The sequence below is a fragment of the Rutidosis leptorrhynchoides genome, chromosome 4 (genome assembly GCF_046630445.1).
Source record: "Rutidosis leptorrhynchoides isolate AG116_Rl617_1_P2 chromosome 4, CSIRO_AGI_Rlap_v1, whole genome shotgun sequence".
Lineage (NCBI taxonomy): Eukaryota > Viridiplantae > Streptophyta > Magnoliopsida > Asterales > Asteraceae > Rutidosis > Rutidosis leptorrhynchoides.
In genome coordinates, this window is record NC_092336.1 from 37,326,328 (window position 1) to 37,398,416 (window position 72,089).

Sequence of the window (72,089 nt, forward strand, 5' to 3'; positions counted from 1 at the left end):
TTAAGTCATCGTTAGTCGTTACATGTAAGTGTTGTTTTGAAACCTTTAAGTTAACGATCTCAATTAATGTTGTTAACCCATTGTTTATTATATCTAATGAGATGTTAAATTATTATATTATCATGATATTATGATATATTAATATATCTTAATATGATATATATACATTTAAATGTCGTTACAACGATAATCGTTACATATATGTCTCGTTTCGAAATCCTTAAGTTAGTAGTCTTGTTTATATGTATATAACTCATTGTTAATATACTTATGGAGATACTTACTTATCATGATCTCATGTTAACCATATGTATATCCATATATATATCGTCATGTCGTTTTTACAAGTTTTAACGTTCGTGAATCGCCGGTCAACTTGGGTGGTCAATTGTCTATATGAAACATATTTCAATTAATCAAGTCTTAACAAGTTTGATTGCTTAACATGTTGGAAACATTTAATCATGTAAATATCAATCTCAATTAATATATATAAACATGGAAAAGTTCGGGTCACTACAGTACCTACCCGTTAAATAAATTTCATCCCGAAATTTTAAGCTGTTGAAGGTGTTGACGAATCTTCTGGAAATAGATGCGGGTATTTCTTCTTCATCTGATCTTCACGCTCCCAGGTGAACTCGGGTCCTCTACGAGCATTCCATCTAACCTTAACAATTGGTATCTTGTTTTGCTTAAGTCTTTTAACCTCACGATCCATTATTTCGACGGGTTCTTCGATGAATTGGAGTTTTTCGTTGATTTGGATTTCATCTAACGGAATAGTGATATCTTCTTTAGCAAAACATTTCTTCAAATTCGAGACGTGAAAAGTGTTATGTACAGCCGCGAGTTGTTGAGGTAACTCAAGTCGGTAAGCTGCTGGTCCGACACGATCAATAATCTTGAATGGTCCAATATACCTTGGATTTAATTTCCCTCGTTTACCAAATCGAACAACGCCTTTCCAAGGTGCAACTTTAAGCATGACCATCTCTCCAATTTCAAATTCTATATCTTTTCTTTTAATGTCAGCGTAGCTCTTTTGTCGACTTTGGGCGGTTTTCAACCGTTGTTGAATTTGGATGATCTTCTCGGTAGTTTCTTGTATAATCTCCGGACCCGTAATCTGTCTATCCCCCACTTCACTCCAACAAATCGGAGACCTGCACTTTCTACCATAAAGTGCTTCAAACGGCACCATCTCAATGCTTGAATGGTAGCTGTTGTTGTAGGAAAATTCTGCTAATGGTAGATGTCGATCCCAACTGTTTCCAAAATCAATAACACATGCTCGTAGCATGTCTTCAAGCGTTTGTATCATCCTTTCGCTCTGCCCATCAGTTTGTGGATGATAGGCAGTACTCATGTCTAGACGAGTTCCTAATGCTTGCTGTAATGTCTGCCAGAATCTTGAAATAAATCTGCCATCCCTATCAGAGATAATAGAGATTGGTATTCCATGTCTGGAGACGACTTCCTTCAAATACAGTCGTGCTAACTTCTCCATCTTGTCATCTTCTCTTATTGGCAGGAAATGTGCTGATTTGGTGAGACGATCAACTATTACCCAAATAGTATCAAAACCACTTGCAGTCCTTGGCAATTTAGTGATGAAATCCATGGTAATGTTTTCCCATTTCCATTCCGGGATTTCGGGTTGTTGAAGTAGACCTGATGGTTTCTGATACTCAGCTTTGACCTTAGAACACGTCAAACATTCTCCTACGTATTTAGCAACATCGGCTTTCATACCCGGCCACCAAAAATATTTCTTGAGATCCTTGTACATCTTCCCCGTTCCAGGATGTATTGAGTATCTGGTTTTATGAGCTTCTCTAAGTACCATTTCTCTCATATCTCCAAATTTTGGTACCCAAATCCTTTCAGCCCTATACCGGGTTCCGTCTTCCCGAATATTAAGATGTTTCTCCGATCCTTTGGGTATTTCATCCTTTAAATTTTCCTCTTTTAAAACTCCTTGTTGCGCCTCCTTTATTTGAGTAGTAAGGTTATTATGAATCATTATATTCATAGATTTTACTCGAATGGGTTCTCTGTCCTTCCTGCTCAAGGCATCGGCTACCACATTTGCCTTCCTCGGGTGGTTACGAATCTCAAAGTCGTAATCATTCAATAATTCAATCCACCTACGCTGCCTCATATTCAGTTGTTTCTGATTAAATATGTGTTGAAGACTTTTGTGGTCGGTATATATAATACTTTTGACCCCATATAAGTAGTGCCTCCAAGTCTTTAATGCAAAAACAACCGTGCCTAATTCCAAATCATGCGTCGTATAATTTTGTTCGTGAATCTTCAATTGTCTAGACGCATAAGCAATCACCTTCGTTCGTTGCATTAATACACAACCGAGACCTTGCTTTGATGCGTCACAATAAATCACAAAATCATCATTCCCTTTAGGCAATGACAATATAGGTGCCGTAGTTAGCTTTTTCTTCAATAACTGAAACGCTTTCTCTTGTTCATCATTCCATTCAAATTTCTTCCCTTTATGCGTTAATGCAGTCAAGGGTTTTGCTATTCTAGAAAAGTCTTGGATGAACCTTCTGTAGTAACCAGCTAGTCCTAAAAACTGGCGTATGTGTTTCGGAGATTTCGGGGTTTCCCACTTTTCAACAGTTTCTATCTTTGCCGGATCTACCTTAATACCTTCTTTGTTCACTATGTGACCGAGGAATTGAACTTCTTCCAACCAAAATGCACACTTTGAAAACTTAGCGTACAATTCTTCCTTCTTCAATACTTCTAACACCTTTCTCAAATGTTCACCGTGTTCTTGGTCATTCTTTGAGTAAATAAGTATGTCATCAATGAAAACAATGACAAACTTGTCAAGGTATGGTCCACACACTCGGTTCATAAGGTCCATGAACACAGATGGTGCATTAGTTAAACCAAACGGCATGACCATAAACTCGTAATGACCGTAACGTGTTCTGAAAGCAGTCTTTGGAATATCATCTTCTTTCACCCGCATTTGATGATACCCGAAACGTAAGTCAATCTTTGAATAAACAGACGAGCCTTGTAGTTGATCAAATAAGTCGTCGATTCTCGGTAGTGGGTAGCGGTTCTTGATGGTAAGTTTGTTCAACTCTCGGTAGTCGATACACAACCTGAATGTACCATCTTTCTTCTTGACAAACAAAACAGGAGCTCCCCACGGTGATGTGCTTGGTCGAATGAAACCACGCTCTAAAAGTTCTTGTAATTGGCTTTGCAGTTCTTTCATCTCGCTGGGTGCGAGTCTGTAAGGAGCACGAGCTATTGGTGCAGCTCCTGGTACACGATCTATTTGAAATTCAACGGATCGATGTGGGGGTAATCCCGGTAATTCTTTCGGAAATACATCGGGAAATTCTTTTGCGACGGGAACATCATTGATGCTCTTTTCTTCAGTTTGTACTTTCTCGACGTGTGCTAGAACAGCATAGCAACCTTTTCTTATTAGTTTTTGTGCCTTCAAATTACTAATAAGATGTAGCTTCGTGTTGCCCTTTTCTCCGTACACCATTAAGGGTTTTCCTTTTTCTAGTATAATGCGAATTGCATTTTTGTAACAAACGATCTCTGCTTTCACTTCTTTCAACCAGTCCATACCGATTATCACATCAAAACTCCCTAACTCTACTGGTATCAAATCAATCTTAAATGTTTCGCTAACCAGTTTAATTTCTCGATTCCGACATATATTATCTGCTGAAATTAATTTACCATTTGCTAATTCGAGTAAAAATTTACTATCCAAAGGCGTCAATGGACAACTTAATTTAGCACAAAAATCTCTACTCATATAGCTTCTATTCGCACCCGAATCAAATAAAACGTAAGCAGATTTATTATCAATAAGAAACGTACCCGTAACAAGCTCCGGGTCTTCCTGTGCCTCTGCCGCATTAATATTGAAAACTCTTCCGCGGCCTTGTCCATTCGTGTTCTCCTGGTTCGGGCAATTTCTAATAATGTGGCCCGGTTTTCCACATTTATAACAAACTACATTGGCATAACTTGCTCCGACACTACTTGCTCCGCCATTACTCGTTCCGACACCATTTGTTCCTTTCGTTCTATTAACCCCTGGTCCGTAGACCTCACACTTCGCCGCGCTATGACCATTTCTTTTACACTTGTTGCAAAATTTGGTGCAGAACCCCGAGTGATACTTTTCACACCTTTGGCATAGCTGCTTCTGATTGTTGTTGTTGTTGCGGTTATTATTGTTGTTGGGATGATTGCTATAGTTGCTGTTGTTGTTGTTGTTGTTGTTGTTGTTGTTGTTGTTGTGGAGCCGTTTGTTGTAGTTGCGATTGATGTTGCGATTGTTGGGATAATTGTTGCGATTATTGTTGTAATTGCTGTTGTTGTTGTATTGGTGATTCTTATCACCGTTTTTCTCCCACTTTCTTTTGACTTGCTTCACATTGGCCTCTTCAGCTGTCTATTCTTTAATTCTTTCTTCAATCTGGTTCACCAGTTTGTGAGCCATTCTACATGCCTGTTGTATGGAGGCGGGTTCGTGTGAACTTATATCTTCTTAGATTCTTTCCGGTAATCCTTTCACAAACGCGTCGATCTTCTCTTCCTCATCTTCGAATGCTCCCGGACACAATAGGCACAATTCTGTGAATCGTCTTTCGTACGTGGTAATATCAAATCCTTGGGTTCGTAACCCTCTAAGTTCTGTCTTGAGCTTATTGACCTCGGTTCTGGGACGGTACTTCTCGTTCATCAAGTGCTTGAATGCTGACCACGGTAGTGCGTATGCATCATCTTGTCCCACTTGCTCTAGATAGGTATTCCACCATGTTAACGCAGAACCTGTGAAGGTATGCGTAGCGTACTTCACTTTGTCCTCTTCAGTACACTTACTTATGGCAAACACCGATTCGACCTTCTCGGTCCACCGTTTCAATCCGATCGGTCCTTCGGTTCCATCAAATTCCAAAGGTTTGCAGGCAGTGAATTCTTTGTAGGTGCATCCTACACGATTTCCTGTACTGCCAGATCCAAGGTTATTTTTGGTATGTAGCGCAGCCTGTACTGCGGCTATGTTTGAAGCTAGAAAAGTACGGAATTCCTCTTCATTCATATTCACGGTGTGTCGAGTAGTCGGTGCCATTTCCTTCAAAATAGTCAAATGGAACAAGTTAATCATACAGAATATTAAGAGTAGTTAATAGTATTTCGTAGCATAATATGAACTCATTTATAAAAGCTTTTTCTTCATATTAGCGTTTTATAAGTTTAAATTCGGGTAGTACCTACCCGTTAAGTTCATACTTAGTAGCTAATATACAATTCAACTACTACAATTCTATATGAAAAACTGATTGTAATAATATTTCGCGTTCAAACTTTTATACAATATTTTACAAACTTACAATACCGCTTATTTTACATAAAGCATGAAATATAGCACACAATAACTTTGATACAAGATAGTTGTGAAGATAATTCTAGCTAGTACACAAGTCGTTCAGCAAAGGCAATAAAGACACGTAATTCATACGTCCAGAAACAAGTCATGCATTCTGGTTTTACTAGGACTACTTCCCATCCTTGGTCTTGTGGAACATAACCGTTATGGCCGTTGATAAGACAGCGTGTTGTAACGTCGTCAAAGGGACGAGGGTTACGTAATGACCAACAGTCTCGTAATAACCTAAAAACCTCATTTCTTACCCCAATTACCGACTCCGTCACTTGTGGGAACGTTTTGTTTAATAGTTGTTGCACGATGTTCTTGTTCTCACTTTGGTGAGAAGCGAACATTACTAACCCGTAAGCATAACATGCTTCTTTATGTTGCATGTTAGCCGCTTTTTCTAAATCACGAAGTCCTATATTCGGATATACTGAGTCAAAATAATTTCTTAACCCGTTGCGTAAAATAGCATTTGGGTTCCCCGCAATATATGCGTCAAAGTAAACACATCGTAACTTATGGATTTCCCAATGTGATATCCCCCATCTTTCGAACGAAAGCCTTTTATAAACCAAGGCATTCTTGGAACGTTCTTCGAATGTCTTACAAACTGATCTCGCCTTAAATAGTTGTGCCGAGGAATTCTGACCGACTCTAGACAAGATTTCATCAATCATGTCTCCGGGTAGGTCTCTTAAAATATTGGGTTGTCTATCCATTTTGTGTTTTTATACTGTAAAATAGACAAGAGTTAGATTCATAAAAAAAATACTTATTAATACAAGCAATTTTTACATATATCATAAAGCATAAGCACACTATATTACATATATTACACCACACAAATACAACTATCTTATTCCGACTCGCTCGTTTCTTCTTGTTCGGTTTTGGTTCGTTTTGCCAAGTTTCTAGGGATATATGATGTTCCCCTAATACGAGCCGTCGTTGTCCACATTGGTTTAGAAAAACCTGGTGGTTTAGAGGTTCCCGGGTCATTGTTACAACTTAAGGACTTCGGGGGTTGACGATACATATAAAGTTCATCGGGGTTGGAATTAGATTTCTCTATTTTTATGCCCTTTCCCTTATTATTTTCTTTTGCCTTTTTAAATTCAGTTGGGGTAATTTCTATAACATCATCGGAATTCTCGTCGGAATCCGATTCATCGGAGAATTGGTAATCCTTCCAATATTTTGCTTCCTTGGCGGAAACACCATTGACCATAATTAACCTTGGTCGGTTGGTTGAGGATTCTCTTTTACTTAACCGTTTTATTATTTCCCCCACCGGTTCTATTTCTTCTTCCGGTTCCGATTCTTCTTCCGGTTCCGATTCTTCTTCCGGTTCCGACTCTTCTTCCGGTTCCTCTTCGGGAACTTGTGAATCAGTCCACGAATCATTCCAATTTACATTTGACTCTTCATTATTATTAGGTGAGTCAATGGGACTTGTTCTAGAGGTAGACATCTATCACATAATATCAAACACGTTAAGAGATTAATATATCACATAATATTCATATGTTAAAAATATATAGTTTCCAACAAAAATGTTAAGCAATCATTTTTAAAGAAAACACGGTCGAAGTCCAGACTCACTAATGCATCCTAACAAACTCGATAAGACACACTAATGCAAATTTTCTGGTTCTCTAAGACCAACGCTCGGATATCAACTGAAATGTCCCGTTCTTATTGATTAAAAACCTTCCATATTAATTGATTTCGTTGCGAGGTTTTGACCTCTATATGAGACGTTTTTCAAAGACTGCATTCATTTTAAAACAAACCATAACCTTTATTTCATCAATAAAGGTTTAAAAATCTTTACATAGATTATCAAATAATGATAATCTAAAATATCTTGTTTACACACGACCATTACATAATGGTTTACAATACAAATATGTTACAACAAAATAAGTTTCTTGAATGCAGTTTTTACACAATATCATACAAGCATGGACTCCAAATCTCGTCCTTATTTAAGTATGCGACAGCGGAAGCTCTTAGTATTCACCTGAGAATAAACATGCTTTAAACGTCAACAAAAAATGTTGGTGAGTTATAGGTTTAACCTATATATATCAAATCATAATAATAGACCACAAGATTTCATATTTCAATACACATCCCATACATAGAGATAAAAATCATTCATATGGTGAACACCTGGTAACCGACATTAACAAGATGCATATATATAAGAATATCCCCATCATTCCGGGACACCCTTCGGATATGATATAAATTTCGAAGTACTAAAGCATCCGGTACTTTGGATGGGGTTTGTTAGGCCCAATAGATCTATTTTTAGGATTCACGTCAATTAGGGTGTCTGTTCCCTAATTCTTAGATTACCAGACTTAATAAAAAGGGGCATATTCGATTTCGATAATTCAACCATAGAATGTAGTTTCACGTACTTGTGTCTATTTTGTAAATCATTTATAAAACCTGCATGTATTCTCATCCCAAAAATATTAGATTTTAAAAGTGGGACTATAACTCACTTTCACAGATTTTTACTTCATCGGGAAGTAAGACTTGGCCACTGGTTGATTCACGAACCTATAACAATATATACATATATATCAAAGTATGTTTAAAATATATTTACAACACTTTTAATATATTTTGATGTTTTAAGTTTATTAAGTCAGCTGTCCTCGTTAGTAACCTACAACTAGTTGTCCACAGTTAGATGTACAGAAATAAATCGATAAATATTATCTTGAATCAATCCACGACCCAGTGTATACGTATCTCAGTATTGATCACAACTCAAACTATATATATTTTGGAATCAACCTCAACCCTGTATAGCTAACTCCAACATTCACATATAGAGTGTCTATGGTTGTTCCGAAATATATATAAATGTGTCGACATGATAGGTCGAAACATTGTATACGTGTCTATGGTATCTCAAGATTACATAATATACAATACAAGTTGATTAAGTTATGGTTGGAATAGATTTGTTACCAATTTTCACGTAGCTAAAATGAGAAAAATTATCCAATCTTGTTTTACCCATAACTTCTTCATTTTAAATCCGTTTTGAGTGAATCAAATTGCTATGGTTTCATATTGAACTCTATTTTATGAATCTAAATAGAAAAAGTATAGGTTTATAGTCGGAAAAATAAGTTACAAGTCGTTTTTGTAAAGGTAGTTATTTCAGTCGAAAGAACGACGTCTAGATGACCATTTTAGAAAACATACTTCCACTTTGAGTTTAACCATAATTTTTGGATATGATTTCATGTTCATAATAAAAATCATTTTCTCAGAATAACAACTTTTAAATCAAAGTTTATCATAGTTTTTAATTAACTAACCCAAAACAGCCCGCGGTGTTACTACGACGGCGTAAATCCGGTTTTACGGTGTTTTTCGTGTTTCCAGGTTTTAAATCATTAAGTTAGCATATCATATAGATATAGAACATGTGTGTAGTTAATTTTAAAAGTCAAGTTAGAAGGATTAACTTTTGTTTGCGAACAAGTTTAGAATTAACTAAACTATGTTCTAGTGATTACGAGTTTAAACCTTCGAATAAGATAGTTTTATATATATGAATTGAATGATGTTATGAACATCATTACTACCTCAAGTTTAGTAGGTAAACCTACTGGAAGTGACAAGAAATGATCTAGCTTCAAAGGATCTTGGATGGCTTGAAAGTTCTTGAAGTAGGATCATGACACAAAAACAAGTTCAAGTAAGATTTTTACTCGAATTAAGATAGTTTATAGTTATAGAAATTGAATCAAAGTTTGAATATGAATATTACCTTGAATAAGAAAGATAACCTACTGTATATAACAAAGGTTTCTTGATCTTATATGATTACTTGGAATGGATTAGAAAGCTTGGAAGTAAATTAGTAAACTTGAAGGGATTTTTAAAGTGTTCTTGAAGTGTTCTTCCTATGATGATTATAGCTTGATTCTTGAAGTGATTTTTGATGAAGATGATGATTAACTACTGGAAAAATACGTTCATAATAGTGTGTGTGTGTGTGTTGAGAGAGAATTAAAAAGAGAATTGGAAGTGAAATGGAGTGAATGATGAGTGGTAATTGGTGAGTGGTGAGTGGGGTTAAAAGGAGTTCTAGTTAGTTGACTAGCTCATGGTAGAAGTTAAAATTGATTAGTCATACATGACATAATCAAGAGTGGAATCCCATGCTAGTTCCTATTGGTATATACTCATAGTAAGTACGTTTTGAAGCTGTGTATAATACGGGTAAGAATACGACTAGAATTCTTGATGAAAGAAAAGAATGGAAAAGTAACTGTAACCATTTTCGTTAAGTATGAGTGTTTTGATATATGTCTTGAAGTCTTCCAAAAGTATTTTAATACATCTAAATACACTACATGTATATACATTTTAACTGAGTCGTTAAGTCATCGTTAGTCGTTACATGTAAGTGTTGTTTTGAAACCTTTAAGTTAACGATCTCAATTAATGTTGTTAACCCATTGTTTATTATATCTAATGAGATGTTAAATTATTATATTATCATGATATTATGATATATTAATATATCTTAATATGATATATATACATTTAAATGTCGTTACAACGATAATCGTTACATATATGTCTCGTTTCGAAATCCTTAAGTTAGTAGTCTTGTTTATATGTATATAACTCATTGTTAATATACTTATGGAGATACTTACTTATCATGATCTCATGTTAACCATATGTATATCCATATATATATCGTCATGTCGTTTTTACAAGTTTTAACGTTCGTGAATCGCCGGTCAACTTGGGTGGTCAATTGTCTATATGAAACATATTTCAATTAATCAAGTCTTAACAAGTTTGATTGCTTAACATGTTGGAAACATTTAATCATGTAAATATCAATTTCAATTAATATATATAAACATGGAAAAGTTCGGGTCACTACATACAAGGCTCGTCTGTTTATTCAAAGATTGACTTACGTTCCGGGTATCATCAAATGCGGGTGAAAGAAGATGATATTCCAAAGACTGCTTTCAGAACACGTTACGGTCATTACGAGTTTATGGTCATGCCGTTTGGTTTAACTAATGCACCAGCTGTGTTCATGGACCTTATGAACCGAGTGTGTGGGCCATACCTTGACAAGTTTGTCATTGTTTTCATTGATGACATACTTATTTACTCAAAGAATGACCAAGAACACGGTGAACATTTGAGAAAGGTGTTAGAAGTATTGAGGAAGGAAGAATTGTACGCTAAATTTTCAAAGTGTGCATTTTGGTTGGAAGAAGTTCAATTCCTCGGTCACATAGTGAACAAAAAAGGTATTAAGGTGGATCCTGCAAAGATAGAAACTGTTGAAAAGTGGGAAACTCCAAAAACTCCGAAACACATACGCCATTTTTTAGGACTAGCTGGTTACTACAGAAGGTTCATCCAAGACTTTTCCAGAATAGCAAAACCCTTGACTGCATTAACGCATAAAGGGAAGAAATTTGAATGGAATGATGAACAAGAGAAAGCGTTTCAGTTATTGAAGAAAAAGCTAACTACGGCACCTATATTGTCATTGCCTGAAGGGAATGATGATTTTGTGATTTATTGTGACGCATCAAAGCAAGGTCTCGGTTGTGTATTAATGCAACGAACGAAGGTGATTGCTTATGCGTCTAGACAATTGAAGATTCACGAGCAAAATTATACGACGCATGATTTGGAATTAGGCGCGGTTGTTTTTGCATTAAAGACTTGGAGGCACTACTTATATGGGGTCAAAAGTATTATATATACCGACCACAAAAGTCTTCAGCACATATTTAATCAGAAACAACTGAATATGAGGCAGCGTAGGTGGATTGAATTGTTGAATGATTACGACTTTGAGATTCGTTACCACCCGGGGAAGGCAAATGTGGTAGCCGACGCCTTGAGCAGAAAGGACAGAGAACCCATTCGAGTAAAATCTATGAATATAATGATTCACAATAACCTTACTACTCAAATATAGGAGGCGCAACAAGGAGTTTTAAAAGAGGAAAATTTAAAGGATGAAATACCCAAAGGATCGGAGTAGCATCTTAATATTCGGGAAGACGGAACCCGGTATAGGGCTGAAAGAATTTGGGTACCAAAATTTGGAGATATGAGAGAAATTGTACTTAGAGAAGCTCATAAAACCAGATACTCAATACATCCTGGAACGGGGAAGATGTACAAGGATCTTAAGAAACATTTTTGGTGGCCGGGTATGAAAGCCGATGTTGCTAAATACGTAGGAGAATGTTTGACGTGTTCTAAGGTCAAAGCTGAGCATCAGAAACCATCAGGTCTACTTCAACAACCCGAAATCCCGGAATGGAAATGGGAAAACATTACCATGGATTTCATCACTAAATTGCCAAGGACTGCAAGTGGTTTTGATACTATTTGGGTAATAGTTGATCGTCTCACCAAATCAGCACACTTCCTGCCAATAAGAGAAGATGCCAAGATGGAGAAGTTAGCACGACTGTATTTGAAGGAAGTCGTCTCCAGACATGGAATACCAATCTCTATTATCTCTGATAGGGATGGCAGATTTATTTCAAGATTCTGGTAGACATTACAGCAAGCATTAGGAACTCGTCTAGACATGAGTACTGCCTATTATCCACAAACTGATGGGCAGAGCGAAAGGACGATACAAACGCTTGAAGACATGCTACGAGCATGTGTTATTGATTTCGGAAACAGTTGGGATCGACATCTACCGTTAGCAGAATTTTCCTACAACAACAGCTACCATTCAAGCATTGAGATGGCGCCGTTTGAAGCACTTTATGGTAGAAAGTGCAGGTCTCCAATTTGTTGGAGTGAAGTGGGGGATAGACAGATTACGGGTCCGGAGATTATACAAGAAACTACCGAAAAGATCATCCAAATTCAACAACGGTTGAAAACCGCCCAAAGTCGACAAAAGAGCTACGCTGACATTAAAAGAAAAGATATAGAATTTGAAATTGGAGAGATGGTCATGCTTAAAGTTGCACCTTGGAAAGGCGTTGTTCGATTTGGTAAACGAGGGAAATTAAATCCAAGGTATATTGGACCATTCAAGATTATTGATCGTGTCGGACCAGTAGCTTACCGACTTGAGTTACCTCAACAACTCGCGACTGTACATAACACTTTCCACGTCTCGAATTTGAAGAAATGTTTTGCTAAAGAAGATCTCACTATTCCGTTAGATGAAATCCAAATCAACGAAAAACTCCAATTCATCGAAGAACCCGTCGAAATAATGGATCGTGAGGTTAAAAGACTTAAGCAAAACAAGATACCAATTGTTAAGGTTCGATGGAATGCTCGTAGAGGACCCGAGTTCACCTGGGAGCATGAAGATCAGATGAAGAAGAAATACCCGCATCTATTTCCAGAAGATTCGTCAACACCTTCAACAGGTTAAAATTTCGGGACGAAATTTATTTAACGGGTAGGTACTGTAGTGACCCGAACTTTTCCATGTTTATATATATTAATTGAGATTGATATTTACATGATTAAATGTTTCCAACATGTTAAGCAATCAAACTTGTTAAGACTTTATTAATTGAAATATGTTTCATATAGACAATTGACCACCCAAGTTGACCGGTGATTCACGAACGTTAAAACTTGTAAAAACTATATGATGACATATATATGGATATATATATAGTTAACATGATACTATGATAAGTAAACATATCATTAAGTATATTAACAATGAACTACATATGTAAAAACAAGACTACTAACTTAATGATTTTTAAACGAGACATATATGTAACGATTATCGTTGTAAAGACATTTAATGTATATATATCATATTAGGAGATATTCATACATGATAATATCATGATAATATAATAATTTAAAATCTCATTTGATATTATAAACATTGGGTTAACAACATTTAACAAGATCGTTAACCTAAAGGTTTCAAAACAACACTTACATGTAACGACTAACGATGACTTAACGACTCAGTTAAAATGTATATACATGTAGTGTTTTAATATGTATTTATACACTTTTGAAAGACTTCAATACACTTATCAAAAAACTTCTACTTAACAAAAATGCTTACAATTACATCCTCGTTCAGTTTCATCAACAATTCTACTCGTATGCACCCGTATTCGTATTCGTACAATACACAGCTTTTAGATGTATGTACTATTGGTATATACACTCCAATGATCAGCTCTTAGCAGCCCATGTGAGTCACCTAACACATGTGGGAACCATCATTTGGCAACTAGCATGAAATATCTCATAAAATTACAAAAATATGAGTAATCATTCATGAATTATTTACATGAAAACAAAATTACATATCCTTTATATCTAATCCATACACCAACGACCAAAAACACCTACAAACACTTTCATTCTTCAATTTTATTCATCTAATTGATCTCTCTCAAGTTCTATCTTCAAGTTCTAAGTGTTCTTCATAAATTCTACAAGTTCTAGTTACATAAAATCAAGAATACTTTCAAGTTTGCTAGCTCACTTCCAATCTTGTAAGGTGATCATCCAACCTCAAGAAATCTTTGTTTCTTACAGTAGGTTATCATTCTAATACAAGGTAATAATTATTCAAACTTTGGTTCAATTTCTATAACTATAACAATCTTATTTCAAGTGATGATCTTACTTGAACTTGTTTTCGTGTCATGATTCTGCTTCAAGAACTTCGAGCCATCCAAGGATCCGTTGAAGCTAGATCTATTTTTCTATTTTCCAGTAGGTTTATCCAAGGAACTTAAGGTAGTAATGATGTTCATAACATCATTCGATTCATACATATAAAGCTATCTTATTTGAAGGTTTAAACTTGTAATCACTAGAACATAGTTTAGTTAATTCTAAACTTGTTCGCAAACAAAAGTTAATCCTTCTAAATTGACTTTTAAAATCAACTAAACACATGTTCTATATCTATATGATATGCTAACTTAATGATTTAAAACCTGGAAACACGAAAAACACCGTAAAACCGGATTTACGCCGTCGTAGTAACACCGCGGGCTGTTTTGGGTTAGTTAATTAAAAACTATGATAAACTTTGATTTAAAAGTTGTTATTCTGAGAAAATGATTTTTATTATGAACATGAAACTATATCCAAAAATTATGGTTAAACTCAAAGTGGAAGTATGTTTTCTAAAATGGTCATCTAGACGTCGTTCTTTCGACTGAAATGACTACCTTTACAAAAACGACTTGTAACTTATTTTTACGAATATAAACCTATACTTTTTCTGTTTAGATTCATAAAATAGAGTTCAATATAAAACCATAGCAATTTGATTCACTCAAAACGGATTTAAAATGAAGAAGTTATGGGTAAAACAAGATTGGATAATTTTTCTCATTTTAGCTACGTGAAAATTGGTAACAAATCTATTCCAACCATAACTTAATCAACTTGTATTGTATATTATGTAATCTTGAGATACCATAGACACGTATACAATGTTTCGACCTATCATGTCGACACATCTATATATATTTCGGAACAACCATAGACACTCTATATGTGAATGTTGGAGTTAGCTATACAGGGTTGAGGTTGATTCCAAAATATATATAGTTTGAGTTGTGATCAATACTGAGATACGTATACACTGGGTCGTGGATTGATTCAAGATAATATTTATCGATTTATTTCTGTACATCTAACTGTGGACAACTAGTTGTAGGTTACTAACGAGGACAGCTGACTTAATAAACTTAAAAAATCAAAATATATTAAAAGTGTTGTAAATATATTTTGAACATACTTTGATATATATGTATATATTGTTATAGGTTCGTGAATCAACCAGTGGCCAAGTCTTACTTCCCGACGAAGTAAAAATCTGTGAAAGTGAGTTATAGTCCCACTTTTAAAATCTAATATTTTTAGGATGAGAATACATGCAGGTTTTATAAATGATTTACAAAATAGACACAAGTACGTGAAACTACATTCTATGGTTGAATTATCTAAATCGAATATGCCCCTTTTTATTAAGTATGGTAATCTAAGAATTAGGGAACAGACACCCTAATTGACACGAATCCTAAAGATAGATCTATTGGGCCTAACAAACCCCATCCAAAGTACCAGATGCTTTAGTACTTCGAAATTTATATCATATCCGAAGGGTGTCCCGGAATGATGGGGATATTCTTATATATGCATCTTGTTAATGTCGGTTACCATGCGTTCACCATATGAATGATTTTTATCTCTATGTATGGGATGTGTATTGAAATATGAAATCTTGTGGTCTATTATTATGATTTGATATATATAGGTTAAACCTATAACTCACCAACATTTTTGTTGACGTTTTAAGCATGTTTATTCTCAGGTGATTATTAAGAGCTTCCGCTGTCGCATACTTAAATAAGGACGAGATTTGGAGTCCATGCTTGTATGATATTGTGTAAAAACTGCATTCAAGAAACTTATTTTGTTGTAACATATTTGTATTGTAAACCATTATGTAATGGTCGTGTGTAAACAGGATATTTTAGATTATCATTATTTGATAATCTACGTAAAGCTTTTTAAACCTTTATTGATGAAATAAAGGTTATGGTTTGTTTTAAAATGAATGCAGTCTTTGAAAAACGTCTCATATAGAGGTCAAAACCTCGCAACGAAATCAATTAATATGGAACGTTTTTAATCAATAAGAACGGGACATTTCAATAGTGGTTCGTGAATCGTCGGGAATAGTCAAGGGTTAAATGAATCCATGAAAATAGTTCACAACTTTCGAGACTCAACATTACCGACTTTGCTTATCGTGTCGAAATCATATTAAGATTAAGTTTAAATTTGGTCGGAAATTCCCGGGTCGTCACAGTTGTCATCGTGTACTGCTGCATCCCGAGGTTGATTTTTAAAACGATTTGATTGGCTTTTTGAACTTGCTGATTTCTTGGTCCACCAGTCAGGATATCCGATAAGTTCGAAACAACCTTCTTCGGTGTGCCTTTCCTTTTGACAGTAAGTGCAAATTTCACTTTTGTCCCAATTATCTCTCCGGTTCCAATTCCGATTATTGGTTTTTGACTGAGTTCGTGTGTTACAGCCAAAAGCTTGAAACGCAGCTGCTTCATTACTTTTGTTGCGTGTGATCCCTATTTGTTTTTGTTGCTCGTCTTGGCTCACTAGGTGAAACGCTGCACCAACAGTAGGTAATGGATTGGTACTTAATATTTGGGTTCTTAAAGTGCCATATTCTTCATTCAAACCCATCAAGAAATCGTATAAACGTTCCTTATCACGCATAACCATTAATGCCTTTCCTAATTCACATTTACAACCAATGCAAGAACATGTTGGCATAGGGCTTATTGACTAAATTTCATCCCACACGCACCTGAGTTTCGTATAATATTTTGAAACGGATTGATTTTCTTGGTGAACCATAGTGATTGTCCTTCGTAATTCATACACTCTTGGAGCGTTTTCTCTATCAAATCTTTCTTGAAGGTCTACCCAGATATCTCTAGAAGTCACTGCATATTTCACACTAGTTTTGATTTCTTTTGTCATAGAACTAACAAGCCATCCTTTTGTAGTGACCCGAACTTTTCCATGTTTATATATATTAATTGAGATTAATATTTACATGATTAAATGTTTCCAACATGTTAAGCAATCAAACTTGTTAAGACTTGATTAATTGAAATATGTTTCATATAGACAATTGACCACCCAAGTTGACCGGTGATTCACGAATGTTAAAACTTGTAAAAACTATATGATGACATATATATGGATATATATATAGTTAACATGATACTATGATAAGTAAACATATCATTAAGTATATTAACAATGAACTACATATGTAAAAACAAGACTACCAACTTAATGATTTTTAAACGAGACATATATGTAACGATTATCGTTGTAAAGACATTTAATGTATATATATCATATTAAGAGATATTCATACATGATAATATCATGATAATATAATAATTTAAAATCTCATTTGATTTTATAAACATTGGGTTAACAACATTTAACAAGATCGTTAACCTAAAGGTTTCAAAACAACACTTACATGTAACGACTAACGATGACTTAACGACTCAGTTAAAATGTATATACATGTAGTGTTTTAATATGTATTTATACACTTTTGAAAGACTTCAATACACTTATCAAAAAACTTCTACTTAACAAAAATGCTTACAATTACATCCTCGTTCAGTTTCATCAACAATTCTACTCGTATGCACCCGTATTCGTACTCGTACAATACACAGCTTTTAGATGTATGTACTATTGGTATATACACTCCAATGATCATCTCTTAGCAGCCCATGTGAGTCACCTAACATATGTGGGAACCATCATTTGGCAACTAGCATGAAATATCTCATAAAATTACAAAAATATGAGTAATCATTCATGACTTATTTACATGAAAACAAAATTACATATCATTTATATCTAATCCATACACCAACGACCAAAAACACCTACAAACACTTTCATTCTTCAATTTTCTTCATCTAATTGATCTCTCTCAAGTTCTATCTTCAAGTTCTAAGTGTTCTTCATAAATTCTACAAGTTCTAGTTACATAAAATCAAGAATACTTTCAAGTTTGCTAGCTCACTTCCAATCTTGTAAGGTGATCATCCAACCTCAAGAAATCTTTATTTCTTACAGTAGGTTATCATTCTAATACAAGTTAATAATCATATTCAAACTTTGGTTCAATTTCTATAACTATAACAATCTTATTTCAAGTGATGATCTTACTTGAACTTGTTTTCGTGTCATGATTCTGCTTCAAGAACTTCGAGCCATCCAAGGATCCGTAGAAGCTAGATCCATTTTTCTCTTTTCCAGTAGGTTTATCCAAGTAACTTAAGGTAGTAATGATGTTCATAACATCATTCGATTCATACATATAAAGCTATCTTATTCGAAGGTTTAAACTTGTAATCACTATAACATAGTTTAGTTAATTTTAAACTTGTTCGCAAACAAAAGTTAATCCTTCTAACTTGACTTTTAAAATCAACTAAACAAATGTTCTATATCTATATGATATGCTAACTTAATGATTTAAAACCTGGAAACACGAAAAACACCGTAAAACCGGATTTACGCCGTCGTAGTAACACCGCGGGCTGTTTTGGGTTAGTTAATTAAAAACTATGATAAACTTTGATTTAAAAGTTGTTATTCTGAGAAAATGATTTTTATTATGAACATGAAACTATATCCAAAAATTATGGTTAAACTCAAAGTGGAAGTATGTTTTCTAAAATGGTCATCTAGACGTCGTTCTTTCGACTGAAATGACTACCTTTACAAAAACGACTTGTAACTTATTTTTCCGACTATAAACCTATACTTTTTCTGTTTAGATTCATAAAATAGAGTTCAATATGAAACCATAGCAATTTGATTCACTCAAAACGGATTTAAAATGAAGAAGTTATGGGTAAAACAAGATTGGACAATTTTTCTCATTTTAGCTACGTGAAAATTGGTAACAAATCTATTCCAACCATAACTTAATCAACTTGTATTGTATATTATGTAATCTTGAGATACCATAGACACGTATACAATGTTTCGACCTATCATGTCGACACATCTATATATATTTCGGAACAACCATAGACACTCTATATGTGAATGTTGGAGTTAGCTATACAGGGTTGAGGTTGATTCCAAAATATATATAGTTTGAGTTGTGTTCAATACTGAGATACGTATACACTGGGTCGTGGATTGATTCAAGATAATATTTATCGATTTATTTCTGTACATCTAACTGTGGACAACTAGTTGTAGGTTACTAACGAGGACAGCTGACTTAATAAACTTAAAACATCAAAATATATTAAAAGTGTTGTAAATATATTTTGAACATACTTTGATATATATGTATATATTGTTATAGGTTCGTGAATCAACCAGTGGCCAAGTCTTACTTCCCGATGAAGTAAAAATCTGTGAAATTGAGTTATAGTCCCACTTTTAAAATCTAATATTTTTGGGATGAGAATACATGCAGGTTTTATAAATGATTTACAAAATAGACACAAGTACGTGAAACTACATTCTATGGTTGAATTATCGAAATCGAATATGCCCCTTTTTATTAAGTCTGGTAATCTAAGAATTAGGGAATAGACACCCTAATTGACGCGAATCCTAAAGATAGATCTATTGGGCCTAACAAACCCCATCCAAAGTACCGGATGCTTTAGTACTTCGAAATTTATATCATATCCGAAGGGTGTCCCGGAATGATGGGGATATTCTTATATATGCATCTTGTTAATGTCGGTTACCAGGTGTTCACCATATGAATGATTTTTATCTCTATGTATGGGATGTGTATTGAAATATGAAATCTTGTGGTCTATTGTTACGATTTGATATTTATAGGTTAAACCTATAACTCACCAACATTTTTGTTGACGTTTAAAGCATGTTTATTCTCAGGTGAATACTAAGAGCTTCCGCTGTTGCATACTAAAATAAGGACAAGATTTGGAGTCCATGTTTGTATGATATTGTGTAAAAACTGCATTCAAGAAACTGATTTCGATGTAACATATTTGTATTGTAAACCATTATGTAATGGTCGTGTGTAAACAGGATATTTTAGATTATCATTATTTGATAATCTACATAAAGCTTTTTAAACCTTTATTTATGAAATAAAGGTTATGGTTTGTTTTAAAATGAATGCAGTCTTTGAAAAACGTCTCATATAGAGGTCAAAACCTCGCAACGAAATCAATTAATATGGAACGTTTTTAATCAATAAGAATGAGACATTTCACCTTTTACCATAGCATTACACCTCTTCCAATTCATTAGATCATTTGATCCCTCGTTTGGAATTGGAATCGATCCATCTACAAAGCCAATTTTATTCTTAGCATATAGAGCGTTCATCATCTCCTCTTTCCAATCGCTATAGTTGCTATCTTTAAGAAGATTATCCCCAACAAAATTTAATCCGGGATGATCAGACGGTGTTAAGAAGTAAGGAGAAGACATACCAAGGATTTTATTGCTACTCCCTTCGTCGCATGCCATGATTCTTGTTTCAATTAATGAAAAGAAAAGAATTTGGTTCTTGAGGGTTTGTAATTAACAAACTGTTAATGCAGTTTATATTGATTGTTGTGTTGAAGATGATGATTGTGTTTGTGTGAAAGAATCTGTGCGATTAACAGACTTAGGGTTTTGATTTATTGAAAGTTGATTTGATTGGTGATCAATCGATTCCTCTGGTGAATTGATGAATCAATAGATGGGTTAATTGATTTTGTGAATTTTGGTCTGACGGACGGGGGTTTTTTTTTTTTTTAAGTTTATTTTGGGTTTGGATCTTTTGCTCTGATACCATGTTAAATTTGATAAACGTAATTTTCTTATTGATTAAACTTTAGGAATACATTGGTATTTATAACCAAACATTAAACTTAACCTTCAAGGAAAAGTAAACTAATCCTATTGTAACTAGGAAACTTATTTATAGAAATTATATTCTCAATACTTATAACCAAAACCGAGATCTACGCCCTTACAAGTCAACGTCTGCCCTTGCGAGAGGCTTCCGAGTTCGAGTTTTGCATTACTAATTTACCAAAATGTGTCATTTTTAACTCAACAAACGACTATAATAAATCTCATTAACTTATTTATTCCAGTCAAACTGTGTCCACGTTAAACTAATCATCATGAGTTTATTCGAGTACGATTTAAGAAGTGAACACCAAATTTCATAAATTAAACAAAATTAAAATCAATTGTTTAAATTCCAGTTTAAGCTAAGTTATGCTCGAATCAAATCAAATCAAGCTCAAGCAGATAACGACGCACAAAAATAATAATAATAATAATAATAATAATAATAATAATAATAATAATAATAATAATAATAATAATAATAATAATAATAATACTCTTATTACGTATAGCAATGAACACCGCCGCAAAAGAGTTGGCGGGAATTGTTTTTAGCTTAGAGGGAAATAATTTAAAAGAAAAGGAAAATAACAATCGCGGCGATAGTGTGTGTCGCAAAAAGTAAGCACATGTTCTGACCGAAAACTTTTTTATTTAAATTTACAAATGATAATACAAAATCAAATGTGGCACACTTTTGCGGCGAATTGCACCGTATAAAAGACAATGTTTAGCCAAAATTGAGATAGGCGTTGAATATTTTGTAGTTTAGTGGCCTTTTAGCGGCGATTTTGGTGCGCCGTTACAGGTGTTCTCATTTTCACTTGTGAGTAGCTTGACTCACTTAGACTCTATATCCAACCATATCGAATCTACAATGTGGTCTCAACTGGAACCGGTGATCTGTCAACCTTCTATTCGATCTAATGGAGCGGTGCATAACATGCTTGCGTGCAGCAGAATGATCTATCTTAAATTTATCCTTTATTTTGCCCATCATGACATATATTATATATATGCATGCAAACATATATAAATCAGGTACTCTATTATTAACATAATAACATTTTGCTCTTCAACATCTACAAGCTTAAAAAATATAACAATGATCTCATTTCTTATCATGCTATCAATATCACCTCTCATTTTTTGTTTCATATTCATCATCCTTCCCAAATTTAGAAACTTTTCGTTAAAAAACTGCCGCCCTCTTCCGCCAGGACCTCCTGGACTTCCCATAATTGGAAACCTACACGAACTCGACACGTCAAACCTATCACACAACTTATGGCGTCTTTCAAAACATTATGGGCCGTTAATGTCCTTACGTCTTGGTTTCGTCCAAACCCTAGTTGTTTCGTCAGCCGCAATGGCTAAAGAAGTGTTGAAAACCAAAGATTTGATCTTTTGCAACAGGCCCTTGTTAACCGGCCTACAAAAGTTATCATATGACAATAAAGATATAGTCTTTTCACCTTATAATGAGTATTGGAGACAAATGAGGAAAACTTGCACACTTCATTTGTTTTCGATGAAACAAGTTAATTCATTTCGTTATATTCGTGAAGAAGAAGTGTTTAAGATGATTGGTTCATTGAAAACTCGAGTTTCAACTAAACAAGTAGTAAATTTGAGTGAAATTTTGATGATTTTAACAAGTAATATTACATATAGAATGGCTTTTGGAAAAAGGCCATTTACTTATGATGCCGAAAAGAAAGAAATGGCGCGATTTCATGAGCTTTTGTTACAATGTCAAGCCTCGTTCGCTAACTTTTATTATCGAGATCATTTTCCTTTGATGGGTTGGCTTGATAAACTCAATGGAAGTATTGCTAAACTTGAAAACACCTTTAAAGACATGGATGAGTTGTATCAAGATCTCATTGATGAGCATATAAATCAGAAGAAACAGAATAACATGCAAGAGGACATGGTTGATATCTTACTTAAACTCAAGGAAGATAAAGATTCTTATCTTACTTTTGAACATATCAAAGCAGTGCTCATGGTAATTCACTCACTCTTTTGTTTTGAATTATTCTTTTATTAATTCAAAAGGTCACACTTTACCTTGTCCTTTAAATTTAAATTTTAATTACTCCTGGCCTACTACTACTATTGAAAGATGATAGTACCTACATACTAAATTAATAATAGTTATGTTTTGACTTTTTAAAGTCTTTATTTCTTAATTTTGATTTTTGATAACTTTTTTGTGTTAAAAAATATTTAATGAAATTTATATGAACGAATTAAGTTTTACGGGTGTTTTCATTTAGTATGACTTTTATGAAATATTATATACTACGTAACAAAAAAAGTTATTTAATGTCAAAGTTATGAAATAAAGACTCTAAAAAGTAAAACACGACTGTTAATTTAGAATGGGAGTAGTTAATACTCCCTCCGTCCCTATATTATTGTCCATTATTTCATTTTGGAATGTCCCAAATTAATTGTCCATTTCCATAAATAGAAAGGAAAGATTATATTTCATTGGTGGATCTGGAGAGAGAAAATATTTCATTGGTGGAGAAATGAAGTTAGTGGAATTTCCTAAAACTGTGTGTTTTTTGTCTGGTGACAATAAATATGGAACGGAGGGAGTACTAAAAGTTGGCTAAGTACACCACATATCAGTCACCCAACGATTCTTTACTTTCAAGAACTATTTTAGATAACTTGTGTTAAATTGGGCCAATTTCTTGGCCAACTTTGACATCCTAGTTTTTTTATATATACACTTAGGCTTCTAGTTTTGTTTAGTAGTATAAAAATTTTAATTTTAAAAATTTAAGGAAAAGATAAGCTCTCGACAAATATAAGCTACTTAAAATAATCTTGAAAAAAAAAGTTAAGAGCTTACAAAAAGTTTTACATTGTTACCCCTTATATCTGTATATATCATTTACTTTTTATCCTTATCATCATTTTATATCAATTTGAGGGATTAAAGGCAGTTCGGTTAGTTTACCAAATGCTTAAAAAACACAAACTCATACTAGCTTCTAGCTTCTAGCTTAAAATATAAAGTTCGATTACCGATTTCAGCTATAAGTTCTCGCTACTAGCTAGCTTCACTCAAACACACCCTAGTGATCATTTCTGTATTATCTCTAGATGTTTATTCAAATCGGTTATGCCATAACGTACCATGTTTCAACTTTGCAGAATATATTGCTAGGAGGGATAGAAACAAGTGCTTCAACTGTGGAATGGGCAATGACTTTGTTGATCAAGAACCCAAATTTGTTAAAGAAAGTTCAACAAGAAGTGAGGAACGTGGTTGGAAACAAAGGAAGAGTGCACGAAGACGATCTCTATAACCTCGAATATCTGAAAGCTGTAATCAAAGAGACACTTAGATTACACCCAGTTGTACCACTTTTAATCGCACGTGAATCAAGAGACACATGTGTTTTAGACAAATATGAAATACCGAAAAAGACTCTAGTGTACGTGAACGCATGGGCCATAGGTCGAGACCCTAAATGTTGGGATCGACCCGATGAGTTTGATCCAGAGAGGTTCATAGAAAGTGGTATTGACTACAAAGGTTCAAATTTCGAGTTGATCCCATTTGGTTCTGGTCGAAGAGGGTGTCCTGGAATATCGTTAGGAGTTACGACAGTTGAATTGGCTCTTGCGAATCTTGTTTACATGTTTGATTGGAAGTTACCTGATGAAATGAAAGATATCGATACTTTAACGACTCCTGGGACCGTTTCACATAAGAAGCATTCGCTTCGATTATTCGCTAATAAAGTGTATAGTAGTTAGTAGTAGTAGTGTTTAGTGTTGAAAAGTTTATTGAGTCTTTTTTTTTTTTCGGGTTCGAGTTTTTGACTCGCTTTCCGACTTTAGTGTTGAAAAGTTTATTGAGTCTTGTTATTTTGTAATTCTAACTAGTTCTTTAAGGGGCGTTATCACGTATTTAATGAATATTTGTTACATAATGAATACCCCGTGAATTATTATTCATAATATTAGCCCTATTTATAGAGGGCATAAACCTAGAAAACATAACGGACCCAAGCCCACAATCGGACTTGGGCCTGACCCTAATCTATACTTTAACACTCCCCCGCAGTCCGAAAGGTGAAATCACGAAAGTTCGGACTGAAATGTAACGCTAAATAAAAAATAAACAAATAAAAATAACTTTTTTTCTTGCTTGATGCATCAAATAGACAGATATTCGCGGATTTGGTTGCATATTGCTTGACTGCGTATTCCTTTTCCGTAGCGTTTTTTTTTCTTGTACGCCGTGGCTTGCTTTGCCTAAGGATTGAGCAGGACTTGGGCATAGAACTTTTGTCGACGATAACGGTCATCTTCAACGCTGCAAAAGAGAGTTTTTTTTTTTCTTTTTTTTGTATATTCCTCTTTTTTTCGGGGTTTGGAACCTAGTCAACCTAGGCGGCTCAGCCCCACGCCGATTAGTTTATTCATAGTTTTATTATATAAAAGCAAACAAGATGAGAAGCAATTTGATCTGAAATAATAAAGAGGCAGGGACTTTGCTGTCACTTTGTAATAAGCATATTCAAGAGAAGAGACAAAAATAATAATAAAAATTCAAGCTAATAATAAATAGCTAATACGGAGTAATTAATAAGAAATAATGAAATTAAAAGAAGGCAATTTGTGTTGGTTGGCTATGAACTTCAACTTTGAGCGGATCTGAAAAATTATTGGAAATAAACATTCGTAGATGCAATTAAAGTAATGGTTGATAACAAAATAGAAGACATGTGGCGGCTACAAGGATCATACGATCATGATAAAAGAAATAAAGATGGGATTAGCAAAAAAAGAAAACAGAGGATAGAGGTTATGACCGCTAGTTTTTTTTTCTCATTGATAAAGGTAGAGAGAGCTTGTGTTCAACTACGACGGTAGAAACGATAGAATACAAAAGAAGAAACACATACGGTGGTGGTGAAGGAAGTGGTTCCACCAGGATCATATGGCTCGGATACCATGTTACATAATGAATACCCCGTGAATTATTATTCATAATATTAGCCCTATTTATAGAGGGCATAAACTTAGAAAACATAACGGACCCAAGCCCACAATCGAACTTGGGCCTGACCCTAATCTATACTTTAACAAATATGCTCACGAGTTTCTTGTTAAGTAAGTAGATAAGGAATCCATTTATCATGAAATTGTTTTTTGAAAATATTACAGTGATTAAATAAATGAATTGTAATTATAAAATATGATAACTGAATAAAATATGTGTGTGTATTTATGTTAGAAAATTTTGATAATTGAATAAGTTTGTTTTCTTTTATTTTTTTTTTAAGCAGCCGTCAAATAAAGATGTTATCTTGATTAGAACAAGTTGCTCCAACTGATGAGACAGGCTAGATAGAGTTGCATCATCAAAAATGTGCTATATATATATATATATATATATATATATATATATATATATATATATATATATATATATATATATATATATATATATATAATGATACCGCAGCCCGCATGTGCATGTAACATACACACGGGCATGCGCTATGGTGCGTATGCGGGGTGCTCTCATGCGTCATGCGGCATGCGGATCCGTATCTGGTCCCTTTACGGCGGTTGAGCAAATATCTTTTCCATAATTATATCCGTGATTCGGGGGAGATGGTTATGGAAACGATTATCACTATCCTATGACGGTTCTAGAATTAGGGTTTGCCTATAAATACAAACCCTAATCGTCGTTAGCAACATACCACGTTACGTAGCCATCTTCTACCACACATCCTACGTAACTTACATCCTCTATCATCTTCTAAAGGTTAACAGGTGAGTTCTTTATTAACTGGTACCTACAACCTTGCTTGGGGCCTTCTGATCGACGGACGTCATCGAAGGTGGACTTAATCACGTGGCCACCCCGCCGACATCATCATGTCGGCCAGGGTTATTCACGGTAGCCGGACCGGAGAGCCACGTTCTAAGATCCTTAAACCCCTCCTTTACGTTGAGCAAGCATGTTAACACCCCTCGGTTAAAATATGCATGATCAAGTGGTGCTTTCATTGAGAGTCGAATTAATTCAAGACTGTTTAATTGCTTTTTCTTTTAAGGTTTTGAATTGTATGACTCGTTATTTACAAAGTTTTTGAATTTTTTCTTTAACAGTATCATGACTTCCGAGGAATCATCGGAACATACCCAAACAGATGTTCAGAACGCACCGTCTGGTAGTCAACATACACCGGTTATGACTACGGAGGCCGCTATTCAGGCGGGATACACGATATACCCTCCACCTATATCCGGCGAACCCTTTCAGAGGTACAAGCCGATATATTCAGACGGGGTCACACCGCCAAGAGCAAACTCACCAGTCACAACCACGCGGCTGGACTTTTCGACAGTGGATCCAAGGGTCATCTTTGCAGGCGTTGGCGGTGGAACAACGGGGCCGCATGTGGTTTGCTGCGGCCAGGTACCTATTTACAGTACCACTGTTTCAATACCTCTGCATACGCAGAGCATTCAGCAGAATTCGTCATTTACACCGTTGCAACCTTGGCAACCACCGCGCCCAGTTTCACAATTTTTAACTCCTGCGGATGCGCAGGCGTTACTTAATAGTTGGGGATTTGGGGTCATCCCAGATGCGAACTCTCATTGGGCGCCGATAACAGCGCAGCAGCAAAGCACAGCGCATACAGTTGGGCTTTTAAGTGTGTATCCTCAAGTTTCGCAGATATCTGCGCCACAGGTTTCGCTTCCTTTACAGCCACCTGTGTACTCTGCGTCTTCAAGTTATCCCTCTTTTCCAACGCAGCAGCCTTGGTCATATCCGCAGACGCAGGGTCAACCTTGGCAAAATGTTCAAGGGCAGGCAAATCTTGCAAGTCAATTCATGCAGGCCGCACCTCCCGATATGGTTCACTTATTTTCACAACCTGACTTTGTTCAGGACATGATGAAGCGTTTCTTTGCAAATTTGAAAGGGGATCCTGTTAAACCACCCTTCGAGCTACCGACTACCTTTGACAAGTTTCCTCCGCATATATCCGCCTACCCGTTTCCATCAGCACCAAAGATACCTAGCACGTTGGGTACTTACAATGGCCTGACCGATCCAGATGATTTTTTACAGCGCTTCGAAGGCGCAATGCGCACTCAAGGCTGGGTGGATCCGGTTGCGTGTCAGATATTTCCTATGACACTACAGGGTATTGCTCGTGAGTGGTTTAATAAGTTGCCGGCGGGTAGTATTGCCGGGTTTATGGATCTGCGGACAAAGTTTTTACTGCAATATCAGAATCAGAGACCACGCAAGCGCACTCACATTGAATGCCATGACATCGTGCAGAAGTCCAAGGAATCTTTGGGCGAATTTCTCACAAGGTATACTAATGAGTGCCTGCGTATACCAAATCTCAAACCAGAGCAACAGATTTCCGGACTCATACATGGTATAAACTCAGAACGTCATCCAACACTGGTAAGGCGTCTGCGCCATACAGTCCCAACAACTTATGCTGATGCGCTTAATGAATGCCACGATTATATGCGGAGTGGCGAAGATAATGACATTCCAACAGCTAGCACACGCAACGAGAGGAAGGACGATGATGATCGTTCGCGCGATCAAAATCGTGGTAACAACTCTCGCGGAAGGTATCCTAGCGGTGGTCCTATCAGGAATGATAAAGGGAAATCAAGTGGCAATTATCGAAACAATAATCAGCGCGGCATCAACAATCAGAACTATGCGCTTCTTAAAAGCTTATCCAAAACGCCCAAAGAAATTTTGGCGACGGAGCCAGTATGCGCGACCTTCGCGGTCCCAACTCCGCTTACAGAATTTGGTAAGCGGGATAAGACAAAGTATTGTGAATTTCACGATGATTACGGGCACGATACGAATAAGTGTAAAAACTTGATGGAACGGGTACTGGAGGCGCTCCGTGCGGGTAAGTTGGATCACCTCAAACCGCCAAAGAAAGATAAAGGGAAAGCCGCAGAAGAGGGGTCAAAAACTAAAACCTTCGCGTGGCAGAAAGTGGATAAGGCCAAAAATGCTGATTTAACCATTAACATGGTTGACGCAGAGAAATTAGGTCAGCGAAGAAAGTATAACGATCATCAGGATTGGGAACTTCTTCCAATCACTTTCCCTCCTGTGATGTCAATTGACAGGGTGAATGAACCTATCATTATCAAGTGCCGCATTCCTTCTTGCGGGGTGCAGGTCAAGCGCATGCATGTCGACACTGGGAGCGGCGTTGACATTATGTACGAGCATTGCTATCAATTTCTTCCCGCACACGTGAAGGCGCAGCTACGTCCGTCTGATATCACGCTGTCTGGTTTTTCCGGAGAAAGCTCATGGCCAGTGGGACGGATAGAGTTATTAATAGAGCTCGAAGATGACAAGAATCCGCAGTTAATAAGGAACGAATTAGTTGACTTTTATGTGGTTCGCTCGACTTCGCGATATAATGCGCTACTGGGAAGAAATTTCATACGGCGTTTTAACATCATACCTTCGGTAGTGCACGGTTTGATTAAGTTTCCTACTAAGGGAGGAGTTGCCACAATGGCGTCACATCAAAAGATTGAGATATGTGCGTCAGTTGTGCAAATTAACATCCCTAGCGTCGGGGAGCAGATTGCAAGCAGTGCGGTCATTGCTAATCGCTTGCATCCAGATAAGGGTATAAAGTTTATCAGCTGAAACCAAGGCTAAGTTACATGGTATATTGTCCGCAAACGCAGATGTTTTCGCATGGCGCGAATCAGATATGACAGGTGTCCCACGGGACATTGCGGAACATAAATTGAATGTTAATCCATCGCTCACACCTGTTAGACAAAAAAAGCGACATATGGCTTTAGACCGCAGTGATTGGCTATGCGCAGAAGTAGACAACCTTGTCAAAGCAAACATTCTACGTGAAGTGCGTTATCAAACATGGGTTGCCAATCCGGTGTTGGTGAAAAAGGCTGATGGTAACTGGCGAATGTGCGTTGATTTTAAAGACATTAACAAAGCATGTCCTAAAGACAATTACCCTCTCCCGGAGATAGACTGGAAGGTTGAATCTTTGTCTGGATTCAGATATAAGTGCTTTCTGGACGCATACAAAGGTTATCACCAGATTCTAATGGCTGCGGAAGACGAAGACAAGACTGCTTTTCATACGCCGCAGGGTATTTATTGTTACACAAAGATGCCTTTCGGCTTGAAGAACGCGGGCGCGACCTATCAGCGTGTAATTGACGCAGCATTCAAGCCTCAAATTGGCAGAAATCTTGAAGCGTATGTCGATGACTTGGTAATCAAAAGCAACACCGAAGAAGACATGCTCGCAGACATCCTAGAAACGTTTGCGTCTCTGCGAAGGATCAACATGAAGCTTAATCCGCTTAAATGTAGCTTTGGAGAGGAGGAAGGCAAGTTTCTAGGTCATGTGGTGACAGCGCGGGGTATCAAGGCTAATCCCAAAAAGATTGAAGCTATTGATAATTTACCATCTCCGAAAACAAAGAAAGATGTGCAGAGTCTCACTGGGAAGCTCGCAGCAATCACGCGGTTTTTGTCAAAAGCCGCAGAGCGTCAGCTACCATTCTTTAGCACTTTGAAAAACTGTTTGAAGAAAAAGGATTTTGTCTGGACTCAGGAAGCAGAATCAGCCTTTCAGGAGATGAAAAAGGTGCTTGCAGAGTTACCAACACTTACTGCGCCAGTCCCTGGGGAGACGTTAACGCTGTACCTTGCGGCATCAAAGGAAGCAATCAGTTCAGTTCTCATCGCAGACCGCGAAAAGGTAACTTATCAATTTACTTGCATTATTTATTTCGCAGAACTTTAACGCTGAGGTTTTCTCAGACACAAATGCCGGTCTACTTCGTAAGCAAGACGCTGACATCAAGCGAAGTAAACTACTCGCCAATAGAGAAGTTAGTATATGCGCTTGTCCATACAGCGCGGCGTTTACGCCGATACTTTCAAGCACATCCGATTGTGGTTTTAACTGATCAGCCAATCAAACAGGTTGGTACATGATTACTTTGCGGCAATGATCGGGGTTACCGCATTGACTAACATAATCATTTTATTTCATTCAGGTACTGTACAAGCCCGAGATTTCTGGCCGAATGGCCAAGTGGGCAGTCGAATTGGGAGAACATGAAATAAACTTTTCTTCACGCAGTGCGGTTAAGGGTCAAATACTTGCTGACTACCTAGCAGAAATACCTGCGGATGTCGAAGCGTCAGCAGAACATCAAGATCCGCCCGCACCTGTTCTATCACCATGGGAATTATACACCGATGGTGCGTGTAGCGCATCTGGCGCAGGCGCAGGTGTAATTTTGACAGGTCCAGGCGGTGAGGAACATACGTACGCACTGCGGTTTAATTTTGCTGTCACAAACAATGAAGCAGAGTATGAGGCTCTGCTAGCAGGTATGCGCATCGCGCATAAGCTAAATGTTAAAATCTTGCACGCTTACGTGGATTCAAAGCTAGTATGCAATCAAGTCTGCGGAGACTTCGAAGCGCACGACATTGCTATGCAGCAATATTTATCGCTTGTTCATAATCTCGCTGACCAGTTCGAGGCTTTTCAAATCTCGCACGTAATGCGGGGGCAAAATAAGAAGGCGGATGCGCTAAGCAAACTAGCTGCCTTGGCTTTTGATCATATGGGTAAGAAAATTCTAATAGAGGAGCTCAACGCAAAATCTATTGTCATGATGCCTCTAGTGGCACCGGTTGAGGAATCAAGCCCAACGTGGATGACGCCCATCATCGCTTTTTTACGGGACGGCACTTCACCCGCGGACTCCTCTGATGCGAAGAAAGTCCGCACAAAGGCACCGCTTTATGCCCTCGAGGGTGACGTCTTGTATCGAAGAAACTATTTGGGACCGCATTTAAGGTGCGTAGGTCCGAAAGAGGCAGAGGAAGTTATACGCGAGGTGCATGAGGGTGCATGCGCCCTTCATTCGGGACACAGGTCCATTGTGTCAAAAATCATGCGGTTAGGTTATTATTGGCCTACTATGTACGCAGACACCGCGCGTATTGTCAAGCAATGCGAATCATGCCAAATACATGCACCTATCAGCAGGGCACCTGCGCATCCAATGATACCGGTCTCCTCACCATGGCCATTCTGCAAATGGGCGATCGACATAGTCGGACCATTCCCCAAAGGCCAAGGTAATATTGCCATTCATTTGCTAAATATGCTACTTACGTCATTATCTTACGCATACTCTGCACACGCAGGAAATGTCAAATTCTTAATTGTTGCAATCGATTACTTCACGAAGTGGGTCGAAGCGAAACCGCTGGCAACAATTTCAGGGAAAAGAGTGCGGAATTTTGTATGGGAAGACATTGTCTGTCGATTCGGCATACCCAATGAAATTGTTAGTGATAACGGTACACAATTTGCCGGTGATCCTTTTCGCAGTTGGTGTGCGGAGCTTAATATTAAGCAAACTTTTACTTCAGTTGCGCATCCGCAGGCGAATGGCCAGTGCGAAGTTACCAACCGAGATATAGTTGCTGGAATCAAGGCAAGGTTGGGTCATGACCGCGTTGGTTGGGTGGATGAGCTTCCAAAGGTTTTATGGGCGCATAGAACCACACCCAAAGCAAGCACTGGTGAGACTCCGTTTAGTTTGGTTTATGGGTCAGAAGCTGTTGTACCCGCAGAGATTGGGGTACCAACGTTCCGCATACAAAACTTTGATGAGCAAAATAACTCTGAAGCTCTGCGGGAAAATCTTAATCTGCTTGAAGAACGCAGACTCTCTGCGGCTGTTAACGAAGCAAATAACAAGCATAAAATCGCAAAGTATTACAATCAGCGTGTGCGTTCACGCACTTATAAGTGCGGTGATTTGGTTTGGCACCAGAACGATGCAAGTCATGCGGAAGATACTGGGAAACTGGGACCTCGTTGGGAGGGCCCATACAGGGTAGCAAAAGCAAGCAACACCGGGGCATACCATCTAGAGACATTAGATGGCAAACCTGTGAAACGCACTTGGCATGCGACGTTATTGAAAAAATGTTACATGTAGCTAGATGGACTTGATCACTCCAATTTGTTTAGCACATTATTTTATTTTTCATCCTTTCGGATATGTCGCAGTTGTAATCATAATTAATGCCAAATAAAAATAATTACATGCGCATACTTTTGTTGTCCATTTATATTTTTTGTATGCGATTCCTGCCTACTTAAGGGGTGTCCTCTAGCCCCCGTGCGGCAGAAGCCTGTTTGGTTACAAGGCTAGACAATAACGACAGGCGAAGGGAATTGGTTTTCCCCTAGCCAAGCGCCACGCAGACTAGATGGCTGCAAAGTCGACTTTAAATATACAAGCATTGGTTTGCTTGTGCGTAATCGCTCTCGCATTGGTTTGCTTGAGGAACTCCTAAGCATAAAAACATTGGTTTGTTTTTAGTTGCGTTTGCTTACCATACAACTAATAGTGCACCTCTAGTACATGACAAAGCAATAGCGCAGTAGCTTTTGAGTCTAAATTGTTAAAGGTAAGTTAAAATATTGGTTTATTTTACGCAGTACCATCCGCATACGCATAAGTTGTGGTTAACTATGCGCATGCGGTTCATAATTTGTTTTGATTCGCGATATATAAACAAGGATATCACGCATGCATAACAGACAAACATATATACGCATCCAAATAAATTATTACATAAGTAATTGTTTCAAATGCCTGCCCAACATGGGACTTAGGGCTCCAAAATACATTTACAATTACCTGCCTAAGATTAGGGCTTACGGCACAAACTACTCTAGTAATCCTCCTTCAAAAACCCATCAAGCGGCATCGTCGGGTCAGCCGCAAACGCATTGATCAAAGGGATAGGGATGGACTTGATTGCCTCTTCCGCCTCCAGCAGCGCCGCGGCCGTTCCCTCCTTTAATTTCTTTTGGACAATGTCGGGGAACGGTGGAGTTAGGCCGCTTGCCTGGATCACTTCCCGCACAGCCTTGTTCACCTCATGGTCCTTGACCGCATCGACATAGGCATTAAACCGGTCGGACACGGGCTCGGAGTCCATCACTTTCTGCGCAATTGCGGGGAGTGCGGTGCGCAGCTTTGTCATATCTGCCTCGGCCAGCTCGCGGTCGGTAACCGCATCGTCCCTCTCCCTCGTCACCTTTTCCAACTCCAGCCTCACTCGCTCAGTTTCCCCCTTTGCCTGATCAACCGCACCCACAAGCTCTTGATTCTTTTTTCTTTCTTGAATCAAGAGGGTCTTGGTTTCGGCCGCAGTCAATTCAACAGCCTTGCGGGCCTCCTCAGCAGCGTCCCTGTCCTTCTTGGCCTGATCTACACCCGCCTGCAGCAAACCCAACTCCACCTCTTTGCGCAGTGCAACATCGTATAGGATGGAGGATCGACGGGCTTGGTCCGCAAACATCCCAAAGAATACCAGCCCGTTCTGGACAAAGGCGTTGAGCGCCTGGTTAAACGGCAGCGCGGCCAGTTGCTCGCGGAACTCTGCAGGGAAGATTTGCTGCAAGAATGCAGATTGCTCCGCAGCATTTTCTGCGGAGGACTGGCAAAGTTGGCGGAGGTTGGCAACACGGAAGCTGCCTTGCGGAGGAGGTAATGTAGACTCAGACTCGACGGGGATCGCCTTGTCTTTGGATGTGGCAGTGGCCTGCAGCTCGAGGTTGACCTGCGGTGTTGTTGGCTGCGTCTCCTCCACATGCTCTGCAAAATACTCAGATTAGTAAGCAGCTTTTTCTACGCGGTATACATGCGAAAAAATAAACGCTCACCATTAATGGGGGGAGGTAGGTCTGCGGACCGCGGCTCGATGGCAACAAAATTGTCGTTGCGCATATCCTCCAGCTGCTTAGGAGTCTTCTTCTTCTTCTTCTGAGCCTCGGACGTCCCAGCCGCCTTGCGTTTATTGCCTGACTCCGCCGGCGATTCCTCCACATGTTCGCTAGCAGCTGCCTGCTCTAGCTGTTTGTCCACATCCTGCTTGCGGAAAGAGATCCCAGCAATCTCCTCCGCGGTAAGCACCTTCTTCATCCTCATCTCTGCAAACAATAAACGCCTGCGTTAGAAAATATACAAAAATTTATGTAAGTACGCGTTTATGCTATTCCTACCCTTTCCATCGGGGCCAACTATGGCCGGCCGCACATCCTCCCAAGGCCAATACGCGGAGATCTTCCCCAACCGCAGCATAACATTACCATACGAACGGTGCACCAGTTGTGCGTTGACGCACTGCTTCAACAACTTTTTCTCCTCGTCATCCAACGCCGGCATCTTGTTCACATCTTTTTCTACCTTCTCGCACCAAATAAGCGTCTGCGGGAAGCCAGTGCCTACTACGGTCTGGTCGACGAAGAAAAAAGTTTCTTTCCAACTTCCCGCATTCGATTTCGGGGTTTTTGTAAAATTTTGGCGTGCGAAGAAGGTGAACCAAGATTTATGGTGGTTGGCTAAGCGGAATAGGTGGCAAAAAACCTTCACCAATGGTACTGTGTTAAGTGCAACACACCACATCTCGAATAGAACAATTTTGCCTATCGCATACGGGTGCAATTGCCCTAGCCCTACTTTGAAATGATCTAGTACGCCTAAAAAGAAGTCGGTGGGTGGAACCCTAAAATTACCATGCTTAAAAGCATGTTCGTAGATCGCCACCTTATTCTCTGGTGGCTGATGGGCTCGCTGGCTAGGCAGTGGTGGTACCGGATTGTAACCCGCAAGAGGGGGGTATTGCTTAACTAAGTGGTCGATGTTTTTCTGGCCTATGTTGGACTCTACAATCTCTACGAAAGTTTCATTAGCTTTGGTCATTTTTAGATGAATGGAGAACGACTGACCTTTAAATGACGATCGGAATATGACGGAGTTGATCGGAATTGATAGGATTTGAAGGCGAGAGCGTATTTGGGAAGCTTGACACCCGAAAAGTGAAAATGTGTGTGATTTGGGGCTATTTATAGGCAAGATTGGGGGAGCGTGGGTTGGAATGGTGTTATCGTGGCCATACACGTGTAATGCAATCGACGGGTAGCATTTGCTGATCGCGCGTGGTGTCAGTTAAGAATGATTACAAACACGCGCGTGGTTCGCACGCGCCTGCGGCATTGTTACTTTATGTCTTGTCAGCCGAATGGGCTTCTGCGATTGTGACAGGCATCGAGGCGCACGCGAGGACATTAAATGCTCGTCGTCCTTTTGTTTTCTCTTTTTCGCTTAATAGTTTGATATCATATGACTTGCGTCATATAACATCAAACTGGGGGGACTTAATGATACCGCAGCCCGCATGCGCATGTAACATACACACGGGCATGCGCTATGGTGCGTATGCGGGGTGCTCTCATGCGTCATGCGGCATGCGGATCCGTATCTGGTCCCTTTAAAGCGGTTGAGCAAATATCTTTTCCATAATTATATCCGTGATTCGGGGGAGATGGTTATGGAAACGATTATCACTATCCTATGACGGTTCTAGAATTAGGGTTTGCCTATAAATACAAACCCTAATCGTCGTTAGCAACATACCACGTTACGTAGCCATCTTCTACCACACATCCTACGTAACTTACATCCTCTATCATCTTCTAAAGGTTAACAGGTGAGTTCTTTATTAACTGGTACCTACAACCTTGCTTGGGGCCTTCTGATCGACGGACGTCATCGAAGGTGGACTTAATCACGTGGCCACCCCGCCGACATCATCATGTCGGCCAGGGTTATTCACGGTAGCCGGACCGGAGAGCCACGTTCTAAGATCCTTAAACCCCTCCTTTACGTTGAGCAAGCATGTTAACACCCCTCGGTTAAAATATGCATGATCAATATATATATATATATATATATATATATATATATATATATATATATATATATATACACATATATATATATATATATATATATATATATATATATATATATACATATATATATATATATATATATATATATATATATATATATATATATATATATATATATATAGGGGCAGGATCAATGGGGAAGTAACCAATCGGGGGGAAGCGGGGGGAAGCAAAATATTTTTGTTTTTTTGTTTTTTTTTTGAAATTTTTTTTTTCCGGCATCAAGATCACACAAAAATATGAACATTTAGAAGAGACACTTCGCCTATCGGCCGACCGGCTTTAAGCAACCTTCGCATTTCCTGCTGAGATCCCAAGTCTCGTGACGAATGTTATTATTTAGGCGGGAAAACGATCGACAAAACTAACATTCAAGATAATATTGTTCGTGAAGAATATGAACGTTTTTTTTTTTTTTCATGTTTTGTGAAGTAAAATTTAGCCCGATTTAGAGTTTAGGGTTTAGGGTTTAGGGTTTGGTGTTTTGGGTTTATTCCATAAACCCAAAACACCACACTCTAAACCCTAAACCCTAAACTCTAAACCGTTCGTGTTAAAAATTCAATCTAAATCCTAAATCTAAACCCTAAATCTAAACCCTAAACCCTAAATTTCTAAACCCTAATATCTAAACCCCAATAGCTAAAACATCAAAATACGCTCGAAAAACACGATAATTGTTATATATTACTTCTTCGAGCGTTTTCCCGCCAAAATAAAAACATTTATCACAAAGTGTCTCTACTAAATGTTCATATTTTCATCTCATCTATAATGTTCGTGAACAAAGTTTTTTCAAAAAACGAAAAAAAAAAAAAGTTTTTGCTCCCCCCGCTTTCCCCCGAATGGTTACTTCCCTCTTGATCCTACCACTATATATATATATATATATATATATATATATATATATATATATATATATATATATATATATATATATATATATATATATATATATATATATATATATATATATATAATAAAATAAAATGAGTTTAGTTGCCTCATCAGCAACATTTTGTTGTTCCTGGTATAATTTTTCGGGTTTCATTGCTATACCTGCTGTAATTTCTTCGAATTTCGCTGCTGTATTTACTTACTCTCGTGTCCAGTATGTAAGAGTTGGGACTCCCTGATGACCCCTCTATTTTCGTGGTTATAAGATTCTTGGCGTTTCGGGAAAAAAAAAAAAAAAAAAAGCAACCGTCATATAAAAATGTTAATCTTTATTTTTATTATTAGAATAAATTTGCACCAATTTATGGGACGAGTAATGGCAAAAGGAGTTGCATTATCAAAGATGTTTTATACTCCGCATAGTGAAGAAATAGAAGCAAACAAAATCGATCATCAATCATTCACCAATCATCAATAATGCTTAGGGTTGGGATGTGATCCGTATAAAATAAATTAATACAGATCTGAGAAAATTGGATTTTAATTTTTCAATGTCGTTCTACAAAACTGTCAGTTTGTCGGGTGATACATTGTTTTGGAATGATGTTTGGCTTGATAACACTCCTCTTTGCAAGAAATTTGAACGACTTTACAGGTTGGAAGTTAACAATTCGCTTTGGTTTCGGATCGCATTCAACAAAATGGTGCTTCTATCTCTTTCTCATGGAAGTAGACAAGACATCTGTTGGGGAGAACAAATGATGAATTAATTCTGCTGAAAAATTCGCTGCTCTCATACTCTTTCTCTCTGACTGATAGAGATACATGGTCGTGGTCACTTCACCCCAAAGGATTCTACACAATTGCTTCTTTTTCCAAGCTGTTGAGTGACAAAACTCTTCGACATGCCTTCATATCTCAGCAACTGCTCGTAACAATCTCTTGCCTCAAAAAATTGGTTTATTCATCTGGCGGGCCAAACTTGGTCGTTTACCTGTTAGGATGGAATTGAGCAAATGCGGTATTCTACTCGATTCCACCCTCTTCCCCATTTGCAATAGCGAAAACGAATTAGTGGAACACATTCTTATGGCTTGCCCTTTTGCAAAAGGCCTGTGGTCTCGGTTCCATCAATGGTGGAACATAAATTATCAGTACAACACGAACTACAATGACATGTTTCATGGCACGAAAAGGACCGGTAACTCATATCATCTTCGAAATCTTGGCAAGCAATCGAGTGGATAGTCGGATATACGCTTTAATAGAAATCTCAAAGTCTTCGAGAAGAAAAGTTAGTCTATCCCAATGGCGATAAATAAAATTCAAGTTCGAAGCTTCCAATGGATCAATAATCGCTCGAAAAAGCCGAAAATGATTTGAAATCAATGGCTTTTAAATCCAAGTGTATATGACGACCACAGATGACTCTCATAATTTTTTCCTTATCGTCTTAAAATTTTTAGAATTGCCGTGTTACTATAAATTGTCAAATTGTATCTCCTGGTTTGCATTTTCCTCCATGCAAACATTATGTACTCTATTAATCCTTATATAAAATTATCTTTGTTTTCAAAAAAAAATAAAAAAAAAAAATAAAAAAAAAAAAAATTAGTGATATACAATTAAAAATTAGTGATATAGAAGTCATCACCCATAAGGTTTCTATATAATTTAAAGTTAAAATTTCATTCGTAAATTTCAACTTTTGAAAATATTTTCTTAAAAAATGGAAGTTTGACCTCATAATGTATTTTAGCATACACACTCGTAAAAAATATCTCAATTACTATACTTCAGAATATTAATCACTCAGTGGCTCCTCTCTTTAAATCTATATTCGACTTATGTTCTTACAAAAAAAAAAATACATAACTTTAAAATTCTTGAACCATATAAGGTTCTCAGTAAGATTTAAAACCTGAATTAATGATGTAAGATCCGAATTGAATGAATGTATCAAAACTGAAGACCAGAATAGGCCCAACCCATTTGATAACAGACCAATTTAAGTCTTCCTTTTGATAACCTATAACCTATTATAACCTATAACTATTTGACCGTTGCAATATTTTATTTCATACAAAAAAAAGGTTCAAAAATGTAAACCCTTTCCCTCACTCCTACTTTTCTTTAACCCTAAAACTACTATATAAACAATTACAAAGTCAAATCGGTCTTCAGCTACACAAACAATCAAAAAATTGCAGATTTTGTAGTACCCATTTTCACATATTAGATCTACTTCCTTTCCTGTATTCAACAACAAATTTGCCCAAATTTACCCACTAGGGTTTGTATTTTTCTTGAAAAAATAGCTTGCTTTATTTTATTTTTTTTCAGAAATTTCATCTGTTCTTGAGCTTTTTTGTATGGGGTTTGTATAAATTGAAATGGATATGTTTTAAAGTTGAATAATTTCAGTTACATTCTAAAAAATGCCGGTTTCAACAAGGTCTCGGGTGAATGTTGTTCAAGAAAAAAATGAAATGAGGGATGATCAAGAACATACTAATTTGGGGAATCATCATCAGTTAAGGAACCCACATCATGGATTGAAAGAAAAGATGAAAGCTTTAACTCAATTGTATGAAAAGCAGAAACAATCATCAATTGCTATGCGAAACCCTTCTCCCAAACCCGATAAAAACCGATTTTCGACACACCCGAGTGTGGATCTCTTAAGCGGTGGTGGATCTTGCAAACAAGAATCAGAATATAAAAAGAAATCAAGAGTTGCAGAAGATCATGTAATGAAGGAGAATTCAGTGCCTGTTCCTACCATCACCAATACTTACGTAGTACCACGACCACCACCGCCACCAGCAGCGGCAGATGATGACGCCAAAGAGAATATCGCTGTGGCGGCTGGTGGTGGTAATGGTGAGAAGATTGTTGGGTTTAACTTTGCCCCAAGAAATGGGGCTGCTGCTAGAAAGTTGTCAATGGAGAACCCTAATGTGGGGACGGATACAACAGCAGCTACTGTGAAACTGGGAAATGTAAATAGTAGGATTCTTGTTTTTGTAAGATTGAGACCATTAAGTAAGAAAGAAAAAGAAGCTGCTTCAAGATCATGTGTACGGATTGTGAATCAAAAAGATGTTTACTTGACGGAATTCGCAAACGAGAATGATTATCTGAGGCTTAAGAGACTCCGTGGCCGCCATTTCACTTTTGACGCCTCATTCCCTGATTCATCTTCCCAACTCGAAGTTTATTCCACTTCGTAAGTATATTAAACTTCGTTTTATATAAGATTTTGATTTTTGGATAATAATATAATATGTTCGATTCATTTACTTGTGGTTTGGTCTATTTGAGTTGCATTTTATATTGAATGATTTACTAATCTGATAATTAGTGTTTTGGAATCATGCTTAACCCATTGATACAGTCATAAAAAGTAGTTAAAAGACAAATAAAGAATTTGACTGTTAAAATTGGCCTTACCCATTTTGACCCGTTACCCAAAGCCACCCATAATGGAAAGTGGGATGTGTAGTTGAACCGTTGTTTGAATTTGACAGAACATCGGAGCTTGTTGAAGCGGTTTTACAAGGAAGGAATGGTTCAGTTTTCTGCTATGGTGCTACAGGTGCTGGTAAGACATTTACGATGCTGGGCACGGTTGAAAATCCGGGTGTAATGGTTTTAGCCATAAAAGATCTTTTTTATAAGGTTAGACAAAGAAGCTGTGATGGCAACCATGAAGTTCGTCTATCGTATTTAGAGGTCTACAATGAAACTGTGAGAGATTTGCTTTCTCCTGGTCGTCCTCTGGTTCTTAGAGAAGATAAACAGGTTTAAATTCGGTTTAAACTAATTAATCATGTATATTCCATCGATAATATTTTTGAAAAAGATTATGCTGTTTTTGTTTGTTCGTCGTTTTAGTAATTGACGTTCGAGTTTTTTGCAGGGGATCGTGGCTGCAGGACTCACTCAATATCGTGCTTATTCGACTGATGAGGTAATTTTTCTATTGTCAATCTGACTTGAGTGTGTTTTGATGAGCATTTTGAAATGATTATTTATGTGATACTCAATAAGAGAAAGTTAAACATACAAACATTTAATAAAAGGATTTTGCTAACGAAAACCCTTAGCGCTTTAGGGCTGTCGTTAACGTGCAGAAATGACTTGTACATTTTGATAACCATCACTAAAAAGTCAATAGTAACCATCACTAAATGTACATTTTGCACGTTAATGACAGCCCTAAGCCCTTAGGGCCCTAAGGGTTGTCGTTAGCAAAAATTTTATCTGCATCTTAACGACAGCCCTTCGCGCTGTCGTTAGCAAAATCCTTAATTAATGAAATTAGCTTTAGTAAAACGTGTAACAAGAAATGGTGTTTATGTTTCCTTTAGCTACCTGAAATAGTTAGTTATTCACTAATCGTTCTATTCTTGTTTTTTTAGAATATGCAAATTTAGTTCTTCTATAAACTAACTGATAATATGATCAAAAGGGCATTCTTAGTTTCTTATTTATTGTTGAAGAAGTAAATTTCGAAATATGATTGCTTACTTTACAGCATTTATTATTAACGATGAAAAAGTTCAGTTAGAAAAGGTTCGTTATGCAATATTAGAAGACGGAGATTCCTTTTTCGTAGTGCAAAAATGATTATCTCATAATATCATTTCATCCGAACACTGAAAATAGTTTTCGCTACTTCAAGTCGTTTAACAGATAATCGGATTTAGATCATAATTCTAAACACTCGCGACTCGCTTATTTTAATCATTCCAGATCCTGAGTGTTTGTGAACTGTTTTATAGGTTATGGTGTTGCTTCAACAAGGAAACCGTAATAGGACTACAGAACCAACTCGGGCCAATGAAACATCTTCGCGCTCACATGCTATTCTTCAAGTACATTTGCTATATTTGACTTTTCTTTCAAAGTCAAACAAAACCAAAGATCATCTTAAAATTTTTCACAAATTTATAATTTCTGTACTTTTGTTTTACTTAATGATAACTATTAACGTTGTGTATCAGGTTACGGTTGAATATCGAGTGAAAGATGGATACAACAATGTGATAAAGAGAGTAGGAAAGTTGTCGTTGATTGACTTAGCAGGTTCAGAGCGAGCTCATGCAACCGATCAACGAACGCTCAGATCACTCGAGGGTGCCAACATAAATAAATCGCTACTTGCTCTTAGTAGTTGCATTAATGCTCTTGTTGAAGGTAAAAAACATGTTCCGTACAGGAACTCGAAACTCACACAACTGTTAAAAGACTCGTTGGGCGGTGCTTGTAATACCGTCATGATTGCTAATATTAGCCCAAGTAACCTCACGTTTGGCGAAACGCAAAATACCCTTCATTGGGCCGATAGAGCTAAAGAGATTCGTACTAAGGTAACTGAGGCAAATGAGGAGATATCGAAGGTAGTTAATTTGGAAACGGATCAAGCGAAGATGCTACTCGAGTTACAAAAAGAGAACCACGATTTACGAGCGCAGTTGGTTCGTCAGCAACAAAAGTTATTGATGGTTCAAGCACAATCTTTGGCAGCTGCATCACCAACCACCCCACCAATTTCGTGTGGACTAAAAGAACGAAAGACTAAATCTTTCTTACCCTCGAATTGTTTTACACCCGAATCGAAGAAAAAAAAGCAGGAAGAAACGGTTAACGAGCTTAGAAAAACTATAAAGATGCTTGAAGTAGCTATGGAGAAAATGAAGAAAGATTTTGGTTTGCAAATGAAGCAAAAAGATGATTTGATTCGTGAAATCTCGCGAAAGGGTAAAAATGGAGTTGTTATGAAGGGAAATACAATAAGACCGAAAGATATTGTAGCGGGTGAACTCAAGAGTCCAAGTGGTCGATTTACGTCACCTGCAGTTAGAGATAAAAAACGAAGCTTTTGGGATATAACAAGTGCTAATAGTCCATCTGTTGCTATATTGAATGGGAGGAAAACTAGAAGCCACGTGGCTGAAGAACCTGCAGCTGCTCCTTCAATGCTTCTTCAGGTATTTTGATCTTACGTATATAGAGGTCGCAGTTTCGACCCATCTAAATGGGTCTATCTGGTTATGTTATATATCTAGCAGGTCAAATTGGTCAAATGGGTCAATCTGTTTGTGGGTTGGTACAATTTTTTAACCATACTTAAAAGCATTTCGTTTCCCAAACCAATTCCTTTTTGCCAACCCCTAAATTAACATTTGAGGTTTAGTATTATGTGACTAATTCTGTGTTCACTTGGCTGTTATATGGTTCAATTTGCAATTTTCAGCCAGGATTTGCTCGTCAAAAATCCGAATTCATGAGGCAGTGAAAGAGATGGTAGTCGAACTAGAACGCCAATACAATCCAACTGTACAAGTTTTTTAGGTTGAGAGTTATCTCTGTCAATTAAGGTTTGTTAGATTGTTGAGCCATTGATGTTTAGTACCTTTTTTTCTTCATCAAGCTTGAAGATATCTGCAATCATATGTAGTATTGCCACTGTATCTATTAGATCTCTTTGTTTCTTTCTATTTCATGGGGTTTGCAGTTTTATAAAAATATATATTCACTATTGAGTCTGCAACAGCAGAGCAAACTGGTTGTTCACTTTTAGACCTTGAGTTAACTTGATAGTTTTTAGCGGTGACGTGGAGTCAAATTTTGCACCTATTGAAAGAGAAGGGAGAAACTGACTCTCTAACGTGACAATGTCAAATTTTGAAGGGTGTTATGGTGGGTATTAGATTTGGGTGAAAAAGGTTTTGGGGGTGATATAGTAAAATATGATTAGAAGTTGGGTGAAAAAATAAATAAATAAGTTGATATGAGGTGTCAAATTTAACGCCCCTCAAAATGTCAAATTTAACGGCCCTTAATGCTCTGTAAGCGTTAAGGGCATTAAATTTGTGCCACATGAGGAATAGGGGGTTAAAAGCGCATGGTCTTATGCTGGCTGGTGGTGGTTACCGATCTTCAAACAAGTTTTTTTAAGTTGGTTCATGTAGTTTCTGTTTCTTCAGTTGTGTCATAAAATAAACCTCAAAGTGGGTTAGTTTTTCCAATCATTTTATTATGATGTAATTTCTGATTTTGATGTAAATAAGGGTGTGTTTGATAAAATGGAATGGTACAGCGCTGAATGGTTCATAATCTGAATGATTCAAAGGTTCTGATCTAATGACCCGTCCTAATCCATCTGGACGAATACATTACATTTAGTTACATCGCGAGGTACTTGACCTCTATATGATACATTTTACAAACATTGCATTCGTTTTTAAAAGACAAACTTTCATTTCATCGAAAGTTGACGGCATGCATACCATTTCATAATATATCCAACTATAATTGACCTAATAATAATCTTGATGAACTCAACGACTCGAATGCAACGTCTTTTGAAATATGCCATGAATGACTCCAAGTAATATCTCTAAAATGAGCAAATGTACAGCGGAAGATTTCTTTCATATCTGAGAATAAACATGCTTTAAAGTGTCAACCAAAAGGTTGGTGAGTTCATTAGTGTATCATAATCATTCATTTTCATAATTTTAATAGACTACAAGATGTTCATTTCTCATAAATATACGTCCCATGCATAGAGACAAAAATCATTCATATGGATTGAACACCTGGTAACCGACATTAACAAGATGCATATAAGAATATCCCCTATCATTCCGGGAAATCCTTCGGACATGATAAAACAACATCGAAGTACTAAAGCATCCGCTACAACGGATGGGGTTCGTTAGGCTCAATAGATCTATCTTTAGGATTCGCGTCAATTAGTAGACTGGTTTACTAATTCTTAGGTTACCAAGTAAAAGGGGCATATTCGGCTTCGATCATTCAACCATATAATTTAGTTTCGATTACTTGTGTCTATTTCGTAAAACATTTATAAAAGCAACGAAATGTATTCTCAGTCCCAAAAATATATATTGCAAAAGCATTTAAAAAGGGAGCAAATGAAACTCACTCTAAATATTTTGTAATAAAAATATTCATACGACGATACTGAATAATGCAGGGTTGGCCTCGGATTCACGAACCTATATCATTCATATATGTATTAAAACATATTCTTATTAGTAATATAATTGTTATATTTATTACTTTATAAATTTCATTATTTATTTATATATTTTCATTTTCATACATAATAATTTTAATATAATTAAGTTGTGTATATTAAAGATATCTTTATATATATAACCTTCAATATTTATACTTACAATCTTATCCATACTTTTTAAACTTTTATTTTCCTAATTATAATTATTTTGTTAATAATAGTATAGATATTACTGATGATAATAAAAAATGATAGTTTTTAAGGATTACAAAAATATAATTTTAGTAAAAATAATATACATGATAATAACTTTAAGTAGTAACAATACCTATAATGAAAATTCATAATAATAATATAAATGATAATATTTATAATAATAATAATACGAGCAGTAATAATACAATAATAGTAGTACTAATAATAATACTATTAGTAATGATAATACTAGTAATGTTTAAGATTTTAACAACATTATATTTATTGATTTCTACATAGATAACAATAATAGTAATGACAATATTAACGAATAACATTACTTTTAATCGTAATCATGTTAATAATAATAATAATACATAAAAATGATAAGATTATGACGATAATAATTTTAGTAACAACATTAATAATGATAATAGTCATATTTGTAATGATAATTATGATAATAACAATAAATGATAACTACTACTTATTTTTTGTAATAATAATAATTTTAAATAATTTTACTAGTAACACTAACAATCGTTAATAATAACAATAACAATAACAATAACAATAATGATGCTAGTAATAATAATAATAATAATAATAATAATAATAATAATAATAATAATAATAATAATAATAATAATAATAATAAAATTAATAATAAAACGGTATACCCTTAAAAATCTTCTCTAAAAAGAAATGCCCATGACGGAACTCGAACCCGGAACCTCTCGCATACCCGCTAACACCAAAGACCGTTACTCCGTATTTGTTTTCCTGATTAAAACCGTATCCCAAAATGTTTAACCCATTTGTTTCTGTCTTCATCTCCTACCAGTCGACCAGCATGAGATCGACCCAGCTTCAAACTTAATTTCAATCTAAATTTATGAATTACGAATTGTAATTGAAACGTGTTCATCTGTTTTGGTGCTTTAATTAAATCAGAAGAATAAGAAATAAAAAAAAATAGAAGCAGGCCATGAAGAACTCGATTGAACTCTAAATCCAATTCAATATTATAGGAAGTTTTAGACACGAAAAGGTTGTTAAATCATCATTAAAAAACTTTCTAAAACTTCAATTTTAACTGGAAACATCAATTTGATTACGAATTTCTTCGTAAACAAATCCTTTGACTTTTGACTTTTAAGGTTTGACTCAAAGAATTCGAACTAGTTATAACGAATTGAATCCTGAAATTTTGTAGAAAGATTGAGTAAACGAATTCTAACAAAACCACATTTACATTTTTTGGAATTTATCTCAAAATCGAGCCTTTTAAATTCTTGTACAACGAACAGAGCAGTTTAGCTGCTCTTCCCTTTTTTTATTTAATTTCGACAAATTGAAGTGGATACTGATATGTGTGATCTGTAATTGATAAAGTGACATTATTTAGCCTCCTTTGCAACTGGATTCGATTAGGTATATAGTTAATTGAGTAGTTGGTATTGATCGACAGCTTATTTACCATCAGGTACAGAAAATTTAATAATAAAAAAGATAAAAGGGGAATTGATTGGTAATAGATTGGTACGAACAAGAGGGATGGTTAACAACTTGAAGACATAAACGAATTTCTCTATAGTTTCGATTGAAATAGCTAACAGACTCTTGGATTCTTATGATTTTGATTACGTATTAGTTTATTTATTTATATAAATGATCGTGATTATATAAACTAATATCTGAATCTTATAAGTCTGTATTTCGTGTAAGTATATGTATATATATATATATATATATATATATATATATATATATATATATATATATATGTATATATATATATATATATATATATATGTATATATATTAAACTCTTTAACTTTTGATATTTAACAAATATAAATATTAATAAAGTAATTAGTAATATTAATTGATAAATAATATTATTACTTAGAAATAATTGATGATTTTAAGTAATTTGATTACTAATAATAATATTAAAAATGATAATACAATCTTATTAGTTATAATAATGTTAATACTATTAATGATAAATATAATATAATAACTTATGCATATCAAATTATATATATATATATATATATATATATATATATATATATATATATATATATATATATATATATATATATATATATATATATATATATATATATATATATATATATATATATATATCTTTAGTATTTAAAATAATAATTTTAACTATACAAGTTTTAATATCTATAAAGTACTGATAATAATATTAATAAAACAATTATTTTCAATCTTGCACTTAAAGGTAATAAAATTATATAATGTATGTTATATCACAATGAGTATTATATTGATAATTCGTAATAACAAAAAAATTTAAAAGAAAATTTATTACTAGTTATATTAATAATGTTATTAACAATGATAATAATATTAATAATAATGTAACAACTCAAATGTATAAATTTTCATATAACATAATTAATAATGCTGACATAAATATTAATATTAATATTTATAATAATAATGAAAGTATTAATATAATATAATAACTATATTTTAATTTATATTATATATTATTAATTATGTAATATAATCATATATATAAGGGGGATGATTCTCACACACTGTTTTTTGATCCTCACACACCAATTTACTTGAACTCCTCCCTAATAATAGGGTAAAAGGGTGTGTGAGGATCAAAAAACAGTGTGCGAGAATCATCCCCCTATATATAATATGATAACCTTTATTGAATATTTATTATTTATGAATTATATATACTTATTACAATGTACATGTAATAATAATTAGTCTTAGCAATCATATATATTTATATATAGATTCATTTTAAATTTACACTTAATTATTTTGTATCCTATTTTACATATTTAATTTTTAATGCTAACTTATATTTTATAATTTCAATTTAATATACATATACTTACCTTAATATATATATATATATATATATATATATATATATATATATATATATATATATATATATATATATATATAGTTACAAACAATTGTTCGTGAATCATCGGGAATGGTAAAAGGGCAAATGCATTCATGAATACTGTTCCAACGTTTTCGAGACTCAGCATTACTGACTTTGCTTATCTTGTTAGAAATATATAAAGGTTAAGTTTAAATTTGGTCGAAAATTTCCGGGTCGTCACAGTACCTACCCGTTAAAGAAATTTCGTCCCGAAATTTGAGTGAGGTCATCATGGCTAACAATAAAAATGTTTTCATGACGAATATGAGTTGATAAATAGAGTTTATCATTATTGATAAATATAAATAAAACGATTCGATTATGTGAAGCGTACGAGTGAAGTTGTCACAAAAGATTGAGATAGAGATTTAACTTTTGGCGTAGTCACGATTGAATTTAGAAAATAAGGTGCGTCTTAACTTTTGACGTTGTCTTGGTTGAATTCCGGAATTCAAGGGATTTAAAAGAAAATCTTCGAAATCTAAGAGATTTGATTCTTTGGTAAATAAGGAAATTAAGATCTCTTTTAATAAATACGGTGATCTGTCTCGATTGCTCTGTCGGATATTTCCATTATAAATTCACTTTTTCCGTTCCATTAATTTCATCACTCATATACTTTCTTTCCTAATTCTTACTTCTAAAAGATTGTGAAAATGCTTCATCCAGTTCTAATCCTTAATATTTTTCTAATTATCATTTCTGTCATCCTTCTTTTCAATCTTCCACCAGAAAAATCTGTTTACTTCTACTATTACCTTGGGGTGATACTATTCTTAGTTCTACCGTGTCTTTATATTGCTATTTGTATTAATATCCACAGTTTGTAACCTCCGTGTTGTTATTGGGCTTATTATTTTCTCTTATATTTTGGAGCTCTTTGCCTTTTTATTCTCCTCTCGACCTCTAGTAAAGCGAGTAATGGTCCAGAATTCGTAAGTATGGAGTTTCGAATGAACTTGATGTTCTACACAGGAAAGAACATAATAGCACGATTTGATTTGTCAAATTACCAAAATTGCTGAGAATAGAACTACCAAGAATATACTTTCTTGATATGTTCAGAAGTTAAGCAGAATGAAAGAGTTATATAGCATGGCACATGATGACGTTATGATCTGTGAATCATCATGTCCCATTAGAATCTCAGCATGACTTACTGTAATATAATCACGTTGGCCAAGCGCATTATATTATATTAACTCATACTTCAATTTTCAACACTTCTCCAGAAATCATTCATAATTTAAAACTTGTTTTTTTTTTGTTTTTTTTTTACAGAATAGAGAAACTAAAATAGTTTCCTTTATGATGTTATACGGATAGCATGAAGAGATAACTAATTTCGGACAAGAAGAGTTATGAAAATATCCTCAGAAATATCGAAGATATTTCTGATGATATTTTCAGAATTTCTAAGATCGAAGGTTGATGAAGAAAAAAAAAATTTCCGCAAGATTTTAACATGACTTCGGAGCAAGATATTCTCTAAAGATTTCATCGAATCCAGATTTATCTGGGTTCTTTGAATATAGGGTTTGGTCATTGTATTTGTCCTTGGTCCCCTTCATGGTTTGCTCATTCCATTTTTCAGTACCAAATTTTCTGAGCTTTTCCAACATACTATTTTTTTATCATCAAACTTCCGACAATTAAGGTCGTTTACGGTTGTCTACAGTTTCTGCTGCTTCATTCAGCTTTTTCAAAGTTCAATGCTTTGATTTGTAGGCTGGGTGCTTTTCAAAATTTCAGAATGGAATATCATAATTCTAAGAGATAAATGTTATATGTATACATATAACTGTTGATGTGAAAATGTTGCGAGACTCACAATACAGATTTGCTGATTCCTAGTAATTGGTATGGAAATTCTTGTTACAAGATGCGGATGAGTTCATGATAAGACTTCAATAGATAAATATAGTGTTTTGCCGAAGAGATTTAAGCCAAGGAGCAACGAGGTTGCTGGTACGTTTGTTGGTAATAAGATGGAATATAAAAAGTTCCCCGGTAGCAATAAAAGAGCACACATATATATCAAGGTTATAATAAGGTTGTTTCGAATGAAAAATCGAAGTTGACTTGTTGAAGCTGTGACAAAATTGGCTAATTTGGAAAGAGACTGCAAAGTTATTTTCGGTAATAATAACGCTAAAGGAATTAGCACAGCTATGCGTTAAACGTTTACTCAGTTTTCGAGAGTTTTCAGGTGCATAACTAGATGCATCGATCTTTTCTTTCATAGATAACGTGTGGTTGAGTCATCCTCTCGATTGAGGTGTTTTTAAGAATCATGAAAGGTTTGAACGCAGATTGTAATCATCAAGATACAAATGAGGTTTAAGATGAAATCAAGTGGCAAACTTGAAGAAATGTTTAGCTTCATATGTTATAATCAATATTTTAATTCATTTTTAATTGTCCAATCTTGATAGTCCACAGTCGATAGTCCACAGTTAACAGTCCAATAATTTATATATAGTTTAATTTATAATATTCGAATTAATTAATATGTATCGTGACCCGTGTACATGTCTCAGACTCGATCACAACTCAAAATATATATATTATTATAGAATCAACCTCAACCATGTATAGCGAACTCGATCATTACAGCATATAGAGTGTCTATGGTTATTCCAAATAATATATATAGATGCGTCGATATGATATGTCAAAACCTTGTATACGTGTACCGATATTTAAAGTGCGTAAAAATAAATAACAGAAATTAAATGACGATAAATAAAGTGCGTAAAGTAAATAACAGAAATTAAATAACGATAAATAAAATTGCGAGAATGTAAATTGCGATAATTAAATGCGATAAATAAAATGTAATCAGTTAGCTATGAACAATTAGCTAGGAACAGTTTGCGTGGATTCTTAACAAAATTCCTCATAGTTAATTTGTTTGTTTCTAACAAATTTTATTTTGTCAAATGTTGTCTTCATTATGCCACTTGTTGGATTCTGATAAATCAAAATCCAAATATGAAATTGGATGAATATGGTTATTCTGTGGTGAACGAATTTGTATATCGGTGGATGTAAGTAGGATAGTAAACGACTGTTGAATCAGCTTCGAAGAATGTACAGTGTAACTTATTAATGTGAAATCTGAATATTCCTCGGGTATTGAAATGACCCGTTCATATACATTATAAACGATTCACAATAGTTGATTACATCGCGAGGTACTTGACCTATATATGATACATTTTACAAACATTGTATTCGTTTTTAAAAGACAAACTTTCATTACATCGACTGTTGACGACATGCATACTATTTCATAATATATCCAACTATAATTGACTTAGTAATAATCTTGATGAACTCGACGACTCGAATGCAACGTCTTTTGAAATATGTCATGAATGACTCCAAGTAATATCTCTAAAATGAGCAAATGCACAGCGGAAGATTTCTTTCATACCTGAGAATAAACATGCTTTAAAGTGTCAACCAAAAGGTTGGTGAGTTCATTAATTTAACATAAATAATCATTTCCATTATTTTAATAGACCACAAGAATTTCAATTCCAGTTCTCATAAATATACGTCTCATGCATAGAGACAAAAATCATTCATATGGTGAACACCTGGTAACCGACATTAACAAGATGCATATAAGAATATCCCCTATCATTCTGGGAAATCCTTCGGACATGATAAAAACAACATCGAAGTACTAAAGCATCCGGTACTTTGGATGGGGTTCGTTAGGCCTAATAGATCTATCTTTAGGATTCGCGTCAATTAGTAGATCGGTTTACTAATTCTTAGGTTACTAAGCAAAAGGGGCATATTCGGCTTCGATCATTCACCCATATAATGTAATTTCAACTAGTTTAATACCCGCAATCTTGCGGGTTCGACATATAAAATTATTTGAATCGTCATTATCGCAAAACTTTTTACTCGGTTCATCTCTTGATTTTATCCTATTTTGCATGTGGCGTCCCTATCTTTTTCTTAGCTAGGTTAATCTCTTTATTTTTATAAGTGTTTTGTGGATGGTCCCTCCGGCTAACTTCCGTTAAAAAAATCTGTTAATTCTTGACATATACATTGCATGTGAGGATAAATTTGTATTTTTAAACAATAAGAACACATTCGTAATCCTCTCACGTCATATAAAGTCATCGAAATGTTCCAATTAGAACACATTTGTATAATTAGAACAATCTACTTTCATACATTTGGAACACATTCATAAATTTAATTAGAGAATACCCTACACGGGTGCACTATTTACATATACAAATTATAAAGAAAAGATAAATTGTGCTACTTCCCAGTATCCTTTAATAATTCTTCTAATAAATCGGCATGTAGCTAAAGACTGGGTCTTCATTTTTCATGTCTTATCAAACATATGTTTTTTTTTCAAGGCAAGTATGTATATATTGAAATTATCAAACATATGCTAGCTCATAGTCTTTTAATAATCACACTTTTCTCCCCGCCATTTTGAATTATGTTGTTTTCAGTTAGCTTCTCCACATATTCATAAATTATACGCGACCAACCACCTTTAGCATCATAACTTGGATGTACATGATCCACGCTCTACAATGATCGTATACACAACTTATGTAGCACATAGTTGCAAAACAAAACATACTGTATTTAGCAAAAAATATTACATGCGTTAAAGTAATATGGACCACTTACTACAAAGGCTCAAACGTTATCATGGAAACATGTTAATGCATCAAAAGTCATTAAGATAAAATGTTTATTTTATAAGCATGTTGAATGAACTCCCACAGTTGATGTTAATGCACCAATTCCCACCAAGTAGTTTGTCATGTTAAATGAACTCCCACAGTTGATGTCTTCTACCAGTAATAGTTTTTGTTGTATAAAATCATTTCATCATCTGCTAACAAAGTAGGCTCCTGATATGTACATATGTCCCATCATTATAAATAAAGAAAGCATTCGGTATGTGGCATAATGGTTGTTGAAAATTTCTTTATTGGTCTTTAAAAAGTCTGCCAATTAGCTATCTTTAGTGACGAACTACATACAGAGAACATGTTGGATATAATTATATATTAAATACTTAGTTTAATACAACAAACAGAAGTTTCACTTCCGGTTATAAAAGCATGTTTCACACTTTCACTTAAGCAATAATATAACAAACTAATTTAATTTATTAACAATGTTAAACACGCTGTCTAACGCACTTACAAATTTCTAATGAACATACATGATTCTGTCTTGGTTCTTTTTTTTTTTAACATAACAGCCAAAATGCTACAGAGTCCTTGTTAACGTATAATGAGCAACAGATACATCATTGAACTGCAACTTAAAGGAACATCGTGTTTCATTTCAAATAATACAGATAGTTACCTAACTGAGTTAAAATTGCATTTCAAGAACAAATAACTTTCTTTATGTCTCATCAGCAAACAATTTCACATAGGGTTGTCATGGGGATTTATTAGGTACCTCAAGTGCTCAACATAATTTTGACTAACTCTTCATATTTAGCTATGGGTGATCGTTATGCATTATTAATAAAATGAAAAATACAAATATGTAATGCATTTCACCTTTGATCTAACTCCAAGTAGCAATGTTGTTGCAGCTCCCTGAAAAGTAAATTGAATAAAATCAGTAATCGCACTTCAATATCGGTTACTTATTTCTAACGGGTCAAATGAGTCGAATTCCAAATTTAATAGAATGACAACCTCCTGAATCACTTTATGCTAACAAAAAGTAGATTAATACTATTACTAAGTCATTTTTTTTGTATTTATAATCAACACATTATATATTTTAATTAAAAGGAAAATAGAGTTAGATAAAGTTTTTGGTCAATCGAACTCTTATCGACACACTAACATTAACTTTTTGGACACAAACTCGCTTTGACCGACTGCTGGCTTTACCATTTGGTGACCTATAAGTGTACAAATGGTAGATTTAATAAACAAATAACAGATGGAAAAGGAGGAACCTAAACTAACGTTGCACCTTTTTAAGCTTTAGTAGAGCACGTTGCACCTTTTTAAGCTTTAGTAGAGCCTACCTTTAAAGGAATATAACTGCTTCTGTGAAATGAGTAGTAAGAAATGCTTATAGAATTAACAATTGATTTGAAGTTGATGCTTGAAGGACTAAGAAAAAGGGTCCAGTACATGGAATGGGAGGACAATTACCATTTTTTTCGGCCTGAGTTGTTCTCTTATTAACCTCCTAGCTTCTTTAGTTAAACTGTTGACAAAATCTTGAGTTGTGGATGATAAACATTTAAGAAATTAACAACTAACCTTGAAGAAAATGTAGAATATTAGCTATTAAGTATGTTTTCTGAATTTGATAATCATTCGACCTGAAGAATACCATTTGGCGAGGGTCTGATTTGGCACAGAACGCACAAGCTTTCTTTCACAAGTAGTATTCATCTTAAGAAAAACTCCCTAGCACCTTAAAGTTACAATGTCAATGTAGATACGATAATGATGACATGGTGAAACTAAAAGACATTTGATAGATTTCACCATGTTTGACCCATTTACTTGTTGACAGTCCCTGAAAGATACACAATTTCGACATATACATATTCGGATTCTCTGCCCAAATAATCATTAGAAAATGAATGCCAAATGAATTTCTCAATATTGGTACAAACTTATGGAAACATAGTCATAGAAAATGAATGTCATTAACACTATTCCCGTTATCTGTGACATTTAAGTCTACACATCTACACAAATGAAAAAATAGAGGAACTCATTGGCTACCATGCCTACCCTAGAGGTTCATATGAATACAAATATCCTCCCCTTATTGGGAAAAAAGGTCAGACTTTTCAGTAGGAAAACTTCAAATGCAACACGAAAATATCGACATCCTATTTGAAAAGAACGGGAGGATTACAAAACACAAAAAAGTGACATGCTATATATACACCCCAACAAATACAACTAATTTAAGAGACAATACACGGTGAATCATGTTAAGAAGTTTGTTACAAATTCATGTAAGGGCCATTTCAGCACAAGGCAGCAACTATCGTGCATTATGCTTTACTTACATGTATATAGTTCAAAACAACTTCAAACTGCTTTAAAAAAAAAAAAAAAAAAAAACTTCAAATCATACACACTATTTAATTGATATACCACTTACAAAACAAATTAAAATCATATGAACCAACAATATGCAAGTGTGATTACGAACACACCTTTGCTTCATTAGGCTCCGGGTATTGCAAACAGAAACACATTGTTTGTACCTCAAAACAACTTCAAATCAACCTGACAATTAAGCATTAAACTTGGAAACTCAATTACAAATTAAAATCTCACTTATATTTTTACTTGATTAATATATAATAAAAATACCTGAAGTATAAAGAAAGATCATTAATTTACTTGCTAGCTCATTTATTTCCAAAGCTCTTAATTAAGGGCTTGAAGTTCCCTATATATAGGGATAAGCTGACCTCCATAATTTCACAAGTGCAATCTGTCACCCAACTTATATTATGTACTACTGCTTTTAAATAGGAAAGCATGAAAATGAAGTTATTTTTTTTACATTATGTATCATTGAGTAACGAAACATCCTATATTCAATACGAACAAGACATTAGAAGGTGATGCACCTAAAGATTGAAATATAAGGAGAAGTGTTTTAAATATATATATATATATATATATATATATATATATATATATATATATATATATATATATATATATATATATATATATATATATATATATATATATTAAATGCTTACTTGAAGTTTCAACGATGAGCCATCAAAAGGGTATTCCCATGACAGAGTATTCTCCTAATTGTTCATGGGTGTTATCAATCCTTTTATTACTAATTTTTACTAAAATATGTTCCTATTTTTCATTAAAAATAAGGGTTCAACTGTAACCCCTTGAACACAAAGTAACAATAATCTTCAAATCAACTACCACGATAATAAACCATTAGTAGTAAGTTCTCTGGACTTATATAAATGGGATGAGATGTCAACGAACTTCCTCACTTGATAATGTTTAAACAGGTATACATAAACAGCTCATGGAATGTTTAGTATTATTTTGAACTAATTACCATTTATAATTAAACGAAGAGGCGGTTTACATTAAGGAAAATTTGTAGGATTTGATTTCCCTTGATTAGATTTAAACCATTAAAGTATCTGCATATTGGGACTTAGACTTACTGTTTTGATTCTAGTCAGTTACCTTAAATCCAGCCTATCCAAATAAAATATTTTTCCATCTAAGACACTCACACTGTGTAACGAAGTAGCAGTACTCACAATTCAAGGTAACTATGAATTAAAGGATGTATTGACCCGTGTTTCTCACTTTTGTTTTCCAGACTGCTCATGTGAATAGAACAAATAACTACTTGTAGTAGGGTCATGATATTCAATCTAACTACATGATATTCAGTCTCTTATAAAATCAATAAACCAGAAATAATAAGATGCATACCTTGCATCATGTCAGCTCCTCGAACCCATGTCAGCTCCTGAAATCCACTTTTCACCAATCTGATTAGGAAAACAAACCATATATTTTTCCATCCTGAAATCCATTGTTTTTGGAGTTATATATATATATATATATATATATATATATATATATATATATATATATATATATATATATATATATCCATTCAATTAGCAAGTATTTCATATTTGTACAATTAGGTCAAAAATAGATACAATCTAATTAAAATAGATAGTATAAGGAGAAGTAACAAACCTCACGATATGATAGATGCAAATATTGGGAAAACATGGATGAACCCTGGATCCTTATGCGACATTGACATCATCAATTTGGGTTGGGTAGAAGATAAAGAGAAGAATTTAATTATATTCACCAAACAATTTTTTATGTTCAGATCGAAATTTTTGTTGCTTGGGTTTCTCTGATTTTTGGTTCGAAGAATGATTTCAGTAGCTTTTTGTTTATGTAATTTGGTTTAGACAGAGAAGCCGTGATTTTTTGTTTATGTAATTTGGTTTGAACGTAGGATTGAGCAAATCTATACATCTATGTGTGTGTATGGTGATGATGTACGGCTTTTTTCTATGATTTCTGGCGAATTTCGTATGAAGGAAAAATCTGGGAAGATCACAATTAGGAAGTTGATTAAATCAATTGAAAAGGGGTCGCCCCATTTTTTTTTAGTGATGAGCAGTCATAAATTTGAGCGTGATAAAAGGGGAAGTTCTAAGAGTAGTAACCGTAAAGTTTAAGGGGAAGTTAAAGGAAAAGTTTTAAGGGTAAAAATAGATAAACACAATTAGTCTTAACTAAAATGCAATAATCAAAGCTAACACAAATCTTAGCCATTAGATCATCTTTTTTAAGGGTTGTGATTTAATTTGATAGGAGATTTTTGAATGTATTAGCTAATATACGCTTTGTTTTAATAAGTAGAGAGGATTACTTGTGTCTATTTCGTAAAACATTTATAAAAATTACGCATGTATTCTCAGCCCAAAAATATAAAGGGTAAAAAGGCAAATGAAACTCACATATTGTATTTCGTAGTAAAAATACATATGACGTCATTGAACAATGCAGGGTTGGCCTCGGATTCACGAACCTATGTCATTTATATATATATATATATATATATATATATATATATATATATATATATATATATATTAACACATATAGTGGTAATCGAACAAATTTATATTATTAGTGATTTAATTGTTATTTTAAATTATATGTTTCATTAATAACCTACTTAATTATATTATAAAATATTTATATAGTTATGTTAGATATAGTAAATATTGTTTTATTTGGCTAACAGTTATTTGATATAATAACATTGATAATAATAAATAAACAGTTGTTTTATTTTATAATAATAATAGTAATAAATACAAAAATGATAGTTTTTGTAAAAATGATACTTTTAATAAAATGATAAAAAAAAATTGATAACTTTAATAAATATGATATTATTATTTTTTTTAAATGTAAATTTTAATCTTAAAGAATGTTAATAATAATAACTATAAAAATAATGATTTTACTAATAATAATAATGATACTAATATTTATATCAATAATAATAATAATAATAATAATAATAATAATAATAATAATAATAATAATAATAATAATAATAATAATAATAATAATAATAATAATAATAATAATAAACAAGTGGCTACCTCAAAGGAATAGGCTTTAAAAAAAATAACGCCACTGCCCAAACTCGAACCTGCGACCTTTCGTTCAACCCTACATCTCCTCTAACCACTCCTCCATCCTTGCTTATTTAACTAAACCCCGATTTATATGTATATAACCCCTTTCTCTGTTTCCAATTCTTATAGCCCAAGCCCAACATCATTTAATTATAACTCTCGGCCCAAATATATACTGGATCTCAGTCTAATGTAAGTGTGGCCCAACAGCACACAAAAAGGAGTCGGTCTAATTCTTAAATAACACAGGAGCTACAACTGGGTCTCGATCAAAGGAAATATAAAAGAAAAGAAAAAAAATTAAAATAAAAAGATTCGTTCATCATCAATAATCTCGTCGTTATCATGTTCTCATACCCCTTCATCAATAATCTCTTCTAACTCATTATCAACATCATTCTTGCATCGATCTCACCATGTTACCATTATCCTAATCAAAAAACCCATCAATGATCATCACACTTTATCCTTTACAGCTCAAAAGAAAGAGATGTACAATTTACATCTTAGCCCCATTTGTTCCATCAATTACTCAGAAAATAAAAAATAACATGAGTTCCATTAAACTAATCGACTTCCACTCAATCCACTAGTGGCTTTCATTTGTATAATTGAGGCCCTACCAAAACACTAACACATATACACCTTCGTTCCATATATAGAATCACATATATAGATTATATCTCAATATATAACTCCATTCATATTTCTTACTCCTCGTCATCTTCGTGGAGGAAAAAAAAATAAAGCAGCGGTCCAGCCGAGAGGAAACAAGGAAAAAAATAAGGTGACGGTAGTTGCAGCGAAACAGCAAAGGTGGCTGTTGGATTCTCGTTTTCATCATTAAATTACATGGTTCGCATGATTATCTACACCTTACATATAAGGTTGTGCTTGAAATACGCGAGTCATATGCTAGCTTACGCGAAACATGTATTTATCCTTTATCATCTTTTCTGTTACGCTTCGAAGGATAGAAAGGAAATAAGTGGAACAGTAGCAATTAATTTAAATGATGGTGTTGGTTGCTCTAGTTCAAAACAGAAATACATGAGCAATTGATAATGGTTCGGGTTAGTTGTTGATCATGGGTTCATAAGGGTGGTGTTTCAAAGTGGGTTCTCGATGGTTGAGGTGACAAAGTGATGATAATGAAGGTGGCAATAAGGTGTTCACTAGTAGTCGATTGATGAGGATGGTGGGTTGTTGATTTTTTTTTGATGGGGATGAAAAGGTGGTGGTCGAAAAGTGTTGTAGGGTATTAAGGTGGTGGTTTGGGTTGTTAAACAATGAATACAGAAAAAGATAAAGAATGGTGGAAAAGTGAAGGTGGCGGTCTAGTAGCGTTTAGACAATGGTGGTGGGTTTCTAATTCGTGACAGAAGATGGGCACAGTCGTAGTAGTTCGATAACAAAAGTGGTTCGTAGGTGATAGTGAATAAGTGGAATCTCGAGGTGGTAAAGGTGGGTTTGTTCATGGTTGGTGTTAAACAAGAAAACAACAGTTTTTGGTGGTTGATTGATGACAGAGGTAATGAGTTCAATAATGATTTGAAACAGGAGGAAGAATTAATCGTGAAAAGAGAGAAAGAAAGGTGACAGTTTTGTGATTTACTTAGAAACAAATGTGGCGTTTCATGGTAGCCGAAAGATGGTTTGTTTAAGTGATACGGTTTGGTTGATGAAGAGAAGAGGTTTAAGAGATACACTCAATATTTGGTGAAATTAGAAGTGAGTGTGGAGGGTGTAGGAAGAGAAACATAAATAGAAATATGACGTGGGTTCTCCCCCACTTTCATTGTATAAGTATATATATATAAAGATAGGAAAAGAGACGATGAAAAGAAATATATTAATATACATGCTATCAAAGATAAGGAAATGAAACCGAAAGTGAAGCATAGTGGCTTAGATTCTTCAATCAAACACAGTAATCTTCAATCTAATCACTTTTACGGATATATTCAACCAACATAAAAACATAATAATATATGATATAAACAATTTGACAGATAACAAACCCATCAAAATTTCAAAGTAAGCATAGTACTTCTAATTATAATATTAATTAAAATTTAAAACGTGTGATAAGTTTAACCGTCACCATTTACGGACTGGATTTCGTACTCCGTCGTTAATCAGTGGTGGATAAAAGTCCTCTGAAAAATCCCATATTTTTAAGTTAAATATATTTATTTATTTTGGTCATTATGGTATAAAATTCGATCATAAATTATTAAGCAAAAATTAACTCACTGCCCATTCCCGATCCTGAGTAAAATATAAAAAGTGTTAAAATTTATTAATTAGCTTCTAAATATATTTTTAATAAGCCTAAAATTTATAGAACTCATTTTCGGGTCACCGTTTATTTTAAAATCATATAAGTTTGAATTTAACTTGCTTAATATTAATCAGAACATTAAACGAGTATTACAATCATTTAATATTTATTTTTAATATACTTTATTTATATATATAGATATATATAGATATATTTTAAATAATAATTATTATAATATCCTATTTTTATTTTATTAATTTTTAATAACAACATCATATAATACTTCAAATTATATTTTGAATTATTATTTATATATACATACACATATATCTATTTACAATTAATTGTTCGTGAATCGTCGAGAGCAGTTGAAGGTCAATTGAATATATGAACATCGTTTCAAAATTTTCTAGACTCAACAATACATACTTTGCTTATCGTATCGAAATCATATAAAGATTAAATTTAAATTTAGTCGGAAATTCCCGGGTCATCATAGTACCTACCCGTTAAAGAAATTTCGTCCCGAAATTTGAATGAGGTGGTCATGGCTAACAATAAAATGTTTTCATGACGAATATGAGTTGATAAGTAAAGTTTTATCATCATTGAGTAATATGGATAAAACAATTCGACTATTCGAAGAGTACGAGTGAAGCTATCACTAAAGAGTGAAATGAATGAAATAAAGATTCGTCATAACTTTTGACGTAGTCACGTTTGAATTCCGGAATTCAAGGGATTTCAAAGAAAATCTTCGAAATCTAAAAGATTTGATTCTTCGGCGAATAAGGAACTTAAGATCTCTATAATTAATTACGGTGATTTGCCTCGATTACTCTGTCTGATATTTCCATTATAAGTTAAACTTTTTCCGTTCCCTTATTTTCACCATTCCTATACTTTCCTTATTATTTCATACATCCAAAAGATTGTGAAGATGCTTAATCCAGTTCTAATCCTTGATATTTTCCTAATTATCATTTCTGTCATTCTTCTTTTCAATCTTCCATCAGAAAAATATGTTTCCTTCTATTATTACTTTGGGGTGATACTATTCTTAATTCTACCGTGTCTTTATATTGCTATTCGTATTAATATCCTCAGTTTGTAACCTCCGTGTTGCTATTGGGCTTTATATTTTCTCTTATATTTTGGAGCTCTTTGCCTTTTTATTCTCCTATCGACCTCTAGTAAAATGAGTAATGGTCCAGAATTCGTAAGTATAGAGTCTCGAATGAACTTAATGTTCTAAGAGAGAAGTTGTAATAGCACGATCTTGATTGGTTATATTACCAAAATTCAAGAGAAAAGATAGAACTATCAAGAAATTATGTTCTTGATATATTTGGAGATTAGGTAGAATGTAAGAGTCGTGTAACATGGCAAATGATGACGTTTTGATCTGAGAATCATCACGTTCCATTAGAAACTCAGCATGACTTACTGTAATATAATTACGTTGATCAAGTGTCATTATATTATACTAACTCATGCATCAATTTCCAACACTACTTCAAAATCATTCATAAACTCAACTCGAATTTTAAATAAATTTAGAAACTAAAGTAGTTTCCTTTATGATGTAATATAGATAGCACGAAGAGATAAATAATTTTGGACGAGGATATTTATGAAAATATCTTCAGAAATATCGAAGATATTTATGATGATATTTTAGAATTTCTAAGTTCGATGGTTGATGAAAAAAGATTTTTCGCAAGATTTTAACATGAGTACGGAGAAAGATATTCGTTGAAGATTTCATCGGATCCAGAATTACCTGATTTCTTTGAGTATATGGTATGGTCTTTGTATTTGGCCTTGGTCTCCTTCATGGTTTGCTCAATCTGTTTTTCAATACCAAATTTTCTATCGAGCGTTCCTAACACTCCCTTCTTTATCATCAAACTTTTGGCCGTTTAGACCATCTACATTTTTTTTTCTGTTTCCTCTGCATTTAATGCTACGATATTTGAATCATTGGTTATCAATCCGAGGTGGTTTCAGGAGAATTGTGTTTTTAGATGATTAAACGCTGATGGTACTATGGTGGAATATAAAAGGTTCCCCGGTAACAATAAAAGAGCATGCATATATATATATCAAGGTTATAATAAGGTTGTTTCTAATGAAAAGTCGAAGTTGACTTGCTGGAGCTGTGACAAAATTGACTAATTTGAAAGGAATCATCAAGTTATTTTGAGTAATAATAACACTAAAGGAATTAGCACAGATACGTGTTAAACGTTTACTCAGGTTCATAGGGTTTTCAGGTGCATATCTATATGCATCAATCTTTTCTTCCGTAGATGAAGTACGGTTGGTTCATCCTCTCGATTAAGGTGTTTTCAAGAATTATGAAAGGTGTGAACGCAGATTGTAATCGTCAAGATACAAATGAGGTTTAAGATGAGATCAAGTGGCAAACTTGAAGAAATGTTTAGTTTCATATGTTATAATCAATATTTTAATTCATTTTAATTGTCCAATGTTATTAGTACACAGTCGATAGTCCACAGTTAACAGTTCAATAGTTCATATATAGTTTAATATATAATATTCGAATTAATTAATACGTATCGTGACCCGTGTACATGTCTCAAACTCGATCACAACTCAAAGTATATATATTATTTAAGAATCAACCTCAACCCTGTATAGCGAACTCGAACATTACAGCGTATAGAGTGTCTATGGTGATTCCAAATAATATATATAGATGCGTCGATATGATATGTCAAAACCTTGTATGCGTGTCCCGATATTTAAAGTGCGTAAAATAAATAACAGAAATTAAATGACGATTAATAAAATTGCGAGAATTTAAATTGCGATAAATAAATTGCGATAATTAAATTGCGATAAATAAATTGCGATAAATAAAATGTAATACGGAATTAACAGTTAGCTAGGATTTTGTTAGCGTGGTTTCTTAACAAAATTTCTCATAGTTAATTTTTTTTTGTTTCTAACAAATTTTATTTTATCCAATGTTTCCTTCATTATGCCACTTGTTGGATTCTGATAAGTCAAAGTCCAATATGAAATTGAGTGAAAATGGTTATTCTGCGGTGAACGGATACGTATATCTGTGGATGTAAGTAGGATAGTAAATGACAGTTGAATCGGATTCGAAGAATGTACAGTGTAACTTATTAATGTGAAATCTAAATATTCCTCGGGTATTACCTACCCGTTAAAATATTTTCATCATTAACAGTTTGTACGAAAGAATTTTTAATTACAATCTTTATGAAAACCTATATACATATATATTTTCTTCAGATGTAATCATGAATTTAATGAGTTAATATGATATTAATCTCATTTAATTTATCGTTAGATCTAGAACACATAATCTCTAAAACATTAGAGATTATATAATCGTTATGTCGAACGAAGATAAATGATGTAAAACGTCATGTAGAACAATGATTATACTCGAGGTACAGAATGAGATGTTGAGGCATGTGTTGTTGATGGTACGGGTGCTGTTGCTGAAGCTGGTAAGTTTTGCACCATATTTTCCAAGACTACAACTCGGGCGCGAAGTTCGTTAACTTCTTCTATTATTCCGGGATGATTGTCAGTCGGAACGAGCGAGTGAATAAGGTTTTGAGATAGTATATAATCATGGTGAGATATTTGGGAAATGAGAGATAAAATGGTATTACGAATAAGTTCGCTGGTAAATGCTTCAGGTTCTTCGTCAAGAGGTGAATTTGGTTGGTGGAAGGGATCGCCTTTTTCTCAGCTCCATTGATTAAGTCGACTACGAACCCATCCCCAATTCATCTAGAACTGGTGATGACTGATTTGTTGATCCATTCCGGTTACACTGCTTTCGGAGCTCAGGTGAATATCCATGTCGGAATAACTATCGGAATAGCTATCGGAATTCGAGGGACTTGAACTAGTGGCGAATTCCATTTCGTACGATTGAATAAAGGGTTTTTCGGTATGAATTGAATTTCGAATATTGGATGGTATCCTAATTACATAGAATATTTATATATATAGAACAAAAGATTTCGTAGATTACGGAAGAATTTACGGAATATATCAGACAAAGTTTATAGTAACAAATATGCTAAGATATGGATTAGCAGATACGCTAAGATACACTATTCATGCAGTCAATGCAGTAAGATGTGTCTGGACTAAGAATGATAAGTAAGTGATTCCCTAAGAATGATAAGCAGATGATTTCCGACTAGATATGATAAGCAAAACTTTTGACATGCAGACACGGTCGAAGTCCAGACCCACTAATGCATCTTAACAACTATCAGTTAGACACACTAATGCAAGACCTGGTTCGCTAAGATCACCACTCTGATACCAACTGAAATGACCCGTTCATATACATTATAAACGATTCACAATAGTTGATTACCTCGCGAGGTACTTGACCTCTATATGATACATTTTACAAACATTGCATTTGTTTTTAAAATACAAACTTTCATTACATCGATAGTTGACGACATGCATACCATTTCATAATATATCCAACTATAATTGACTTAGTAATAATCTTGATGAACTCGACGACTCGAATGCAACGTCTTTTGAAATATGTCATGAATGACTCCAAGTAATATCTCTAAAATGAGCAAATGTACTGCGAAAGATTTCTTTCATACCTGAGAATACACATGCTTTAAAGTGTCAACCAAAAGGTTGGTGAGTTTATTAGTTTAACATAAATAATCATTTCCATCATTTTAATAGACCACAAGAATTTTAATTCCAGTTCTCATAAATATACGTCTTATGCATAGAGACAAAAATCATTCATATGGTGAACACCTGGTAACCGACATTAACAAGATGCATATAAGAATATCCCTTATCATTCCGGGAAATCCTTCGGACATGATAAAAACAACATCGAAGTACTAAAGCATCCGGTACTTTGGATGGGGTTCGTTAGGCCCAATAGATCTATCTTTAGGATTCGCGTCAATTATTAGATCGGTTTACTAATTCTTAGGTTACCAAGCAAAAGGGGCATATTCGGCTTCGATCATTCACCCATATAATGTAATTTCAATTACTTGTGTCTATTTCGTAAAACATTTATAAAAATTACGCATGTATTCTCAGCCCAAAAATATAAAGGGTAAAAAGGCAAATAAAACTCCCCTATTGTATTTCGTAGTAAAAATACATATAACGTCATTGAACAATGCAGGGTTGGCCTCGGATTCACGAACCTATGTCATTTATATATATATATATATATATATATATATATATATATATATATATATATATATATATATATATATATATATATATATATATATATATATATATATATATATATATATATATATATATTAACACATATAGTGGTAATCGAACAAATTTATATATTATTAGTGATTTAATTGTTATTTTAAATTATGTGTTTCATTAATAACCTACTTAATTATATTGAAAAATATTTATTTAGTTATGTTAGATATAGTAAATATTGTTTTATTTAGCTAACAGTTATTTGATATAATAACATTGATAATAATAAATAAACAGTTGTTTTATTTTATAATAATAATAGTAATAAATACAAAAATGATAGTTTTTGTAAAAATGATACTTTTAATAAAATGATAAAAAAATGATAACTTTAATAAATATGATTTTTTTTAAATGTAAATTTTAATCTTAAAGAATGTTAATAATAATAACTATAAAAATAATGATTTTAATAATAATAATAATAATGATACTAATATTTATATCAATAATAATAATAATAATAATAATAATAATAATAATAATAATAATAATAATAATAATAATAATAATAATAATAAACAAGTGGCTACCTCAAAGGAATAGGCTTTAAAAAAAATAACGCCACTGCCCAAACTCGAACCTGCGACCTTTCGTTCAACCCTACATCTCCTCTAACCACTCCTCCATCCTTGCTTATTTAACTAAACCCCGATTTATATGTATATAACCCCTTTCTCTGTTTCCAATTCTTAAAGCCCAAGCCCAACATCATTTAATTATAACTCTCGGCCCAAATATATACTGGATCTCAGTCTAATGTAAGTGTGGCCCAACAGCACACAAAAAGGAGTCGGTCTAATTCTTAAATAACACAGGAGCTACAACTGGGTCTCGATTAAAGGAAATATAAAAGAAAAGAAAAAAAATTAAAATAAAAAGATTCGTTCATCATCAATAATCTCGTCGTTATCATGTTCTCATACCCCTTCATCAATAATCTCTTCTAACTCATTATCAACATCATTCTTGCATCGATCTCACCATGTTACCATTATCCTAATCAAAAAACCCATCAATGATCATCACACTTTATCCTTTACAGCTCAAAAGAAAGAGATGTACAATTTACATCTTGGCCCCATTTTTTCCATCAATTACTCAAAAAATAAAAAAAAACATGAGTTCCATTAAACTAATCGACTTCCACTCAATCCACTAGTGGCTTTCATTTGTATAATTGAGGCCCTACCAAAACACTAACACATATACACCTTCGTTCCATATATAGAATCACATATATAGATTATATCTCAATATATAACTCCATTCATATTTCTTACTCCTCATCATCTTCGTGGAGGAAAAAAAAATAAAGCAGCGGTCCAGCCGAGAGGAAACAAGGAAAAAAATAAGGTGACGGTAGTTGCAGCGAAACAGCAAAGGTGGCTGTTAGATTCTCATTTTCATCATTAAATTACATGGTTCGCATGATTATCTACACCTTATGTAGTGACCCGAACTTTTCCATGTTTATATATATTAATTGAGATTGATATTTACATGATTAAATATTTCCAACATGTTAAGCAATCAAACTTGTTAAGACTTGATTAATTGAAATATGTTTCATATAGACAATTGACCACCCAAGTTGACCGGTGATTCACGAACGTTAAAACTTGTAAAAACTATATGATGACTTATATATGGATATATATATATAGTTAACATGATACTATGATAAGTAAACATATCATTAAGTATATTAACAATGAACTACATATGTAAAAACAAGACTACTAACTTAATGATTTTTAAACGAGACATATATGTAACGATTATCGTTGTAAAGACATTTAATGTATATATATCATATTAAGAGATATTCATACATGATAATATCATGATAATATAATAATTTAAAATCTCATTTGATATTATAAACATTGGGTTAACAACATTTAACAAGATCGTTAACCTAAAGGTTTCAAAACAACACTTACATGTAACGACTAACGATGACTTAACGACTCAGTTAAAATGTATATACATGCAGTGTTTTAATATGTATTTATACAATTTTGAAAGACTTCAATACACTTATCAAAATACTTCTACTTAACAAAAATGCTTACAATTACATCCTCGTTCAGTTTCATCAACAATTCTACTCGTATGCACCTGTATTCGTACTCGTATAATACACAGCTTTTAGATGTATGTACTATTGGTATATACACTCCAATGATCAGCTTTTAGCAGCCCATGTGAGTCACCTAACACATGTGGGAACCATCATTTGGCAACTAGCATGAAATATCTCATAAAATTACAAAAATATGAGTAATCATTCATGACTTATTTACATGAAAACAAAATTACATATCCTTTATATCTAATCCATACACCAACGACCAAAAACACCTACAAACACTTTCATTCTTCAATTTTCTTCATCTAATTGATCTCTCTCAAGTTCTATCTTCAAGTTCTAAGTGTTCTTCATATATTCTACAAGTTCTAGTTACATAAAATCAAGAATACTTTCAAGTTTGCTAGCTCACTTCCAATCTTGTAAGGTGATCATCCAACCTCAAGAAATCTTTATTTCTTACAGTAGGTTATCATTCTAATACAAGGTAATAATCATATTCAAACTTTGGTTCAATTTCTATAACTATAACAATCTTATTTCAAGTGATGATCTTACTTGAACTTGTTTTCGTGTCATGATTCTGCTTCAAGAACTTCGAGCCATCCAAGGATCCGTTGAAGCTAGATCCATTTTTCTCTTTTCCAGTAGGTTTATCCAAGGAACTTAAGGTAGTAATGATGTTCATAACATCATTCGATTCATACATATAAAGCTATCTTATTCGAAGGTTTAAACTTGTAATCACTAGAACATAGTTTAGTTAATTCTAAACTTGTTCGCAAACAAAAGTTAATCCTTCTAACTTGACTTTTAAAATCAACTAAACACATGTTCTATATCTATATGATATGCTAACTTAATGATTTAAAACCTGGAAACACGAAAAATACCGTAAAACCGGATTTACGCCGTCGTAGTAACACCGCGGGCTGTTTTGGGTTAGTTAATTAAAAACTATGATAAACTTTGATTTAAAAGTTGTTATTCTGAGAAAATCATTTTTATTATTAACATGAAACTATATCCAAAAATTATGGTTAAACTCGAAGTGGAAGTATGTTTTCTAAAATGGTCATCTAGACGTCGTTCTTTCGACTGAAATGACTACCTTTACAAAAATGACTTGTAACTTATTTTTCCAACTATAAACCTATACTTTTTCTGTTTAGATTTATAAAATAGAGTTCAATATGAAACCATAGCAATTTGATTCACTCAAAACAGATTTAAAATGAAAAAGTTATGGGTAAAACAAGATTGAATAATTTTTCTCATTTTAGCTACGTGAAAATTGGTAACAAATCTATTCCAACCATAACTTAATCAACTTGTATTGTATATTATGTAATCTTAAGATACCATAGACACGTATACAATGTTTCGACCTATCATGTCGACACATCTATATATATTTCGGAACAACCATAGACACTCTATATGTGAATGTTGGAGTTAACTATACAGGGTTGAGGTTGATTCCAAAATATATATAGTTTGAGTTGTGATCAATACTGAGATACGTATACACTGGGTCGTAGATTGATTCAAGATAATATTTATCGATTTATTTCTGAACATCTAACTGTGGACAACTAGTTGTAGGTTACTAACGAGGACAGCTGACTTAATAAACTTAAAACATCAAAATATATTAAAAGTGTTGTAAATATATTTTGAACATACTTTGATATATATGTATATATTGTTATAGGTTCGTGAATCAACCAGTGGCCAAGTCTTACTTCCCGACGAAGTAAAAATCTGTGAAAGTGAGTTATAGTCCCACTTTTAAAATCTAATATTTTTGGGATGAGAATACATGCAGGTTTATAAATGATTTACAAAATAGACACAAGTACGTGAAACTACATTCTATGGTTGAATTATCGAAATCGAATATGCCCCTTTTTATTAAGTCTGGTAATCTAAGAATTAGGGAACAGACACCCTAATTGACGCGAATCCTAAAGATAGATCTATTGGGCCTAACAAACCCCATCTAAAGTACTGGATGCTTTAGTACTTCGAAATTTATATCATATCCGAAGGGTGTCCCGGAATGATGGGGATATTCTTATATATGCATCTTGTTAATGTCGGTTACCAGGTGTTCACCATATGAATGATTTTTATCTCTATGTATGGGATGTGTATTGAAATATGAAATCTTGTGGTCTATTGTTACGATTTGATATATATAGGTTAAACCTATAACTCACCAACATTTTTGTTGACGTTTTAAGCATGTTTATTCTCAGGTGATTATTAAGAGCTTCCGCTGTCGCATACTTAAATAAGGACGAGATTTGGAGTCCATGCTTGTATGATATTGTGTAAAAACTGCATTCAAGAAACTTATTTTGTTGTAACATATTTGTATTGTAAACCATTATGTAATGGTCGTGTGTAAACAGGATATTTTAGATTATCATTATTTGATAATCTACGTAAAGCTTTTTAAACCTTTATTGATGAAATAAAGGTTATGGTTTGTTTTAAAATGAATGCAGTCTTTGAAAAACGTCTCATATAGAGGTCAAAACCTCGCAACAAAATCAATTAATATGGAACGTTTTTAATCAATAAGAACGGGACATTTCAGTTGGTATCCGAGCATTGGTCTTAGAGAACCAGAATTTTGCATTAGTGTGTCTTATCGAGTTTGTTAGGATGCATTAGTGAGTCTGGACTTCGACCGTGTTTACTTGAAAAATGATTGCTTAACAAATTTTGTTGGAAACTATATATTTTTAACATGTGAATATTATGTGATATATTAATCTCTTAACGCGTTTGATATTATGTGATAGATGTCTACCTCTAGAACAAGTCCCATTGACTCACCTAATAATAATGAAGAGTCAAATGTAAATTGGAATGATTCGTGGACTGATTCACAAGTTCCCGAAGAGGAACCAGAAGAAGAGTCGGAACCGGAAGAAGAATCGGAACCGGAAGAAGAATCGGAACCGGATGAAGAAATAGAACCGGTGGGGGAAATAATAAAACGGTTAAGTAAAAGAAAATCCTCAACCAACCGACCAAGGTTAATTATGGTCAATGGTGTTTCCGCCAAGGAAGCAAAATATTGGGAGGATTACCAATTCTCCGATGAATCGGATTCCGACGAGAATTCCGATGATGTTATAGAAATTACCCCAACTGAATTTAAAAAGGCAAAAAAAATAATAAGGGAAAGGGCATAAAAAT

The 72,089-nt window shown here is 34.3% G+C and overlaps 4 protein-coding genes and 1 long non-coding RNA gene across 5 annotated transcripts; 3 read left to right on the plus strand and 2 right to left on the minus strand.

Annotated features, from left to right (window-relative positions):
- Window positions 1-22,037: 22,037 nt before the first annotated feature.
- On the plus strand, window positions 22,038-24,715 carry LOC139840562 (6,7,8-trihydroxycoumarin synthase-like). The gene is made up of 2 exons (XM_071830825.1): window positions 22,038-22,943; window positions 24,107-24,715. Exons 1-2 carry the CDS (start codon window positions 22,038-22,040, stop codon window positions 24,713-24,715), a joined length of 1,515 nt encoding a protein of 504 aa, XP_071686926.1.
- A 5,448-nt stretch (window positions 24,716-30,163) lies between these two features.
- Window positions 30,164-34,582, plus strand: LOC139840563 (uncharacterized). Its single transcript, XM_071830826.1, has 3 exons — window positions 30,164-30,965; window positions 31,040-31,622; window positions 34,443-34,582. Exons 1-3 carry the CDS (start codon window positions 30,807-30,809, stop codon window positions 34,580-34,582), a joined length of 882 nt encoding a protein of 293 aa, XP_071686927.1. The 5' UTR covers window positions 30,164-30,806.
- A 2-nt stretch (window positions 34,583-34,584) lies between these two features.
- On the minus strand, window positions 34,585-35,251 carry LOC139840564 (uncharacterized). Its single transcript, XM_071830827.1, has 3 exons — window positions 35,089-35,251; window positions 34,728-35,016; window positions 34,585-34,681 (listed from the first exon to the last, which is right to left on the minus strand). The coding sequence occupies exons 1-3, from the start codon at window positions 35,249-35,251 to the stop codon at window positions 34,585-34,587; spliced, it is 549 nt and encodes a 182-aa protein (XP_071686928.1).
- A 4,924-nt stretch (window positions 35,252-40,175) lies between these two features.
- Window positions 40,176-44,065, plus strand: LOC139845429 (kinesin-like protein KIN-8A). Its single transcript, XM_071835688.1, has 6 exons — window positions 40,176-40,966; window positions 41,268-41,541; window positions 41,660-41,710; window positions 42,525-42,617; window positions 42,747-43,733; window positions 44,000-44,065. The coding sequence occupies exons 1-6, from the start codon at window positions 40,176-40,178 to the stop codon at window positions 44,039-44,041; spliced, it is 2,238 nt and encodes a 745-aa protein (XP_071691789.1). The 3' UTR covers window positions 44,042-44,065.
- Window positions 44,066-56,164: 12,099 nt separating this feature from the next.
- On the minus strand, window positions 56,165-58,056 carry LOC139844325 (uncharacterized). The gene is made up of 4 exons (XR_011757907.1): window positions 57,716-58,056; window positions 57,440-57,532; window positions 56,321-56,444; window positions 56,165-56,233 (listed from the first exon to the last, which is right to left on the minus strand). It is a non-coding gene; the product is annotated as an uncharacterized lncRNA (long non-coding RNA).
- Window positions 58,057-72,089: the final 14,033 nt, after the last annotated feature.

Bases quoted from the DNA above. Each gene is read 5' to 3' on its own strand.
- LOC139840562 (XM_071830825.1), top strand. From the start codon at position 22,038: ATGATCTCATTTCTTATCATGCTATCAATATCACCTCTCATTTTTTGT. The intron at 22,944-24,106 runs GTAATTCACTCA...TCAACTTTGCAG, and splicing joins ATATCAAAGCAGTGCTCATG to AATATATTGCTAGGAGGGAT.
- LOC139840564 (XM_071830827.1), bottom strand. From the start codon at position 35,251: ATGCCGGCGTTGGATGACGAGGAGAAAAAGTTGTTGAAGCAGTGCGTC. The intron at 35,017-35,088 runs GTAGGAATAGCA...TATTGTTTGCAG, and splicing joins AGTTGGCCCCGATGGAAAGG to AGATGAGGATGAAGAAGGTG. The intron at 34,682-34,727 runs GTATACCGCGTA...AGTATTTTGCAG, and splicing joins GAGCGTTTATTTTTTCGCAT to AGCATGTGGAGGAGACGCAG.
- LOC139845429 (XM_071835688.1), top strand. From the start codon at position 40,176: ATGCCGGTTTCAACAAGGTCTCGGGTGAATGTTGTTCAAGAAAAAAAT. The intron at 40,967-41,267 runs GTAAGTATATTA...TGAATTTGACAG, and splicing joins CTCGAAGTTTATTCCACTTC to AACATCGGAGCTTGTTGAAG. The intron at 41,711-42,524 runs GTAATTTTTCTA...ACTGTTTTATAG, and splicing joins GTGCTTATTCGACTGATGAG to GTTATGGTGTTGCTTCAACA.
- LOC139840563 (XM_071830826.1), top strand. From the start codon at position 30,807: ATGCCGGTCTACTTCGTAAGCAAGACGCTGACATCAAGCGAAGTAAAC. The intron at 30,966-31,039 runs GTTGGTACATGA...TATTTCATTCAG, and splicing joins CTGATCAGCCAATCAAACAG to GTACTGTACAAGCCCGAGAT. The intron at 31,623-34,442 runs GTAAGAAAATTC...GTTAAACGGCAG, and splicing joins CTTGGCTTTTGATCATATGG to CGCGGCCAGTTGCTCGCGGA.